The sequence below is a fragment of the Rosa chinensis genome, chromosome 2, assembly GCF_002994745.2.
Source record: "Rosa chinensis cultivar Old Blush chromosome 2, RchiOBHm-V2, whole genome shotgun sequence".
Lineage (NCBI taxonomy): Eukaryota > Viridiplantae > Streptophyta > Magnoliopsida > Rosales > Rosaceae > Rosa > Rosa chinensis.
This window is the reverse complement of record NC_037089.1, coordinates 52,025,586-52,086,533: the sequence shown is the minus strand read 5'-3', so window position 1 is coordinate 52,086,533 and position 60,948 is coordinate 52,025,586. Positions and strand designations below refer to the sequence as shown.

Below are 60,948 nucleotides of genomic sequence, written 5' to 3'. Positions count from 1 at the left end.
CAATTGTATAAACAAATAAAGAATTAAAATAATAAAGTATTATTTACAAAAATAAAATAAAGAATAAATATATACAAGTAAACACAAATAAGGGGGGGGATTAGGATTCTTAAAATTAAAATTAAAATAAATAAAATAAAGAAAATGTAAAAACATATATACAAGGGTGGAACATAAGGAACAAAGATCAAAATCAATTCCATGTAATCAAATTCGATTCAAACCCTATAATTGTTCTTCCAAGTCATGAGAAAGGAGTTGATCATGTGAAACATTCGAAAGCAAACGATTTCCCATATTTTACTTTTCAATGCTAATTAATCTAAGCGAAAGCACCTAGATCAATCCTATCAAACATGCAATCAAGCCCTAGAAAGCTAGTCAATCATGTCATGTTTAATGCATTACACATAGAGAAAGGCTATCAACTCAAGTGTACAACTTAGTATGAATAAGTTCACCTAATTGCAATCCTCTTCAATTGAATTCGATTTTTGTCCAAAACCTTTACTACTTTGATTCAAGTTTACACAAAACGAAAAGTCGATTTCATGTTCTTAAATCTAGCACCAATTACATGCAAATCCTATAAGTGTCGACCCAAATAAGATAAACATATAAAAGTTTTCTATCAAGCAAATTCAATCGAACAATCACACATAAGCAACTATGGAATCACAACATAGAAATCGAAAATCCTTATTCAATCATAAAATTTCAGAATATAAACTTTATTCAAACATAAATGTCAACTAAAAATAATTCTCACGAAACTAAACAAGATTACAAAGAAAGAGGTTGAATTACACCGTGAGATGGAGATGGGGATGAAGGATGAAACGTTATGGATTCTTGAATCTCGAAAGCAAGCTTCAAGGTGGAGGATGGATGATGATGCTCACGGCTCCTTCTTCTTCTTCTTCTCCCTTGCTTGAAACGTTGAATGCACTAGAGAATTGAGAGAAAATGGAAAGGAAATGGAGAGACAAAGAAGATGAGATGGATGAAGGAAGATGTAGGAAATGGTGACTAAGGAAAATGGAGAGGAAATGGTGAGACAAGGAGATGAAATGGATGAAGGAATTGGTGATTGAGAGTGAGAGGAGAAGGTGTTTAAATAGGGAAGAAAAAGAAGAGTGAAATGATGAGATGAAGAAAAATAATGAAAGTGGAGTATGAAAGTGGTTTGTAAAATATGTAAAAGATGAGGTAATGATGAAAGCAAAGCATGAAGGTGAAGAAATGTGGAAGTGATGATGATCTTTTAGGGTAGAAAAATGTATCCAAGGAAAAAGAAATGCTTTCTTCATATGGGTGGGAAACATGAATATGTGGTGTTGAGCTGTTTTCAGGTCAGTTTCTTCCCCTTTATTCCTTCAATTATTTCTCCATCAAAACTTCAGAATGAGCCTTCAACTTCTTCATAAAAAATGTTCCACTATGAGTGTATATCATCCTGACAAATTTTCAGAGCTTTATTCCATGTGGTTGGGCCGGAAATGCTGCTGGACCTCTTATAGGTCCAGTTTTCCGGTTTTGCTTCTGTAGAAAATTGGGCTCATTGTTTGAAGGCCTTCCACTCATATTTTTCTCTGGTACTCTTCATAAGAAATGATCCTTTGGGTGTCTAGAATGGATCTGGAGAGTTTCAGCTCATTTCGAGTTCATTTGGTCAGGTGGCCGCTCCTTCTTCCTTGCTTGGCTCTGATTCTCCTAGCCGGAGTAAGAAAATATTCAAGGTTGACTTTTTAGTGCATTTTCATTCTTCTCCATCATTTCTAGGTAATTATGGACGTAACACTCATTTCTTCTTCATCTACTCCAATGTACCTAAAATTAGAAATTAAGTTAAAAATCGATTCGTTAAGGAATAACTAAGCAAAATGTGAGGAATTAACATTTAAAATATCACATTAAAATGCTCCTATCAGCTAGTCACTTTAGAATTACGTCTGCATCAATGCTATCTATTTTAGCTAGTTTTGAATTTATTTTATTCTTTAAATGAAGATTAAATAGTTTAAATGTATTTATAAATTATATAAAATAACTTAAAATGAATGTTTTAAATTATAGAGAGCCTCATCTTGCTCTCTATATTTAGGAACGAGCCAATGAGGTAGCTAAAAGTTATAATAGAGAGCCACTTAGGAGTCTGGTGCAGTTGCTAAAATAGATAAAAAAAAGGGGAAATTACTGGTTACTCCCTGTACTTTTAGGGTGTCGACAGTTCAGTCCCTACTATACTAATTTCGACAAGTTACTCCTCAGACTTTCAAATCTCACACAATTTGGTCCAAAATGACTATTTTGCCCCTCCCTTCCACTTTTTGTTTTTTATTTTTCTCTCCTCTCCCCTCCTTTCTTCTAAAATTCATAATTAATTCATACGAACTCCGATATTTTCGTTCCATATATGTACGAGATCATATCGATGAGCTCCACAAGTTTTATGAAGAAAGTTTTTCCAAATTTTGTATATATAAAAAGTCAATTTTCACGACCGCTCCAAATAACATTCGTTTCGAAAATCCACTTTCTTCTAAAATTCATAATTAATTCATACAAACTCTGATTTTTGCGTTCCATATATGCACAAGATTGTATCAACGAGCTCTACAACTTTCATGAAGAAATTTATTCCAAATTTTGTATGTATAAAAAGTCATTTTCACTACCACCTCTAAATAACGTTCGTTTCGAAAATCTCCTTTCTTCTAAAATTCATAATTAATTCATACGAACTCCGATATTTGTGTTCCATATATGTACGAGATCGTATCGATGATCTCTACAATTTTTATGAAGAAAGTTTTTCCAAATTTTGTATGTATAAAAAGTCAATTTTCACGACCCCCCTAAATAACGTTCGTTTCGAAAATAAAATCGATACGAAACCGAATTTCTCTTACAACTACTTATGAAATAGTCTCAATATTCATAATTCAAATATTTGATATTTCTTGGGTTGTGTGTGTGTGTTATTTTGTGGTTTGGGGGGGGAGGCCGGGAGGGGAGGGGGTCGTGAAAATTGACTGTTTATACATACAAAATTTGGAAAAACTTCATTCATAAAAGTTGTAGAGCTCATCGATACGATCTCGTACACATATGGAACGCAAAAATCGGAGTTTGTATGAATTAATTATGAATTTTAGAAGAAATGAGGGGAGAGGAGAGAAAACATAAATAAAAAGAGGAAGTCAGGGGCAAAATAGTCATTTTGGACCAAATTGTGTGAGATTTGAAAGTCTGAGGAGTAACTTGTCGAAATTAGGATAGCAGGGACTGAACTGTCGACGCCCTAAAAGTACAGGGAGTGACCAGTAATTTCCCCTAAAAAAAAACTAAACATGCTCTCCAAAATAGCTAGGGAGCCAAAATAGAGAGTCTGCCAAAGATGCTCTAATAAGGGTGAGACATTTTGGCCTACCTATCAAATATCTCATGGAAATGTATTTATTGGCCTTTTGGCTTAGAGTTATCGGCATCCACTTTTCTTGTCTAACAAGGTTTACAGAAGTTTTTGATAAATTACGTTTTTCGATTTATTTTACTCGATCCAAATAAAGTAGAACATAGAAGTTTCCACTACTAACCATGAGTGCATATGAATAGGTGACATTCCTTTGAATTTATTTATTTATTTTTTTGACAAGTGAAACTTTTATTAAATCAAAAATCAGAATAATATATACACCAAATAAGCGAACTAGGCCTACATTGATACACAACGTACTATTTCATAAAAATTAAACGCTCTAGTGCCTATTACAATCAAAAGTGCCTCGTCTTATTCTACTAGTCACCCACGTAAGCCGATCACAAAATTGTGGCACATGAACACCTAGCACTTCATAAGAAACTCATAGAAGTACCACCTGCCAGTATAGGCTAACCAACACGCACATAATCAACAACTGGGATCTGCTGGATTTGTTAATTCACTTGCAACATCGGTGCATAGAAGAATTTTGCACGCATAAAACTGTATCTAGCCATTTTCATTTTCTACATTTAAAAAAAAAAATTGTACTTCCACGTATATTTTATGTTCATTTTCTATTATGTAAAACGAAAAAACTATTTTGCAAAACATTACCAACGGCTAAGTTCTAATTCAACTTAGTTCTATATAAAAAGATGGGAAGTTTTGAGGAGAATCTTCTATTTCGATTCGGTCATAAATGTGCTTTCAGATTGGTGAAACTCTATGGATTGTCGAGCAAATGAGCAGTTTGACAAGTCCAACTAGAAGAGATCATTTTAAGAATTTAAGTTACCCGGCCAAGATGGGATTGTTCCTCCAACATGATTTCATGACTAACCTTAACCATTAGTGGATCGAACCTGTAAGATTATAAATCCAATTACATGGTTCCATGCACTCTCAGATTGCAAATTGCACTCTGCTGGCATTACATCCCCATGGAAGTTCAGAGTGAGAAACAAAATGACATGGTTGCAATAACAACACGGAACATTAAGGATGGATTTTTCTTTTTTTCTTTCACTGTCATCTTGATTTGTTCTACCATAACTTTTACTATACTCAATCAATAAATTTATTCCAAAAAAAAAATTCATCCAAACAACGTCTTCTACACAGCCATCACAGATATAGAACTGGCATATACTACCTGTATATACAAGGATATGTGTATTACATATCTAGTATAAAGATGTACAATTCTCACATCACCTCTCCAAGAATTTGCTTAAAACAGTTTTTCTTAAATGTGAGTCTTCTTCATCATCATCCTCATCATCACCATCATTTTCATCTTTAATATTTGCATTTAAAGCACAACGGATTACTGAATTGACCTGCATTCTTAGTCTGGCATTGTCAACAAATTGATCTGTCAGCATCTTCCTCAGCTCATCATCAGCCATCCTATCACCACCCTTGATGTCTTGAGCATCGTCCACTGCTATAACAGCACTTTCGACATCCTGTGCAAGGAGCTGTGCCTGTTCCAATTTTATGAATCAGTACAAAGGAGATTATGATTTGGATGGACCAATACTGTAAGCAAATTAGATTCTGATAAAGGAGAGAATACAAGTGACCGGTACATATAAATGCCCTTTTCCACAAATCCAAAAGGCCTTCTGGGCATTTGGCAACTATGGGAATGGACATAGAAGGTGAGATTCCCATGGGGAAACCCAGTGTTTCTCGTATCTAATGAACATTAAGGCATTGTAATCTATAATTAGTTAAATCCACTTAAAAACTATACTGCATTTTCAGTCAAAAAGATTTTAATAAGACGTCCTCTTTTTCCAGCAGGCCAGATGTCAGAATGCGGCCTGATGGATTGAATTCCCTCATTGTAAAACTCCAATGGAATGTATATGATATTGAATACTACTTTTTACTGAGATATTTGTGGCTTTTACAGCAACGATACTCAGTACCTTCACTTCTAGAAGTGTACTTTCATGAGCCAGCTTGTGCCCAAATAGCTACAAATTACTGATAGAAGTCATTGCACAAATACAAGACACAGACACCAACTACAGTTGCAAAGCATACCTCTGCAAGAAGAAGACCAATTCGATTGTCAGACGTTGTCAGTAGATCAACAGCATCAGATGGTGATGAAGTATCCAAGATCAGTTTATCTTCCTCTTCAACCAGAAAATTGACACTACATTCTTGAAGCCGACTGCGAAGTATTTCACATTCATGCAGCAGCTTTGCGTTAGTAGTTGCTGCACACTCTATTCTTCGCTTTTCTTTTTGAAGAGTTCTCTGAAATATAAACATGGAACAACATAAGTTGATAGCTTAAAGTTGTATGTTTTTTCTTACAGAAAGGTAGAGAGGAATACATTCTAAATATTCTCATAATAAAACCAGCTGATAAACCCAGAAGCTTAGCTAAATACAGATATTATAAAATGAATCTAAGCAAAGCAAGAACACTGAATATCCACTAAACCTTGAGATATACAGGTTTTCAGTCAATGGACTACAAAAAAAAAAGGTCAAAATGTTGTTTTGTGTTCAACATCTTTATCTCTATTATTGGGAGCCTTGGTTGGATTTTCCATGTACACTCTTACTGACATCATTTTCTCCCCTTTTTGATAACTGCAGTCTTGTTATTTGGAGAAACCCATTAAGTTTCACATCTCCCTGGTCTAAGAAAACAAGGAACTACCCTTTATTATTTATCTGACACACTGAGGAGGACCAAAAAACTGGTTTTATCACACATCTTGAAGCTTTCAGAAATTTAGATCTCAGAAGAAAATGATGACAACACATATATTAGTAACCCATTACTAAACTTAAATGAAACAGAGGACATACCTCTACTTCTAATTTTTCCTTCATCAATCGACTGAGTTCCTGCTTCAGTTCTGATTGTGAATTTCGAAGAGATTTGACCTCTTTAACAAGTAGCTTTACATCTGTCTTTGATTTCACCTCAAACTCTTCATGAAGTTTCTGCAAGTTGTCAAGCTGCCGCCTAGAGACATCCAACTCCTGTATCAATATGTCATTCTCCTGAATGATAGAAATTTTTGTTAACTCCGAATGCTCCCTTGCATCCTGGAATATTGTAGCACACAATCAACAGAAGGCCCTCAATTTGAAATGACCAGGAGAAGTAAAATAAAAGTTATTAGAAAGAACAAAACCTGCTCAGATCTCAATTGTAATTCCAAGTCCAAGCACTTCCTTCGCAGTTCCTCCATATCCCACTGCATTTGGGTAAATCTTTCTTTTTCATTTAAGACAGCCTGCTGAATATTTTCTTTACAATTTTGCTGGGTAGTTTCAAGTTCCACTTCCAGATCTTTAACCTACAAGAGAAAATTCCCATAAGAAAACAAAATGTTTCGAAAAATAAATTCCAGCCAAGTAATGAGGAGTAAAGTAAATCTATGATTTTGAAAGCCTCCATTCTCTCCTGTGTAAATCACTCAGCAGAGTTATAATGTGTAAATTGGATATACATATAACCGTCAAAAGTTCATAGATTTCACCAATATAAGTCAGTACTCAATTTCAAAGATTGAAAAGAATTACTATTTGAGTATACTGCAATCTTTACAGATATCTTGAGGTGAAAACAATTCATCGGCAACTAAACTGCTGGCAGCCAGCATTTAAACTGAATTTTAGCAGTCACGCAATTATGAATACACAGCCAATCAATTGATGAGATAGGGTTTAGTATTTTTAGTGCTTTGAGTTTGATCCAAATTACAGTGTAGCCAACGTTCCTATCAAAATAGCTATCTGCCAGAACCTAAAAGGTAAAATATAAATACAAAATTAGTCTGAACTAACAAACACCATGAATTTTGACTACCAGAATTCAAGTTTCTAAAGAATAGTTGAAGCTTTGGGCAATCCAATCAAACCTATACTGAACTTTGCGATCCATTACGCATCATTACTCAGTTGCTATTATTTATACAAGAATAGTTCTTCTCATCCCATCACTTTTGTGACTACTTAAGTTGCTACTAATAATTAATCTTCAGACAACTCAATCTTTGACTGTAGTATAACTTAGCCTGACTTTGCTCTTACTCACTGAACTTCACTACTATACTTGCGACCATGCAGGACATGATATCCTCTAGAATATTAGTTTAAATCATAGTTCTTACAATATCAATGGGTGGGGAGGCTAATCTAATTCAATTAAAATAAAGGTAAACTGAAATTAATAGAGAACACACCATATGGACAACCAAAGCTGGGAATAGGAGCAGACTTGTTCTAGCTCAGTCAATCAGTAAATGCCAGCAGTAAATACTTGTTAACCGTTATATATCATTACCTTTGTTGTGAGAAATTGTCTCACAGCAACTTCTTGATTCAATCTTGCTATAAGATCCTCGATGTCAATTTTTGCTGTTCCTAATCTCTGTTGCAATGTAATCAGAACTCTGTTTAATTTTTGTCGCTCATCATGTGGAAAAGCAGCTAGTATAGCCCTTGAAAACTTCAAATCTGAGTTGTCATGAGTATCTGCAATTGTAGGAGCTTCAGAACTTTCAGGAAGGTTGAGGGAGCCATCACCACATAAATTGCCCACCCGCAAGGTAGAAGTATCACTTCCAAAACTCACTGTTGATGGTCCTTGAGCATGGCCATCCCTCTTCCTTTCCTCAGGTTCTACAAAGAACTCGGTTCCATCCATGCAAAGAGGTTTAGAACCATAGGTATTTTCACTTGTTTGCTCCTTGTCTATAGTATTCGCATTACTTCTACCAGAAATTTGGCGCCTGGAGCGCCTTTCTAGGCTTTCCCGAACAGATTTCTGGTTAAATAGGCCAACCTTAACAGATGTATCTATTGAATCATCTAAGTCCTGATCAGATGTCGAATGCTCCATGGCAAGATTAGCAAAGCTATCCTCTCCATACCTTGGTGTTCCAAGCTCAGATACCTCGTATGGAGTATCATTACCATTATCTGATGTGACAGATGAGCTACCAGCAACAACGGAGAGATCTGATTGGGTTTGTAACAAAGAAGACGGAGCTGTGCCACTTGTTGAGTTTACATCTGAAATTAGCTGCGGATCATTGAATGCTGAAAGGTATGGCAACCAAAACTAATATAAACAGATGGTATTCAAAAAATTAAATAAATAAATAAAAGAAGAGGAAAACACGTAATAGAATATTAGAATCATCTATAAGATGCATCAAGAATACACCTACAAGACCTCGCAGCAGCTTCCAGCTCTAGAAAGGTTGCAACCAACACACTTCTTGATATATCGATGTCTGATAACAGCTTTTCTATCCAATCCTCCAAAGAACACCTTCGCTGCAGCGAACTAACCAATTTGAGAATAAGAGGATGAACAATATTTGACGCCATAAAACCATTTTTATGCTAAAGCTATTTCATCCTATTTTAACAAACATATAAGCCAAAATTGCAGAATAAAAGCCTATTCGATAGTAAGAGACACCTATAATTTGCAAAGGTACATCTCAGTCAACTTACTTCAGTTTGGCTCAAAAAATTTCTGATTCTTTGCAATTTCCACAATCAAAGAAGTTAAAATAAAACTTGAAGGTGTGTGTGTGTGTGTGTGTGTGTGTGAGAGAGAGAGAGAGAGAGAGAGAGAGAAAGTGATGTAACCCACCTCTTCCAATAGTATCCGACTTTTCATTCTCAGAAACCCCTTTGGAGGAGCTGGAGGAAGATCTTTCAGGGGGAATGCCTTTTTAAGCTACAAAAATCAAATGGGATTGCTCAATAGTCCGAAAAGTAACAGAACAAAGATAAAAATTCAAGCAAACCTAAAATAAACAAAAGAATAAAAGGCAGAAATTAAATTACTCGGTAGCTAATCATCTCAACTCTAAGATCAGATATCCATAGCTAATTCGACCTAGTGTTTTCTTCTCAACGCACTATATCTAATCAACGGGGTTATATGTTACTTTTAAGTTAGCCACTTATTATAGCCGGAGTATCCCCTTGATGTACTATGCAGTCGGGCAAAACACAGATATTTGGAAAAAGGAAATTAAACATCAACATGTAACGACGGATTTGATGGTCATCACCTTTACCTGTACTATTCCTCTGGGATAGGCCACATCAATAATTTTTCAGTTTCTGTTAAACTCAATTCCCCTTAGATATTTCTGTCTTTCTTTCAGTATTAATTATAAGTGCACACCTAGTGATCTATATTGCATATGCCCTTACTATTTAAGCCAGATTAACTGTAATCTCTCTCTCCCTCCCTCTCTCTCTCTGTGCAGGGAACACAAAATAACTAGCATAATGACATACAATCTTTTGATATTCTTTTTATAACAGCAGCTGATATCCACCTTGTTTTAATTACACATACTAAATAATTCTCTATATCAACATCATTCTTATATTGATCCTAAATGTCATCAATTATTAGTTTGAGTAATCCTTTTACCTGAATTGCTTGAAAACTATTATTATTTTCTGTGTTTCTGTTAAATTTGCATGCCCTGTCTTTTCTGCTGATACATAGAAATTGTCACTTACACTGAACTTGCTAAAAAGGATAAATCACTTACTTCAGAAAATAGCTTTAGAAAATCATTAAATCTTCGTAATATCCCTCGAGTGGTTGTGATTCCTTCCGGTGATTGTAGACCAACTTGAACCCTATAAAACTGTTCTCTGTAAATGTTAATAGCGAAACTAACAAAGTTATGGTTGCAAATAAATGAAAAGGCAGCAGGCATGCTCATACAAGAATATAGATAATGTTTAATCCGAAGATGTTTTTCTTCAACACTGCGACATTAAAAGAGGATAAGAAACATAAAGTTTACCACCACAGGATCTGAACCTCTTGGTTTGGGCAGGTAAGTCCAAGAAGGAACTGTGATGCAGTAACTCCATCCTGTACGAGGATTATGTGGCCAAACAGAGTCCCGTCCATCCTTCATTAAACCCCCAAAGGATATTATTAATAAGAAACAAACAGAATAATAGAAACCCAGTTCATTGCGTCTACAAACCCAAATCTGTCTAATTACTAAACTAATTACCTTACATCCTGCTTTTCACTCAGTTATATATTTTACTGTAAATATTTACCTACATATTGAAACATAGTCGTACAAATGGCCAAAAAGTTTAGGGACATATGTCCCTATATTATTGTAATCACCTTTTGATATTACACAACACAGAGACCCAAGTCATTCAACATAATTTGAAATGTCATCAGCAGATGCCAATGTTTGCATTTGTATATCAACAGAGAAAAATTTACCATGTAGACCCATACAAAACACCCTCAAGCCAAATATTACACCATCCTTCTTAGTAATGTCGGGTCGAAGTTACTAGTGTTGAGTTAGTTACCTAGTGTTACACCATCATTTCTAGTGAAGTTATCAGCTATGTTAGAAGGTGGGCCTTCAGAATCTAAGCATATAACAGTAAATATTATTAAGTGCTTTTTCACTGAAAGAGAAAAGAATCTAAAGTCAAATGCACCAAAATGCCTACAATTCATAGTAAATAAATGAATGACATGTATCACCTCTTTAAACTTATTCCTACTATGTCTCATCTCGAATAATTTAGGTCATAGAACTCGGCATCAGTGAATTACCAAAATGCAACATAATGACTCAGCATCATTTCCAATAGATCTCCGTAATTTTCAATTTAAGATGCAGCCCAAATTTCATAAGACCCTTTTTCCAGGTGCACTAATGTGTATATTATAATGCAACATCACAACATATGACTTTCCTTAAACTAAATTTTTCAAGATTTCCAGGGCATTTCATACTTCTTCTATCCCTCCCTCTCCTATTTTCCAGCCATAATCAACAAATAGTGGCGATCCACTGCCCCTTTCTTTCTGTTGTGCACACACTACAGACACCAACTATCATTTACGTTCCAAGCTCTGTCTTTCCTTCCAATCAAATCTCTACAGATCTCTAGCTTCTATATTCAACTGGAAAGCACTTCACAGTCCCACCACCTCCCTCCCAAAGATTCCGTATATGATTCATAAATCCCTTATTCTTTCTCTCTCTTCCTAGATAGTAAATCGGCTACTTACTCCGATTACGGTATAAATTTCTTACTTCCTCCGCAAATGCTTGCGGGGATTACACAAGCCCACCCTCACCTTTGCGACCATCACTAGTACGCATCAAAATTTTACTCTCTCCCTACTATATCATATTTCCTATAAACAGATTATCCAATACCGTCACTCTTCACATGTAATCTTTATAACTTGATAGCTGAAGCAAAATCAGACAACCTGATCGGCAATTCTAAGTTCAAAATCAAGTGCTGGAAATCAATTCAAAAGATTTCTACATCAAATTCATAAAACCCTAGCCACGCTCAAATCCACACGAAACAAAAAAACAGAGAGATTAGAGAAGAATACCCATTTGCGAGGCGGAGGGCTCCAATCCATTCCGAGAGGGAGAGGCGAGGTGCCGTCGTGGCGGAACTTGGGAGGGCTGGGACTGCGCTCCACGCGCTTACCGTTGGTTCTGTTCCTGCCTCTGCCATCAGAGGCGTCGCCGCCGCCGCCCTCGTCGTCGTCGTCGTCAGTAGGGGCAGTTTCGGAAAAGAAAGAAGTGGTGCGGTGGGAGAAGGGATCGGAAATGGGATCGGACAAGTTGAAGTTGAAGTCGAGGAGAGAGAGGTCGTGAGCGTAGAGATTCATTTTGGGAGTGATTAGTTCAAACTAGCCTCGATGGTTGGTTGTTGATGATTGTAATTTCTGATTTGATCTTTCAAGTGATTGTCATCGCCGGTTTGGCCCTTGAAACTAAATGGAAAGAATTGGCCGAAAAAGGAAAATAACAAAATAATTTATTTTTTTTTTTTGAGAAACAAAATAACATACGTTTAAAAAGTTTTAAATGAATAGAGAGACACTTGGCTCCTTGCTGAGAGGGCAGCACATGGTGAAGGAATTTGGTTACGGAAAGAAGGCAGGCCTCCTCGGCTCCATGGTAGTATTGCATGATTTGTCTAGTTGCTATTAGGTAATTAGGGCCGTGGTATTTTTTTTTTCTTTTTTACTTGTTTAGATCACCCAACGTAATAAGGCCACTTTAATCCTTTGATGTATTGTGCACAAGTTATTAAAGAAATTCATTCTTCCAATTAAAAAAAGGTTAATTACATGTAAGTGCATCTTTAAATGTTTTTTTAGCCATAGGGCCACCAACTAGTTTTTTCCCTCATAAGGCCACTAGATTAAAAAGGTTGTTATATTTTGGATATTAAAAACCAACATATTTACATAAATGTCACTGGAGGACAAAGTCAACAATCATTCTCTCTCCTCTCCGGCAAGGTCTCCGGTCAACTCCGGCCAACTTCCGGTGGGTCTCCGGCCAACTTCCGACAGACCTCCGGCGAACTCCAGCAACCACAAAAGCTACTGTCACTAACACTTAAAGCTACTGTGTCTAGCAACAAAAGCTACTCTGATGAAATTCCCGACAACCTCCGGCGAGGTTACAAAAGATACTATCACTAGCAACAAAAGCTACTGTCACTAGCAACAAAAGCTACTTTGGTGAGATTTCCGGCAACCTCCGGCGAGATAACAAAAACTACTATCACCAACAACAAAAGCTACTCCTTACCCAAAAACCTATGCTCCCCAAAACGAAAAGCTACTATCCCCAACAACAAAAGATACTGTCACAAATACCAAAAGTTACTCTCATCAACAACAAATACTACTTTCATTAGCAATAGAAAACTACTCTCACCAACAGCAAAAGCTACTTTCACCAACACCAAAATCTACTTTCGCCAACATCAACGAGAGTACTCACTAACATTAGAGAGCTATTAACATAGGTACAGAAAGTTACGATCACTATGATAGCAAACCACTATAATAGTTACAGAGAGCTACTGATTTGAAAAAAAAAAAGCTGCCAACTTGAAATGCCACATGAACAATTACACATAAAACTACTAACATAGACACATAAAGCTACTATCACTATATTGAAATGCCACTAGAACAATTACATGGAGCTGCTAACTTGAAATAATGAAAATGAAAATAGAAGCTATTGACATAAGCATACTGACATAAACATAGCTATCAAAGTTACTCCCAACATCTGAGAAAGCTATTACTAACTGATACAAAAGCCACTCTAAAACATCAAAACAAGTATACATTTACAATGTCAAATGTTTGAATCAAAACATTCTGATTTCAACCAAATACAATTGCAATTAGGCACAAATTCAGCCAAATCATCCAAAACCAAGAACAACCAGTCTATTAGGGAAAAGAAAATCTTCGCAACCAAAACAAATCAAATCAAAGACCTGTTAGTCCCAATTATTCCCAAAAAAAAAAATTTGAGCTTGTTGCTCGCCGGAGAAGAGCAAGGAGGCTCGGGTCCGCCATAACCTCAAGAAACTGTTCGTGTTGTCGTCGCCACCACTGGAGGATTCTGGATTTTAGCCGGATCTGCGAAGCAGTTAAAGAAGAAAAGCTCTGGCTCCGGCATAGAAAATCGAAGCATCATATAATCACATACCAGTTTTCCATTCGAAGAGAGCCGAATCAAATGCACCTAGTCAATTCCAATTCCATCATATCCAGATCCAAATTAGAATCTCTAAATTCAGTTAAAACCCTAGCCTACGCAAGAAGCCAAGAAGACAAACCTCATTTTCTTCTCTAAGACTGAGAGTGCCGGCGAAGGTGAGCGATTGTTATGGTGGTCTCCTCGCCGGAGGCATAATAGATAGGTAATTTCGAATTATGACCTGCAGTGGTGATTTTGGCCGGCGACATATATTGATCGAATGACGAGGTCCCATCAGATCTAGTTTGGATCGGCGTCGAGATCAGAGAAAAAGCGGGAGAAAGAGGAGGAGGTGGTGAAACGATGCCGTCTCGTTTCACTCCGATCAGCAACAAGGCTTCTCTCCGTCGAGATCGTCCGGCAAGCGCTGAGCTTCGCTGCGCAATGGTCCGTTGCCGCTGAGGGAGAGCTTCTGATGTCAGAGATGTTCTTCGTCGGCGACGCCATCGATGACAACCATGGCGAGAAGCGAACGAGCTCATCGGAGAGACTGAGAGAGAGAACGTTGAATCGCCGGCAAGAGAGAGAAGAGAGAATGAAGGATTTTTTTTTGTTTTTGTTTTTGTTTAAAGAGAATGGATCTGATATGTTGGTTTTGACGTTTTGTTAAGTGGAAGGGTAAAATTGTCATAGATAAAATCATTTGAAGGTGAAAGTGGCCTTATGAAGACAAAAAGAGTTGGGTGGCCTTATAACTAATTAAAGTTTTAAAATGACACTTGTGTGTAATTTTCTATTAAAAAAATCTCACAAACTAGATGTTGTAAGATAAGTTGATGCAATTAGAAAAAAGAACTCTTAAGGAATTGAGCTAAAAAAAAAAAAAAGGCTGGCTAAGAGTGAAAAATGTTCATTTGGTTTTGAGTTTTTGATTAGTTAGAGTATCTCCAATACTTTGATATAAGAGTATTTCCAACCGTTTCTCTATAAAATCTCAATTATATGTATTTAAAAATTAAAATATTTATAGTTTTTGCTTTCACAATTCCAGTAAGTTCTCAACATTTTTTTTTATAAATTTTATAGGAAAGTTGCTTACGCATGTATCAATTAGCCTCTTTTTTTAATTGTTTGTTCTATTATTGTGCGTGGAACTGATTTTGTTGAGTTTCTTTCTTTGTTAATTGTTTTAATTCTTATCTTTTGATACCTCAAATTTTGATTCCAAAAAGAGGAGAAGAAAATAAAAACAGTCAAGAGTGTTTCATGCAGTTTTTTTCTCCCACATACAAAGAAAAATTGCTCCCATAATCTATTTACAATTTTTCCCTTTATATATAAAGTTACTTACAGTTAAAGTCTTAATAAAGGGCAACCAATAATCAATAAGATAAATCAAACAACTAGTACTTCATCCCCGTAGCTCTCACCAAGCGGTCACTGCTCACTAAGTTAACATCACATATAGCACTCACTAGGCGATCACAAGATCAACTACTAAATTAACATCACCCATAGCACTTGTCAATGGCCTTGAGACGTACCATAGCACTTGTCGGCGGCCATACTAGCCAATATCAACTCAATCCACATTCAAACAAACATGGACATAAGTCATAGGCCAAATTTATCCATCAGAAGGATGGTCCTAGGTGTTGCCCCTATGCTACATGCCACCTTCTCTGACTTCAAAGTAGGAGGGAGGTTCATTATCTAAACTCATATCTTAATGGTATTAAGTTCTATTAGAACTTGGTAAGTGTAACGTCCCGAACCCGAATTCACCGGTTTACTAGTCATTTGGACGGTAAACAACTTTTACTGTCGTTTCAATGCTTTTAGGGGGCCCTAAAAGTTGACTTTTTGTTTGGGTCAAAATTTGAGAAAATTTCCTTCATGAAAGTTGTAGAGGACGTTAAACCGAGCGCGTGCATATGTGGTACGTAAAAATCGGAGTAGTAACGAAGAAGTTATAAGGGTTTTAAGTTAGTGACAGTTTTGTAATTTTGTGGAATTCATGTCTATAAATAGAAATCTGGACTTTCAAGCCCCGAAAATTTTCCCGAAAATTTCCAGTTTTCTTCCTCTCGCCAACGTAACTTTCCAGCGTCGCCGCCGCCTCGTCCGGCCACCTATGGCCATGAAATTGGTGTCCATCTCTTCGTCTTGAAACAAGGTTTCTATCTATATATGCCTTGCACCCTATCATTCACCATAGACGACGAATCGAAGCCAACAAGTTCACTGTAGCAGCTCGGGTTTTCTGGAAAATTTTCCAGATTCCGGCCATCTCCGGCGGCATTTTTGAGCTTGATCGATGCGCCTCGAGATGTGGATGATATTCCTCCAAGCCTTGTTCCATGAATCGAAGGAAAAATCGACGATTCAAAGGTTTGAAATTCTTGACACTGTTCACGTTTCGGGTATAATCTTCACCTTAATTGTTGAGGTAGTTCTAGGCATTTTCTGGCGTTGTTGTAGTTGAAAGAATTAATGTGTGTGTTGAGAAGCCAAATTTTGGTGGCCATTAGAGTTGGTGGCAGCGGCGGCGGTAGCGGCGGCTAGGGTAGCTTTTTAATTTCAATTTCTAGCTAGTTGAATTCTATAATTATCTTAGAGGTTATATATGAAGTTTGGTGAGGATTAGTGGAGTTTTGAATCGGTTATAAATTTCTAAATATTTGGATTTCGATTAATGTTAATCGTGAATCCGGTTGTCGGATTTCCTCCATAATTGTTATATAGTCTGAAATCGATGAGTGGGCAGTGTTGGTGAAGTTTGGTTGGATGTGGTAGAGAATTGGAGAAGTTGATGTTTTGGGTTTTGAGACTTAATTATTGATTATCGTAAAATTATTTTCCGTCCGGTAATTATTTATGTACAAATAATTGTGTACAGGGCGACGTACCGAGGTATTGCTCGACGAAGGAACTCGTATGCATGGTCGCCTAAATAGTACTGTGAGTGGACATTTATTTTAAATTAATTGTGCATGTAGTATATTAGCATTTTCCGATTGAGATTTAATTTACAATTTGAATTATTGAGTTTTATGGTTTTATGAGATTTAGTTTATCGAGATTTATTTATGAATTACGAGATTAGTATTGAAATTCCTTCCCGAGGGCTTTTAGTAGATTTTTGAGATAGTCATTCATGAGTTATTGAGTTGAGGAATGATTTTCGGGAAGTGACTGATTCAGAAAATATTATGAGAATTATGGATTTCGAATATCGGTTTTTATGAGGATTCACGAGTACCAATGTTTCATCGAATATTTGAGCATGATTGATTTATCGAGATTTATTGAGCTTTGAGCTCCGTACTTATCAGCTTTGAAGTTAGATTGAGTTTTCTTTCCATTTATTGATTTACAGAGTATTTGATTTTATGCTTTCGAGGATTTATTGAGATTTTGAAGTTATTTTCAGTTTCTTGAGGAGGCTATTCAGTTTATTAAGGAGGCCAGTTTTGGCGCATGCGTATCTTACCTAGTTGGCAGTCCTTTCTAGGTAATAGTCTGGTTGGCAGTCCCTTCCAGACTACAGCCCGGTTGGCAGTCTCATCCGATGCGTCACCTGGTTGGCAATCCCTTCCAGATGACATGAGGTAGTTAGTCGGCAGTCTCGTCTACTACCTGTGGTTAGTTGGCAGTCCCGTCTACTACTTATGGCTAGTTGGTAGTCCCTTCTATCCACCGCCTCCTATTCTGGTTGGCAGTCCCTTCCGATGCGTCATCTGGGTTGCGGTCCTTCCTAGATGGCATGAGATGACTAGACAACAGTCCTTTCTAGTCATCAAACGAGCCTCATGAAAAGGATGTTTTTATAAGAATTGAGGATGAGATTTTAAGAGGTTTCAAGATGTTCTTGTTACGTGTTTGAGATTTCAGTAAAGAGGATGATTAAGAGTGTTTTCAAGATTGTTACTGCATGCGAGATTTTAGAGAATAACTTGGGAAAGCATTAAGTTTTACTTATACATTTGAAAGTACTTATTTTTTGTCCACTCACTCTAACAGATTTTAAATGTTTTCCCCTGGGCCCTTCGGTTTTAAATGCCCAGTTTGCAGGCCAGTTTAGCTTGAGGTCGAGCATACTTGGGGTTGAGACATAGCTGTCATAGCTTCCGCATTATAAAAGCATCGGTCATTTATCTTGTTTTCTTTTCTCTTGTACGCCTGTACATTAGATTGCTCTGATAACCTATGAGATTAATATTCTTAAATTTAGAATTTTTTATGAAATGAGAGATGTTGTGATATATGGGGCAGGGTGGCTCCAGGAGAATAAGGATGGATGATTTAGAAGTATAGATGTTTTTCTACAGGTTTTGGGTTGTCCATTTTTAGGGGAAGTTCTGTCAAATTTTTTGTAGAATTTCTTCTAAAGTGGGCCCCGCAGGTCCTCTTCGGATTTCAGGGTGAAATCCGGGGCGGGTCCTGTCAGTAAGATAATCTAATGTAGTTCGCCACCAAAAATATAGCATTATCAAAACACCATAGACCACTGTGCAAAACACCATCAGAGTGTCCACAGTCTTAGAACGCACCCTAAACGAACCAAGACAAGCATCTCGAACTTGTACACAACAAGGAGACTCCAAAAACCTTACAGAATTCTTTGAAAAACCTAGTGCCTAGATAGAGAGAGTGTGCTATGATAAAGAAGCAATAATTTCTCACAACCAATGCTAGCTAAAAGCAAGAATTGTAGCCACCCTCTTCAAATTGCGAATCTTCCAAAAACTAAACATTTTCTGAAGTCTATTTATTAAAAAAAAGGGATAATGACCACTTACCCGTAGAATACCAAATACAACCCTATACATTCCACCAACTTATTTTCAACCCCACTTACACAAAAGTTTTCTCTTTTTCTCCCAACTATTCTTTTAACTTAATGTTTATCCCATTAATACCCATCTCTCTTGCTTTTACAATTCTTTTGTTTCCATTTATTTTCTTTTGATGAAACGTGGTGGGTCCATCTTGAATTTATTTGTCTAAATATAGTTGCAGCTAAATTGCATCCTCTATTCGACGGTAAACAAGTTAAACCTTACTATTCATAATTTTGATCGTTGACAGACTTGAATTAATTGCTATTTGTAAAAACACTAGCAAAGAATTGAAGAAAGAAAGAGAAAAATTGAAAAAACTGAAAGACTATAGAGAAAGTTTTAACAGAGAAGCTCCCAACTACTGGGATATTATTTATAGACTCCAAACTAGGATCTATAAAATAGAAGAAGATATTGACACTCTCTTATATATACTTGAAGAGGAACAAAAACCTCTTGACTACCTGAGCATTGGTTAGATCCGCACATCACTGGTATCAGAGCTTGTAAAGAGCTCAAAATGGGAGCCCCCCTATGGGGACAATGTTAGAATTGTTATTAGAGAAATTAAATTCGCTATTAAATTCCTCTGATGAGAAATATCAGAGACTGTTACTGGAATTATCTAGATGTCAAACTCATCTAGAAATGCTACCTACTATAACGAAAATGTTCACCTGGTCAATTGCTGACCAAGAAAATAATGCTCAACCATCCTTGGATGTAAATCCAAGGGCAGAGAGAATTATTATTAAGTTGAGGTGTTTTGTTTTCCACCCTTGGATGTAAATCTAAGGTTTGTTGAGCATAAATTCTTTGGTCAGCAACTAACCAGGTGAACACCACTGCCTACTATAATCCACCAATTGGAAAGATTGGAAAACAAAATGGATTATATCAAGAAACTTCCAAAAACGGAAGAAGAAAAACTAACGAGTGTTAGTAGAAAAATCAATAAACAACAAAAAATGTTGGATTCAATGAAAAATATACTGAAGGACAAGAAAGTGCCTATGTATTCAAACCATTAGAAAAACCAGACACAAATCTTGTTCCAAACATGATTTTTCTGGAGCTCTCTACTAGTCATACTAGTATCCGGTATGATAACCCGGAGAAAAGAGATATCAAGATGTTAAGCATCTTCGGAAAAAAGAAAGGAGTACAACTCCTAAATGCTGAAGAATTCGAATTCAACGAAATTGAACAGGAGGTCAAAAACTCCTCAATTCCAAAATTAGATTTCAGACAAATCTACAAAAGGGTTCGTTTGATCTAATGGATAGAAATTATTTTAAACTACTACAAATAACAACCCCCGCTACAGCAGGAGGAGAGACTGATCTTCTAATGATCACTCATTCAGAAGTGGCCAGAGCCCAAGCAAAAAAAATATCAATTTATGCATATTGGAGCAATCCAAGTAGACATAAATCTGCTTGTGCGAGAAGGCATAGACTGTTCAGTTCTATGTGTCTTACAAGATAATAGACTAACAGATTTCTCAGCTAGTCTGTTGGGAACTCTTGAAGCATCTTTATGTGATCGAACAAGTAGCATATTTCAACTGCTTCCTAAACTTTACCACCAGCTTGAAGGATGCAGTTCACTGTCTACGACTGAGAATCAAGACAGATGGCATATCTATGAAAGAAGATATGTAAGAACTAGCAAAAGTATACAGAACATACTATAAATTGATGAGCACTACAGTAGCCCCCAAGACAAGAATAACAAATATTCCTGGTCTGACTACTGACTTTCTCACCAATCAGAAGAACCATTCACAATAGATTCATAAAGTTACTTGGAATGAAATAACTTTTCCTCTTGAATGAAAATTGTCCGGTCCAAAAAAGCCATCGGAAAGTGCGAAAGCGAGAATTTATGAAAGTAGAAAGACTGGAGAAATCAGTCTCAATTTCGACAATCACAGAAAAAGTGATGTCTGTCCTGAGAACCTCAAGATAAACAGGAATCTTCTCAGAATAAACTATAGCACTAGAAAAGCTAGTGTTAGTGGAACAAAACCCACTATTGAAGAACTAATATCTGAAGAAGAATTAGAAGTTGATCTGAACAGACCAGTCAATATGCTTAGAGCACAAAAGCTCTATGAACTCTATGAAAAAGCAGAATCTTGCGAAAATCCTGAACGATTAGAAAAACTAATCGAAAAAATGAAAGAATTCAAAATCAGAAAGACGAGAAAAGTCTTTCCTTATCATGATGTTGAAATGGAAAAAGGAGATAGCTCCAGAACTTTCATTATCAGAGAAAAAGGAAAAATAAAACTCGCAGTTCAGAAAGCCCCCAAGGGTAAAAAAGAGGAAAGAAATTCCCAAAAATTTGTCCCAGAGGACAATATGCCTAGAGTTCCAATCACGAACTATGGCATCTGGCTAAATCTAGACAAGGCTCTAGACAAAAGAAAAGCCATTTACCAATGGGTAGATAGCCTGATGATGGCCTCTGCACTTACCCTTGGCAAATTTGAAGCACCAGATTTGCAGGTATACTATGAAACTACTCTTACTGGAGTAGCAAAAAAGTATTATCTATCTTTCAAAGAAACTGCCAGAGGAAGAGACTGGCTAGAAGAAATCAAAAATTCAAAGTCTTCGTATGATTTTGCAGTACCCTGTATGATCAGTTCTGTGGAGATCTCTTAAATCTGAGTGAGAAGGCTAAAGAAACGGCCAAATCGAATATCTATGCTCTCAAAATCTGTGACATGAGATATTTTGAAGAATACTTGAATGAATTTCAAGAATATTACTGTACAATTGGTGAACTAGAGAATACTGATCTAGTTAATCTGTTGCACAGAAAACTCCCTGAACCATGGAGAACAGCTGTGAGAGAAAGCATAGCTGAAAAACCAATTGAAAGATTTTCAGTTGGAGGGATTGCCGACAGAATCCGACAATTATTAAAAGAGCAATGCAAAACCAATCTTAGAGCTAAGATGGCCAAGAAACAACTCAAAAGAGTTGAAAATTTCTGTTATGGAATACTGGATATGCCAACCAACCGGGGATGTCATGAATCCAAATTCCATAGTAAGAAAAAAGAAAAATATTACTCTAAAAAATTCAAGAAAAGTAATCAGAAAAAGGATTGGAAATTCAAGAAAAATTCCAATTACAAGAAACAACAAGATGAAAAATCCTAAAAAGAAATTCTTCAAGAAAAATAAGAATATTCATCAGCATAAACAACCAAGCAAGAAAGCTTGCAGATGTTGGTTATGTAAAGCCGAAGGGCACTATGCCAATGAATGCCCAGAAAAGGATAAAAGATCTACTAAAGCTCTCTTTGAAGAATATGAGTAGATAGTAGAAACAGCAAATATGAAAGGCTATGAAATAGCCTATTCTGATGATGAAGATGACGACAGGTCAGTTTACTCTACCTGGTCTGAAGAAGAAGATTTATCTGACTCTGAGTCCGATTATGAAGTAGAGTACTTCGAATTAAGACAGATGAATGTTCTAAGAATCAAAAACTGGGAACAAAGTAAGACATAATCTTCAATGTCTTCTTATCAGGTGAACCCTGGTACATTCGTTTGTGACTACTGCCTATGTCACGAAAAGAATGGTCTCCCTATGTTTTGTGAAGAGTCAAAAAAGACTTATCACAAAGATTGCTTCATAGCTGAAGCAAGAAGGAAAACCAAGAATGGCCTTGTCAGCCAATTGGTAGAACAAGAATATGAAGAATATTTCTCTGAACAAAAAGAGAAAAAGGTAGAAACCTTGTTCCAAGAAATTATGGAACCATCCTCCTCAAAAATAAAGGAAGAAATTGTCGATGAAGAAAAAATCGATAATTTTGAACTGGTTCAATCACCAGAAATTGTTCCAGAAGAATGCAAACCATTCATTCCAAAAGAACAAGCTCAGGAAAATGAGCTCCAGCAATCGAAAGTCGTCTCTACTAGTAGATACAGCAACTACATAGAGATTGGGCTAAAATTCCCTGATCACAAAAAATATCATCTACATGCCTTTGTAGATAATGGATCAGGATTTACTGTTGCAAAGAGATTTGCAATTCCAGAAGAACTCTGGAAAGAAGAAAAGAAAAGAACTGCTACTGGTGTTACATTTGATGGGAGCCATCTCACCATGAATAAGGTAACAAAAAATGTTCATATCACCATTGGTGGAGGAACATTTATCATCCACAATGTTTGGCAATCTGAAGGCCAAGGATCAGATTTCCTGTTGGGAAATGATTTTATTCTCCAACAGAGATTTATTCAGGATGAAGAAGCGATAGGCTTCAGAAAAGGAGAACGAGTGTTCTGGGCAGACCGACTTACATAAGCAAAAAGTGTAGTAGGTCCTGGTTTTACTACTCAGTATCAGAGATCGCAACATAATAGTGGTGATCTTACCCCCTACAAACACAAATTCGAGCCTATACTCCAAATCAAGCAACAAAAAGAATTACTTATTGAAGAATCTTCTGAAGAAGAAGAAGAAGAAGAAGAAGAAACTAGTGAAGATAAAGAAACTAGTTTCATTCAGGAGCATAACCTCAAGCACTTTCAGAATAAGCTTGAGTCTCAGAAAGTTCTCACTCTTGATAAAATCAAGAAACTACTCAAACAGAATATCGATGTAGATTCTCAGAAGTTTTGGGAAAAATACCCAGTGGTCTGTGAATTGAGATTGCATGACATGAATGCTATCTGTCATGTCAAAGCCATTCCTCAGTACAAAGAGGAAGATCATAAAGAATTCAGAAAAGATATTGAAGATCTCCTGAACAAGAGATTAATTCAACCTTCCACTAGCCCTCATCATGCTCCAGCATTGTACGTGAGAAATCATGCAGAAAACCTCAGAGGAAAAGCTAGAATGGTAATTGACTATAGAGATGTCAACAAAAAGACTGTCAAACACGGTTATCAAATTACTCAAGTAAGAGTACTGATCAACCAGCTCAGAAGAGCCAAAGTCTTTTCAAAATTTGATGCAAAATAGGGTTTCTGGCAAGTCAAGATGCATCCTGAGAGTGTGCCTCTCACTGCATTTGGAACACCACAAGGTCATTACGAATGGTTGGTAATGCCTTTTGGTCTAAAGCAAGCTCCCTCAATCTTCCAGAGAAAGATGGATAACATCTTCAAGCATGTTGCAGAGTTTTGCGTCGTCTACATAGATGACATCCTTGTCTTCTCCAAAACCAGAGAAGAACACATGAAACACCTCTACGAGGTTGTAAAGCTGATAGTACAACATGAAATTATCCTAGGAGAAAAGAAAATCTTCTTTATCCTCGATGAAATTGATTTCCTAGGAATAAATATAAAAAATGGAGTGATAAAACTTCAACCTCATATCCTTGAGAAGATCAGGAAATTCCCAGATAGAATTCCTGATGCTAAGAGTCTAGAGAGATTCATTGGTGTCATAAATTATGGGAGAGATTTCATTCCCAAAATCTCAGGGTTAACAGCAATGTTATCTCCTAAGACAAGTTCTAAAAGAAAATGGAATTTCACAGAAGATGATGAAAAAATTGTGAAGCAGATAAAAAATCTCTGCAAAAACCTCCCTCCTCTACAACAACCAGAGGAAAATGATGAAATTATCCTCCAGACAGATGCGAGTGATAACTATTGGTCCGGTGTTGTTCTGGCAAAAACGCATGGAACTAACATTGAAAAGATCTGTAAATTTTGTAGCGGCAAGTTCAGCCTTGCATAACTTAATTATCCCACAGGGGAAAAAGAAATTTTGGCTGTTAAGAAAACAATTTTAAATTCTTCAGCTTTTCTTGGAAAACCCTTTACTGTCCGCACCGATTGTGCTAGAGTCAAGAATTTCAAAAATTTCAAACTTGCTAAAGCTGCTGATAGAGGAAGACTAGCAAATTGGCAATTATTTCTTAACCAATATGATTATGTTGTTGAATTAATTGCAGGAAACAAGAACTATCTTCCAGACGCCTTGACCAGAGAATTGGCAATATTCAGCCGAAAAGATGACGACGAAGGTCGTAATCCCAAAAGCAGAAGAACTAGGAAAGAACATGAACCTGAAGATGATCCCATGGAAACCAAAGAAAAACTCCTCAAAAGGTTTCTGCTAAGTCCTAAAGGACTAGCCACAACTGATCAACCCCAGGGTAAAAGATTGGCTAGCCCGTTTCAAAAGGCAGACAGTAAATGCTCATCAAGATCGTTGAAGGCTGTTGTTTTGCCAAAAAGCAAACCTACTCCAACTGGAGTAATAAATGTTTTTAATTATGAACTTCAAACATTCGATACTCCTGTGTTCAGAACTGGCAGGAGACTAGCCTACCACCAGAAAGCAATTCTGGATAATCTCCTGTTTGCTTTTCAGGAAAGGAGTAGTGGCTTGATGTTTCCAGCATTCTGTGCACTTGCTGAGGAACTCTATGAAAATGGTAGACCACAGTTTGAAGAAATTCATACATAGCAGAGTGTTGTAAGAAAAGAAAAAATTCACTTCCTTGAAAGCCCAGAAAGTGCTAGGGTCTCTATCATGGCACTTAATGAATCAGACTGGCATGAATTTCATAGTCTGATAGGAAGTCATAATTCTGAAGACCGAGTTCCTCCAACTCTCTTTATCATTGCAGGACCATATGTTGGAAGATACTTAGTCAATGTTCAAAGTGAGCATCCTCAAGAACACAAGCTTTGGCTTGTTGAAAATGATTTTGTCCATAATCTGTGGACTAAGACAAATGATGATCTTAAAGGATTGCCTCCTATCATCGTCAACACAGTCAAAAATATTAGAAAAAATGACTGCATGCTTCGTCTAAAGTTCAGATCTACTCTTCCAGAATGGATCCAGAAGGCAAACGGCGAGATTGAGTACATTTCTCCATATCATTATGTGAGGATTATTCAAAGGAAATATCTGCAGCCTGCATGTGTTGGTTACAATGGCCAGCCAAACTCAAGCATCCCATGGATGAAAGCCATGACTCTGGAATATATCAAAAGGATCATCTCTGAAGATATCAACAATACTTTCCTGGCAGCAGGAGAAAAAACTATCATTACTGCTTACTATCATCCTGACGTAGTCAGCAGTGACCTATTCCTATCTCTCACCAAAAAAGAGATAGACTCGACACTGGCATGCTTACAAGATGTATGTTGATACAGATGTCGAAGATAATGCAACAACTGCTTGAATGACCCAGGCAGACAACGACTCGTTTGTCCTCAGTCACAATTTAGAAACAGACGAGAACATGTGAAGCAGTAGGTGTAGAAAGCATTGAAAGTGCTTTTGGACTTTTCCCAAAAGTTGCTTTCGCTTTTCAAAAAGACAGGTGAAAAACATTTCACCTAAGGAATATGCTTTTCCCCCGTCCGACCTCCACCAGCAGGAGCACTCAGGAAAGCAGGAAATCACTGAGTCGTTCTGTACATTTTGTGGTTTTGAATTGTAATTTGAGTTCCGCTCCCTATATAAGGAGCTTTAGCTTCTCTAGAAAGGCATTCGAAAAAACTTCTAGATCAGTTCTAGAAAAGAAAAAAAAAGCCATAGTAGCAGTGTGCTCTTCCTTCCTGTCTAGTGAGAAGTAGTGTGCTTTCATTTCAAGTAAGTACTATAAGCATTCTTATGGATAGCTAAACAGCTTTTTAGCTGTTTACCTGAGAATGAGGCTCTGAATTCTTAGCTTGTAATTATGTTTATATGAATAATTTCAGTGTGTTCACCCACTTCATCAAGTTTTAATTTAGCAAGTTAGTTTCTGTTATCTTAATCATGTTCGGCCAGTATCTTATACTATCTTTAAGTTCAGATTTCCTGGTTGTTAGGAAAAATTGCCTCAGCTTAAGATAGAGATAAGCAGCAGTGATTTCGTCTGTTAAAGTAACCATTAGGCAGGAAGCCGTTAGGTGAAAATTTGGGCATGATGAAGGCTAGTTTTGTTTTTCTCAGAAGTTGAAATAGGGTTTTCTAAGAAAAAGTGAGTTTTGAACCCAAAAGCCAGCATATGATATACTAGGCACTACTTTAGAAATGACTGCCCTTATGAGTCTTTTCTCCTAAAAAGTTGTGTAATTGGGCAAAATACAAGGATGATGGATTGATTGGGCAAAATACCATGAGTTTTTGGGCAAATTGGCACGACCCTAAAAAAAATTGATGTGGCGGATTTTAGTTGACGGCCTTCATGCTTTCCTAGTCCGTCATTTCTTTATCTCCAAGTCAAACCAAAGGCCGATGCTAGCTCCACGTAAGGTGAGAGCCTCAATATCAACGGCCAAGAACGGACGAGGTGTAGGTGGGCTCTCTGTACGACCACAGAGATGGGTTCAATGGTCAATCTCACCCAAATTCATATAAATTGGACACCAAGCCGCAAACCCGACCAGTCCATCAATCACCCAAGTTCGTTTCGTTCTTAGCCTTTGAGGTCCATTAGGGTTTTTCCGCCAAAAGCTCAAAACCTTCGACCCTCAAGCCCATCAACTTCTTCTTCCACCTCGCAATTTTCAAATTTTCCCCTTTTTTTTTCTTCTTCTTTTTCCTCAATTTCGAGAATTAAATAAAATTCGAAATTTCCAGACTTGCAGAGGCCACTTCCTCATCCTCGGGGCTGCGATTCTAGGGTAAGCAGATTTCTTTTTTCCTTTCCCTTTTATTTCGTCTCTGGTTTTCTGTAATTTAGATCTTGGATTTGTTAATTCTTCTGTGTTTCTGCTTTCCCAATTCTGGGAATTTTGTTAGGGTTCTATCTGTGAGTAATTCAGTTTTCTGGGTTTCATTGTTAGAAATTATTAATTAACGAAATTTTGTTGCTTAATGGAACAATTGTGTTTGAGGGTTTAAGAGAGTTTAGTTTAGGTTGCTGTTGAAACCCAATTTTCTTTATTTTGGGTTCTTTGCAGAACCTGAAACAATCGTCGTAGGAATTCAATTTGAAGAATGTTCAAAGTACAATTGGGTTTCAGCCTTTCAGTTTGAGGCGGTTTGTACTTGCATAATGTGCAAGTCACGTGCTTCAGGGACTGGCTATGACAACTGTTGTGTTTTTGAAAAAAGAAAAAAAAAAGAAAAGACGAGTGTTTGTTGTGTACTTGCATGTCAGATTCCATGTTTGCATTCTCCAAGTTTTTTGTTTTTTGTTTTTGTTTTTGTTTTCTTGTTCTTGTTAATGGCACTCGTTTCACTTTAAAATCAAGCATTTCATTTCAAATACTCATAAAAGAGTGTAAATTTGACTTTTTGAGAGTGTTAGTAATATTTCTCTAATGCTGTTTTTTATTTCTAGCCCTGTGTCTTTAGCAGTTATATCCTGTTTCGGTGGAAAAAAATAAATTGTTTTATGCTACAACGTAGCTAAGCGTGGTTCGGTGGAATCTGCAGAATACGCGTACATTGTTGTAGCTCTACTGATTCTTACTATGATGTGGTGCTAAATATTAGGTGATGTAGTCATTGGAAGAGTTTGTTCTTTGTTGTTCCTTATAGTTGGTTTCATAGAAACAAGCCCCTGAAAGGAACTTTGTTTCGATGTGGAAAGATATACAGACGAAACATGTTGTTTGGGGTTTACTTATTGAATTTGGTTTGTTTTACGTTGATGTGCTTTCGTTTTAGCAGAGAGATGGCTGTTCCTTAAACAAAATGGTGGCAGTATAGTTCATCTAGCCAGACTATGTTTAGCTATATGTCAAAATGCAGGACATATTGATGTCTCACAATGAATATGGGTAACATTGTAATCACATGTATAATGTTTAGCATTGTAATCACATGTATAATGTTTGGCACTGTAATACTGGGATTGCAAATGGTTATGTAGTATTTTTCTCTGACTGCTATTGCAGTACAGTATTAACTTGAGAATACCTGTGCATTGTGTAGGTGCTTGGCCCTGATTCCTCTGCCCTTATTGAATTCTTGTTTTCTTGTTTTCTAAATCTTAATTCTGATGCTGAATTTCATCTTGTTTTCTTCAATTGTGAAATATACTTTGTCGTTTATTGATAGATCAAATGGTTGGGATGTTCTCCACTTGCAACTTCTCATTTACTAACTCATTGTTGTCATTCTGTTTCAGGACTGCACTTACTTTCTTGGAGATGGAAACTCCTACTACCCCAACTGATAATAATGGGGTACCTGGTTCAGAAAGCCAGCCGACTAAGCGCAGAAGAAAGAAGTCTATTGTCTGGGAGCACTTCACAATTGAAACTGTTGGGGCTGGATGTACTAGGGCTTGCTGTAACCAGTGCAAAAGATCTTTTGCATATATTACTGGTTCAAGGATGGCAGGCACAAGCCACTTAAAGCGACATATTTCATTGGGAATTTGCCCAGTAAGCCGTCAGAAAAACCAGATGACTCCTTATACACCTGGCTCCAAAACTGATGCTACTGATGTACCAAAACGACGCTACACTAGAGCACATGCAAGCTTCTCTTTTGATCAGGACCGCTGCAGCCATGAGATTGCTAAGATGATAATCATGCACGAGTATCCACTTCACATTGTGGAGCAACAAGGATTTATAAATTTTGTGCGATCTCTTCAACCTCAGTTCAATATGGTAACATTTAACACAATTCAAGATGAATGCGTGGCCATCTACCATAGAGAGAAGCAAAGCCTTTTGAATCTTATCATTGGAAGCCCTGGACGGATTAGTCTTACAGTGGACTTGTGGACTTCAAATCAGAACCTGGGCTATGTTTTCTTAACAGGACATTTTGTTGATAGTGACTGGAATTCATTCAGTCAGATACTCAATGTGGTTATGGTACCATCTCCTGATTCAGGTGACACCTTTAGTCAAGCTATTTTGACTTGCCTGTCCGATTGGCATGTTGAGGGCCGGTTGTTCACCATCACACTTGACCAATCCCTCTCCAATGAAACTATAATTGGAAATCTGAAAGGGCTCCTTTCTGTCAAGAACCCACACATGCTCAACAGTCAATTATTGATAAGAAATTGCTATGCTCGTGTTCTTGGTCGTTTGGCACAAGATATCCTGGGGGCATTGAGTGAAATAATCATGAAAGTTCGCGAAAGCGTTAAGTTTGTGAAGACTTCAGAATCGCATGAAGAAAAATTTGTTCAGCTGAAGCAACAGCTTCAAGTTCCTAGCACAAAAAAGCTTTCAATTGATGATCGTACTAAATGGGACACAACCTACCATATGCTGGTGTCTGCTTGTGAAATGAGGGAAGTATTTGCTTGCTTAGATACTTATGATTCTGATTACAAGATAATTATATCATTGGAAGAATGGAGTCAGGTAGAAACTCTATGTACATATGTGAAGTACTTGTTTGATGCAGCTAACGTTGTGGCTGAGCCAGCATACCCAACTGCAAATGTGTTCTTCCCAATAATATCACAAATTCAAGTTGAACTGATGCAGGCAGCCATGAGTGAGGACTCATTTGTTAGCTCTTTGATCAGACCTCTATATGAAAGGTTTGACAGGTATTGGGAAAACTGCTGCCTTGTTTTAGCAATTGCTGTGATTATGGATCCGAGGTACAAAAAGCAATTTGTAGATTTCACCTTCTCCAAAATTTATGGGGAGAATGCTGAGACTTGGATCAGATTAGTTGATGATGGACTTCATGAACTCTTCCTCGAGTATATGATGCGAATGCTTAGTCTACCGGAAACATTAATGGTGGAAGGGAATGAGGACATCATCAGATCTGACCCACCTGAAGCAGCAGAAGCATCTCATGAAGAAGCCGCAGATGGGCTTTCAGATTTTGATATATATCTCTCTGATATCACAGGTGGTCAGCAAATGAAGTCAGAGTTAGAGCAGTATCTTGAAGAGTCCATTCTGACCCCCCGAGCGCAAGACTTCGATATTCTGGGTTGGTGGAAAGAGAAAACTACAAAGTACCCAACACTATCAAAAATGGCTTCCGATGTTTTGTCTATACCAGTTTCCACAGTTGCCCCCGACTCTGTTTTCAACACTGAATTGAAAAAAATGGACAGTTACCGTACTTCGTTGGGTGCAGCAAATCTCGAGGCTCTCATATGTGCCAAGGATTGGCTACGACATGGACCATTCCCACAACCAGAACCACAGCCACTTGAAGTTTCTAATGATATGGTCAAGATGGAGTTTTTGGCCTAGGTTTTGATCTCTTCTTCTAGGTAGATCATTGATTCAGTTCAATTATGTTTTGTGTTTCCTTCGGTATAGGATGCTGACAGTTCCAAATTTTATGTTACTAGTATAGGAATTGTTTTCATTCTTGGATTAGTAAATCGGTCTATAAGAAATTAATTGGGTTCTCTATTTCTTCTCGTGTTCTTAGAAGGTAACCTTATCTATGAACGAGTAATCGGTTGATTTAGTATTAAGCACATGCATGATCCGTATATAGTTGTATTATTGAATATGATCTGTGGAGACCCAGCAATATGTATAAAAGGAATGTAATTCTTAGTTTCCGATTTTGTAATATGATGACTCTTGAGCAGTCTCTGTTCCCATTTTTGCACCTGCAGTATCGAATGTCATTCTCGCTTGCCTCCGAATGGCTCCCTCTTCTTCAACCTTCATGAAAATGGTCTCTGTGGCAGCTTCGGCTCCAACCCACTTGGTTACACATACCCAGTTTCATTCTTTAGAAAACCCACCAGTTACACTCTTTGAAAATTGCAAATCCATGGACCAACTGAAGCAAATGCATGCTCAAACCATTAAAACAGGTTTCGCATCGGACCCGGCCGCGCTCAACAGGATCATAGTCTTCTGTTGTACCCATGAATTTGGTGACATGAAGTACGCACGCCAGGTGTTTGTTAGAATTCCTGAACCAAGTGTTTTTATTTGCAACGCCATGATCAAAGGCTATAGTAGGACACATTGCTCACATTATGGGATATCTATGTATTCAGCAATGCGGAAGATGGGTGTGAAGCCCGATTGCTATACGTTCCCCTTCTTGTTAAGGGGATTTTCTCGTGAGATTGCGTTGAAATGGGGGAGAGGGTTCCATGCTCATGTGTTGAAGTATGGTTTCGATTCTAATGTTTTTGCTCACAATGCGTTGGTGCATATGTACTCTCTTTGTGGTCAAATTGATATGGCTCGTGGGGTTTTCGATATGGTCAGTGACAAGGATGTTGCTACTTGGAATGCAATGATCTCCGGGTACAATAAGATCAAGAAGTTCAATGAGTCATGGAGGCTTTTCCGTGACATGGAGAAGAAGGGAGTGTTTCCCACTTCTGTTACCCTTGTCTCAGTACTTTCAGCTTGCTCCAAATTGAAGGATTTAGATGCTGGGAAGCAGGTTCACAACTACGTCAAGGAATGTGTGGTCGAACCTAATCTAGTTTTGGAGAATGCTTTGATTGACATGTATGCTGCTTGCGGGAAGATGGATGTTGCAATTGAGATTTTTGAGAATATGAAAAGGAGGGATGTAATTTCTTGGACTACCATTGTTAAGGGGTTTTGCAATTCAGGACAAGTTGATTTAGCTCGAGATTACTTTGATCAGATGCCAGACAGAGACTATATTTCATGGACTGCAATAATTGATGGGTACGTAAGGGTGAACCGGTTCAAAGAGGTTTTGGAGCTCTTCCGTGAGATGCAGAGTTCAAATATAAAACCAGATGAGTATACCATGGTAAGCATTCTAACAGCTTGTGCACATCTTGGAGCACTAGAACTCGGAGAATGGATAAGAACTTACATTGACAAAAACAAGATCAAGAATGACACATTTATGCGAAATGCTTTAATAGACATGTATTTCAAGTGTGGAAATGTTGAAAAAGCTGTGAGGGTATTCAATGAAATGCTTCAAAGGGACAAATTTACCTGGACAGCTATGATTGTTGGCCTTGCTATTAACGGACACGGTAAGGAATCTCTTGACATGTTCAGTCAAATGCTGAAATCTACAGTATCTCCGGACAAGATAACATACCTGGGTGTTCTTTGTGCGTGTACTCACTCTGGCATGGTCGAAGAAGGTAGAATGTTTTTCTCTAGTATGATCACCCTACATGGGATTGAGCCTACTGTTGAGCATTACGGGTGCATGGTGGATCTTCTTGGTCGAGCAGGGCGTCTTAAAGAAGCTTATGAGGTTATACAGAACATGCCAATAGAACCAAACTCAGTTGTTTGGGGAACTCTTCTCGGTGCTTGTAGAATGCATAAAGATGCAGAACTGGCTGAAGTGGTGGCAAAACAGATACTAGATTTGGATCCCGAAAACAGCGCTGTTTATGTTCTCTTATGCAATATATATGCAGCTTGCAACAAATGGGAAAGATTCCGCGAGGTAAGGCAAACGATTATGGATAGGGGGATCAAGAAGACTCCTGGTTGTAGTTTGATAGAGGTGAATGGTGATGTTCATGAGTTTGTAGCCGGGGATGTCTCACATCCTCAATCCGAAAAGATATATTCCAAGTTGGATGAGATGATTAAAGACTTGAAATCTGCAGGGTATTCACCTGATACGTCCGAGGTTTTTCTTGATGTAGGGGAAGAGAATAAGGAGAGTGCAGTTTATAAGCACAGTGAGAAGTTAGCAATTGCGTTTGGATTGATTAGTTTAGGACCTGGGGTGACTATTAGAGTCATGAAGAACCTCAGAATCTGCGTGGATTGTCACAGCATGGCAAAGCTGGTTTCCAAGGTGTATGATAGAGAAGTGATTGTTAGGGATGGAACTCGGTTCCACCATTTCAGACATGGCTCATGTTCATGTAAAGATTATTGGTAACATTGTAATAAAGAATTGAACGTAAATTGGTGATTGTTAATCTCTTTAACCACTGAGCATTTCTTGTTAGAATTATTGCCACACACACACTGAGATGTGATAATTTCTATAGCATCTGCCATGCTAGAGTTTACTCTACATCATACAACAAGAAGTAATTTGAAGAAAATGTCCATTCACGGCTAGAAAATTTTAGCTGCTCCTGCTTATAAGCTTTAGTTTTATCTCATTTGAGCATATATTTGTTATCTTAAAACTTAAAAGGAGATATTCCAATTCTGACTTTAAATGTGAGGCAAAGTTATGCTCGGAAATCACATATTCAAACTCGCACTTCTAATTTGAGGTAAATGTCATTAAATAAATTGATTATGCATATTATAGACTATGATTAAGGTGAATGAATTTGCATGTTATCTTTAAAACGGCACGTCGTATTAAAACTCCAAACGGCGTGTAGTGTTATGAAGAAGGCCCTCTGTATAAATAAGCAAAGCATTGGCGCCAGTGGAGGCGAGTCTCGGAGTCCAACGGCAGAGGTGGTTTCTCAGATTCAAATCTCGACGGAGCACAACTCATCAAAGGTTAGATTCAGAAACCCTAACTCGCCCCCCTTTTTTACTTTCCTCCAAATTCTGAAGCTATGGATTTCCCCAGTTTAGAAATCGTAGAAAGTAGAAAGTAGAAAGGAAATGAAAAACTGCTCTAATTTCTCACAACCCAAACCGACGGTAAAGAAAGTGAAACTACGTAACTGTAGTACCCTGTTAAGTATACTTAGGGGGAATTGTTCGATTCAAGTGATTAGACCTTTAAATTTTCATGGTCATGGGTTTGAGAGCATATGGTATATTGTTGATAGATTATTCATTAAATTACAAACAGTAATTGATACAATGCATCATCAGATTTATGGATTTGGTTTACGTATGGTTTTAGCCTATGAAATTTGGTTTCGGTTAGCATCAAATATCAATACACTGATTTTTTTTTTTTTTATAGAAGAAAATCCTTGTACATTATATAAATGGTTGGATACAGAAAACCTAAAAACCAGAAAAACAACATAGAAGGAGAAAATTTTGTGCTCGGACATAATGATAGGAATAATACAGGACACACGGATTGATTGAAATATGAGAGGACTATGCTTAATGGAATCTGTAGCAATGTTTATAATACTGAAATTGGTTGGAAGAAAAATGGGTCATTGTGTTGGGACATTTGATGCAGACATCCTATTATTGTAGTCATACTGATTACTGAGGAAAATAGTGGCATTGAAAGTGAATAGTTCTCGTATTCAAAGATTCCCGACTAAGTTGAAAAAGTTCGTCATCTTTGAGGATAATTCAACATATAATGATTTCTGTAATCAATAAGACTTGTTAGCACTATCTCCCAACATGATACTTTAAGGGACCATTTTTAAGATTGCAAAACGGTCTCATTTCAATGCAAATACATACACTAATCCCTCCTTGTTTTGCCTCCAATTATTTTGCCAACAAGTGAGACTGAAACACACAGATAGAGATATGAAGTTCAAGGCATTTCTTACAGAGAACGGTGTGAGTCTTTTAGAAAAGAGGTTCTTACCAGCACTAGACAAGATGGGAAAGATATGCCATCTCTTCCTCAACAGGGACCGTGTTTTCTTCCTCCACAACCTTCTCAATGGCGATGGAGTTCAATCCATTGCTCAGTTTAGCAAAGAAGCTCTTTTTGATGACTATCGCATCTCTAGCCAGTATGATGACTGCATTGCCTTTACAGTAGACATTTCTCTTCTGCAGCGTGCTCTTCGTAGCAGTGTCAGCATATGTACTGAGTTTGGAAATGGGCCAACAGCTAATCGCCTGCAGATTAAATTAGCAAAAAAGCTTACTAAAAATTCTACTCAAAGATTGCCTTTCCTTACCTTTGAGACCAAGGGTTATAAATCTGCAGTAATCCAGGATGTACCAATCTCATCACCTTTGTCTAGGAATCAGGTTCTTGAACTTCAAACTGCTCTTGATATGGCTCAAGATTTGCCCCAGACTCTGGTTCAGGTTCCAGATTTGAATCAGTTGCAAAATTTTGTGGATCGGATGAGGCATGTTGGTGATCTTCTTAATATTTCCATAAGCAAGTATGGGGATTTACACATTCAGATTTCAACTACACTGATCACACTTGGTGCTGAGTTTCAGAAGCTTTTGGTCATAGGGGAGCAAGCTGATGCCCCGTCTGAAGACCGAAACTTGAGTGCTCAGACTCGGGCAGCAAGGGCGGTTCTAAGGGGAGATGCTCAATCAGTGCAAGTGAGTGTGAAGCATTTTGGTAAGAGCCTTCAGTGCCATTTGGCGAAGCCAGACTGCGCTTTCTATGGGATTGCTCTACAAGGTGCTTGCTTGACACTGGTTTTTCAATTTTTCATTCCTGGTACCCATCGACTTGATAAGTCAATCAGTATGCATTGCAGACTTCCTGTACTTGACCAAGGGTCCAGCTAAAGGACTTTGGCGGGTTTACCCATATGTGCTCAAGTTTTAGAACTTTGGAAGTAGTCAGTATGATATATGTCTAGACAAATTACTTGTGATTTTGGAAGAGTTGTATTTTACCAATCATGTTGTAGACCATGTTTAATGTTCATGCCTTACATGCTCTTTTAAGATGGTACACTGTGATTCATAATAGTGGAGTTGCCTCTCTCATTGTTCGCTCATCTTTCCGCTTATAACTTGCCTACCGGGTACCACTAGCAACAAGAAAGTGACTAGTTTTTAACATGAATACATGAAGAGTGGATGTATGTTTTCTTAACCTTGTGTTCAAACTGAAGTTGGAGACGGTATATCTCTTAGAGAGCTATATGCAATACTATTTTGATTATAATATGGTGTTTTACCCTGCTTGAAGTTTCTTTCACAATTTACACCCATGAGAACTGTGGGAGCAAAAGGATCCTAACTATTTAGTCGAATCTTTTCTGGGAGGGGGATCAATTGCGATGTTATGTCTGTTTTTGTATTGCTTACAAAGTTCAAAGCCTTTATCTACCAAAAACCAATACAAAAACAATTGACAGTGGAGAAAAGAGCTTTGTATTGCACACATTTTCAGCTACACAGAGTAGACATGGTTTTATATGATACACCATACATTCTCTAATTAATTTTATAACTACAAGGCACAATCTTCTAATTAATTTTATAACTACAAGGCACAATCTTCTGTAATACAAAGCTTGTTCAATATCCCATCCAATTCCTGCAATGCAATCTTGTAACGGTCTTGTGATTTCCTCCCTTCCTCCACAACCTGCACGATGCATTTATACAGATGATCGTACCTGTGAACTGGGTTATTAATATCAATGCCACTGCAGCTGTGATCATAAACATAACTGCGCTTAACATCTTTTCTCCATCGTGAAAGAATGTATTGAGTTGGAATCTCCTGCATGCCATTTTGGTTTAGGATGGAGAGCGCATGCCTGCATAAATATCCTTTCAAGTTGAACATACCACAGACGCAAAGGACCTCCATCTCAGATGGATTATACAAAACCTCATAATCTCTCATCTCTCTGCTATTTCCATCAACTTCAGTTTGTTCCTTCACTGTATATGTAATGACTGGCCCATCGACATTTAATTGTCTTGTGCTAAAACAAGAGTACATCCCCTCTACCTCCTTTCCAAACTTCCTTAAGATGTCATTAGTGTACAGTTCCGAGAGTTGCAACTCAAAATGACTTCCCGATTTGAACATATAACTTGAGTTTCTTGAATCCAAATCTGCCAAGGCTTCCAGCTGATGATGAGTCTGCAGAGCTTGATCATACTTATCTAGAAATTCCTTCAGAGGAGTACTTTTAACCAGAAATTCTTCAGAAAATGAAGAGACAACCTCATTTGGTTGCATAGGAAACATTCCTGCCAAAAATATATCCTTCAAATATACTGGAACCCACCGCTTTCGATCATCATATAATGCTTGAAGCCATTTATGATCTCTAATTCCATGACGCTGGACCATATCCTCCCAGGCTGCTTCAAATTCCTCCACCCTCAAAGAGTAGTAAACTGCTCTAATAAAAGCTGCTTTAATTACCTCATACTCAAATGAACCTCCCAAATTTTCTGGAATCTTGTGCATTATTTGAGACAAGCAAAGACAATGAGAAGCTCTAGGGAAAACATCAGCAATAGCAGTTTGTAATGTTCTGCATTGGTCAGTTATGATGGCTTGTGGAGGACGTCCCAATATGCATGTAAGCCAAGCTCTAAACAACCATGTATAGGATTCAATAGTCCCACTTGCAATTAAACCAAAACCCAGCAGCACGGATTGTCCATGGTGATTGACTCCACTGAATGAGACCAATGGGACTTCAAATTTGTTTTCCAAGCATGTAGTGTCAATGGCAACTACGTCACTGAAATAAGTGTAAGCAACCCTACTCCTCGCATCAGCCCAAAACAAATTTCTCAAGCATCCTTTCTCATTTAGATCCACTACATAAAAGAAGTCTGGATCCATCAATTGCAAGCGAGAAAAGAAATTCTGAACAGCTTTGGCATCTCCTTCTTTAAGCTTCAATTGATTGGAGTAGTCAACTTTATTACCAGATTCTCCTTCGTCAACATCTATGCTTCTGTTACCCTCAGAATCAATAATCACCGTTCGGAATAGCCTTATCTTTTGTACTTCTTCAGCACTATCCAACTGCAATGATCTTTTGGTTCCACCACCTATGCTCTTGTGTGATTTATAAAATTTGCCACTTGCTGGACTGATCAAATGGTTGTGCTCGAGCTCAACTTCAATAATTCTCCACCTGTTGGATTCCATTAACCTGAACTTCACCATTGCTGGACAACCGGTTCTAGTCTCCGGCCTTGGGCGATTAGCTTCACTCTTCTTTTTGAAACCTGCACTACTGCAGCTAAGCTTTCCTCTGTACCTTTCCTTGCTCTTTCTATACCATGTATTACTCACTCTAACCCCAAACCCCTGTTGCTTAGCATAGCAATTGTAGAAGTAATATACATCCTCATAAGAATCAAACTCCATTCCAGCCGAAGGAGGGAGAGGATTCTCTCCTTGCATAATGCCAGTTTGACTTACAAACTCTGTCATTGCACAGTCTCCTTCAATCTCATACCCATCAGCATCATCCTCGCCCGCTGGCTCCGTGTTGAGAGAAACTTCATCCATCTAAAAGTAGATTCAAAAAACAAAACACCACTTAACAAGAAAGATAAAAACAGTAAAATCCAATTAAAGCCAAGTACATATTCCTACAAAATCAGCCCACAATATTTATGCTCCTTCACTTTCAGATGTCCTAATAGAATCAGCTACCTCGATTAACATACCAAGCTAGTGATCCAATCACTATCTAGAAGAGTTAAAAACAGCAACTATAGGGTTGTTCCCTAAAACTGGAGAAACCCAATCACTAGTTTTGAATTCTGAAACTTTGCCTATCATAAAACAAACAAAGCAGTTTCCAACTGCTCCACCATTTTCTCAGCAACCAACCCATAATAGTGAAACTGAATGCCAGTCTACCAAATTTGAGAATGGAATGGGTATAGGGATTAATCATAAAAGATATGACAAAATTCAATGGAGAGCAAACGAGAAATGACAAATTTGTTTGGTTTGGAAGTGGGTGGGTGTACCTGATGAGAGATCTCGGGGGAGCAACAAGAGTGAAGAGTGGGCGCTGGTCTGACCAAAAGCTCAAGCGTAAATGGGGTTTCCGTTTTTGTGCTCCGTATGGTCATGCACTCGTACCATTGCCGTCCCTGCGGCTTTGGCATGTTTTTAACAAACAATTTCTATCATGTGCTTGGCACATGTTTTTCTTTTTCATAATTTGGTCAAAAGTCTTTGTTGTCTTTTTTTTTTTCACTAATTATTATTATTTTTTTAATTAAACCCAAATCAGGTGTCAATATATTTTATTACAAGCCATAATATTCCGTTACATACTGTTTCACTGCCATTTAAGGACATAGACAGATAAGAAGATAGTGGTAGTATCCAGAGTGGTACAAAGAAATAGACTTACTCATTATACAAATAAATACGTGGAAGCATTGGTACTACTAGGGGTCGTCCGGCCCTGCCCAAAATTAATGGGCTCGGGCAGGGCCGGGTAGGGCCAAAACATATATATATTTTTTATTTTTCGGGCCGGGCAGGGCCGAGCTTCTCTTAAAAATCAAGGCCCAGGGCCTTACTGGCTTTTCAGGGCCCGGCCGGGCAGGGCTTTTTTCGGTGGGCAGGGCCGAGCCCATTATATTTATATGTCATATTATTTTGTTTAAAAAATACAAAAAGCTATGAAAAAATGATGATATGTTAATGATTGAACAAAATAAAATACAAAATTACAAAAACACATATGACCTATTGCAATAATTAGTTCAATATAACTACATAAAAATATATTAATACAAAAATTGAATGGGCTTTCGGGCGGGCTTTAATGGGCATATAACGGGCCGGGTCTGGGCTTTGAACCCTCCGCCCTAGCATTGCCTCGTGCCCAATGGGCAGGGCCGAGATGAGCTTTGCTGCTGGCCGGGCCGGGCCGGGCTTTTGCCCATTGGGTCGAGCGGGCGCCCATGGGCTTTTAGTCCCGCGGGCCAAATGATGACCCCTAGGTACTACACCGGAGGCGCTAGAAATCTAGTTTCTTAATACAAGGAAATTTATTGTAATTAGACAAAAACTAAAAACATAGGGTTGGGCCAAAAGGCAAAACCTAAGCCCAAATTAACAATGGACTAGGGCAGCACCCCAGCCCAAACTTTAGGCCCAATAGGGTCACCAAGGAGATTCACCCAGGCCCATCATCTTGGTTTGGACCAGTCCATCGGCTCCTCCTAGTCCCGTCGTACACCACAGTTTGGCCACATTTCGGCCAAACCACGTCGCCTCGTCGCCTCGTCGCCACGATTTGCACCGCTACACCATCCCCGTGATTCAAACCACTGAGCCACGCCGCCACTGCAGCCTGCATCACCACGGAAACCATCCCCGATCCAGGCTTCGCAATCCCCACCACCATCGATCAAGACCTATGGCGTTGTCGATCGAAGAAGCCATCAGCTGGGATCGAAAACTGACCTGTACCGCACAACCACCGCCTTCACCGCCATCCCAGCCAAACCATTTAACAAACTCGAGAGAATCCCTTAGACGAAGCCCCATGGGCGGTAGATCTCCCGTTTGGCAGCAAACCCCAAGACGGCGGATAGGCCGGAGGCTAGTCCGAATGTCCGGGCGTTGCCGGACGAGAACAATTCTTAACACAAGAGATTTGAACAATTTGAACTAGAGCTGGTCATGGGTTAGGCTCAACATGTTTTTCATTAAACCTGAGATTGGATCGGAACAATTTGAACAATTTTTGGCTCAAACTCAAGCTGTTTTCCACTTTCAAAATTCCTCACTAGGTCTAATTTCAATGCAAGATTATAGAGTTGTCAATATCTATCAAATTAAGCTTTCTTAGAGTAAGTTTACCCTTTGAGTCACTAGGTCTCTGGGTCGGAACACTATTCACTTCTTTTTTATGTTTGTTACTTTGTTTCCACCCGTTGAGTGAGATCGTTTGAAAATTATTTTACAATTTTGGTAATTATTAAGGTACTCAAGAATATTTTCTTGAATTCTTCTTCTAGTGAAATCTTCAACTTAAGCTTCTGTTAATAGAGTACATGACGTGGCGAGAGGTAGAGATTTTTTTGGGAATTTTTGGATACCCGAGCTATTTATTATGGTTTTCCGAATTTTCAAGATTATAGAAATTATCTAATGGAAGGGAACTAGAAGCGATGCAGTCTGTACCGTCCAAATTACTCACCGCCTAATCTGGGCCATTGATTAATCCTTAATTTTGGACTATAAATAGCCTTGGACTCATCAGACGATCCAAATTGTCCTAGACACATCAAACTCAAGACTCGATTCCTCGACTTGGCGACTCGGTTGTATCCCCTCCATTACGCCACCTTCGGCCAGCGCACTGATGTCATTTGGTTTGTATTGGCATTACCTACGTTCCACTGGCCATAATCTATTCGTTCATCGAGCATGGAGAGAGAATCGAAGTCCGAAAGTTTCGGTAGATTCGGCGGTTTCTCTGCAATTTCCAATGGCTCCGGCGACGGTTTGACTTGCATGAGGTATGAAAGTTGATCTCCAGTCTGTGTTCTATATGTTAGTATACATGATTTTTGAATTCAATTACATTTTGGAAGAATTGGTTTCTGGGTGTTTCAGCCATCGTTGAAATTACCGTTCATGGTGGTGCTTCGAGTCTTCTTGTTGACGTCATGATTCTTTTGTCTTGGTGGCCACGCTATAGGAGGGAAAATAGGTTGAAGCTAAAAGCCCAACCCACTCCCACTACCCCCATCCATGTACCTGGATCAGCATGAACCGAGCCTCTAGCGACACCACTGGAGTCGTTGCAACCACCGACTCAGTCTGGTGGCTGATAAGAGCACAAAGTGTGACATTTTAATTATGTATTTTCCCTCATTTTGCTTAGTTATTCTCTTAAAATTAATAATTATAACATAGTTTATGTTTTTAGGTACTTCAAGGACTGAAATGGAGAAAACAAGCGAAAAAGAGCAGAAATGAGAGTAAATGAAGGATGAGTTATTTTAGAAACTTTCCTCTTTCATTTTAGGAAATATTTCCTATTTTGTTTTAGGAAACTTTCTTCTTTTAAACTTTCTAATTTCTGATTTTAAAAAGAGTCCATCCCATTAAGAACTCTTGAGTGATGTATTCAAGGAAAACTTAAAGGAAAAATCAGGAAGAATTCAAGGAGATAAAAGGGAGTGTTTATAATAAATATTTATTCTGGATTATCTTATTTTCTATTGATTATAAACTCTAATTAAATTCTGATTTTTCTTGATTGTACTCTGATTTTTCTTGATTGTAGGAGTTTATTGTGTGCACAATTTGAAGAAGAAATTAGTGCAATTTAAAGGAGAGGAATAAGGGATGTATCTGGTCACTATTCAAGGAATATACAATGAGTCATTAAGTGGAAAAGAGATCAGAAAAATCAAGACTTTGTCATGAGAAAATCAAGCAAATTTGGAGGAGAAATCACCTCAAGATGATTGGTCATGATTGCATCACAAGAGATGAGAATTCCACTATAAATAGCAGCCATTCTCTACTCCAAAATCATCACTTCTTCATACAAAATTCAGTTCATTAGCTTAGCTCTCTTCTCTCCAAAACCCTCTCCAAATATTTCAAAAAAATCCTCTCGTCATGAAGAGCTTTAGGACTTCTCCAAGGTTGTTCGTGTTCTTGAAGGCCAAGCCTTGTGTTCTCTTGACGTTCTCCAAGCTTCCTTGAAGATCAAAAAGTGTAATTCATGGACCTTATTTCTGTTTTCGTACTCTTTAGTATTGAATTTCAGATTTCGTTTATGAGCTTTATTATTGGAATTGGATTTTTGTTGAGAATGAGTTTATGTTAGTAATTTTCAGATTTGTTTCTTTATGTTCTTGAGTTGTTTATGATATCTTTATAATCTGATTTTGTGTCATCCTTTATATCTTTAAGCATATGATTTTGGTTGAATAACTATGTTAATCTGCAGGTTAATAAAGCCAAATTTGTGTTCTGATTCACCTAATAGTTTTGGGGCATAAATTGAAGTGGTAAAGGCTATGTACAATGGTCGAAATTATATGCTACATGTTTGTGCGTTTGTAACTTCTTATGGATGCATACATGTTTGGATTCAGAATTCTAATTGCACTTAATGATTCATATTTAATGTTGACGGATGCTCTTCAGTATTAACGTGATGTTTTATATGAAATATTTTAAGTTATGGACTTTTCCTAACTTAGGAGATTAAAGAAGAATTAAAGTGGTACTCGATCTCTTCAGACTTGTACTTCGAATTCATTTATGATATTTAGTGTTGGCACGATTTTAGGTTGTTTAGATTGAAATAATTCATTGCATGTTGATATGGTTTGGAAATTCTGGTTTGAGTGTGAAGAAGTCGATCACATGTATATATTTTTATCTTTTTGTTTTATTTCGTAGGAACTTAGAAACCAAAAGTTGAATCCCCCCTTTTTATGATTGTAAATTTGTAGATAAATACTTGTTAATACTTGTTTTATTAATTACTAATTTAAATTGACCTTTTTGTTTAGGTGTACCCTACAATCCCCGGACTGAACGATCCCTGCTTATCCTATACTAACAACTACATTTTGCAGGGTTAAATTGTGAGGCTATTTTAGCCGCATCAGTGGCCTCCCCAGCTGAGAACCGATGGCAGCCAAACACTCGCTTGCAACACTCAAACCCCCACTTAGAGCGAAGACTCTACCTCCCGCCTTCACTATCGAGCCAAAACTGATCAAAGTAGCCTCCCACCAAGCTTGTGCTACTACAGCCGTTGCAATAGGCCGGTCCGATCATAGATCCCCTCCGCCGAGGCTTTCGCCACCTCCAAAAACCATGCCACTTCACACAACATCGATTACGATCCGGAGCCTATAGAAAATATCTAAACCTGGTAAGGAATTGAGCTTTAATCTAGCCAAAACACCACTGCTATGCACCAAAGAGAGGAACCGTTCCTCTTGCTGTTGCCGCCTGAGAGAAACTGACTCCAGAGCGTCCTACCAGTAGTTTGAGAAGCAGCCGCCACGACTATACTAAACCTAGGGTTTCGGTATGAGGCTTCGCAAAAAGTGAAAGTAATAATTCCAATTTAAGAGCACGTTTACTTACTTGGAATGAAATTGTAAATGAAAGGAATGATTAAGGGATAAAAATATTCATGCGTTTACCAACATAAAGGAATTAGAATGATTTTGGGTAAAAGTATTCATGCTTTTACTAACACATGAAGGAATCAGAATGGGTGTAGGTCACACCTCCTTGTTATGAATCGATTCCTGAATACTCAGGAATTTGATTACGAAAGGGGAAGATGAGTTTAGGGATCAAAACCTTCGAAATCAAGACCGATTTAGTTCTTCTCCTATTCCAGTTGTCTCCGATTCATGATTATTTTCCATTCCAAGTAAGTAAATGTGTCATAATTGTTCTTGGGCGACTTCTTCTTCGATATATTCTCCTCTTTCGGGTTTTCACCTAATGAAAAATTGGTAGCTTCGCAAGTTGCTTAATCCTAAAACCAATGTATCCTCTAAGGAAAAACAACCATCATCACATTTTTCATCTAAGCACCACACGTAATATTACATTTTATACAAATTCACCATTCTAGCTAATAGCTTCCAAACCTTAACCTTACAAGTCAACCAGGCATCCATCTAAAATCAGGCACATAACTAGAGGGGGGCTTAGTTGAGCTGCAGGCCACCTTATTTTTGTGAACAACGTATTTTAAGTACAGGTTTCATATAGGGTTTAGCTTCTGTAAAGTTAAAAAAAAAAAAAAAAACTCTAACCAACTGCATCATCTTATTTTAGCATCTGCCCCCATTTTTCAGTTCTATTTTTTGTCCAACTTAGTCTTCTTTTTTTTGAATAAAAAACGAACTTATATTAGAACAAGACTGATAGGAGCATTTTAATGTGATATTTTAATAGTTAATTCCTCACATTTTGCTTAGTTAATTCCTTAACGAATCGATTTTTAACTCAATTTCTATTTTCTTAGGTACATTGGAGTAAATGATAGTGAAATGAGCATTATGTCCACACTTACCTACTAATGGTGGAGAAAAATGGAAATGTACTAAAATGTCAATTTTACACATTTTCCTACTCCGGCTAGGAGAAGCCAAGCAAGGAAGAAGGAGCGGCCGCCTGACCAAATGAACTTCAAATGAGCTGAAACTTTCCAGATCCATTCTAGACACCCAAAGGAACATTTCATATGAAGAGTGTAAGATCCAGATAGAAGTGGAAGGCCTTCAAAAGATCGGTCCAAAGTTCTAACTAAAAGACGAAAACTGAAAGTCGGACCTGAACGTATTCTGGAAGCATTTCCGGCCAAAATACCTTTCTAAAAGATCTGAAATTTTACCAGGGTAATCTAAATTCATGGGGGAATATTTGTTATGAAGAAGTCTTGGGCAGAATCTGATAGCAGCATTTTAATGTGATATTTTAATAGTTAATTCCTCACATTTTGCCTAGTTAATTCCTTAACGAATCGATTTTTAACTCAATTTCTATTTTCTTAGGTACATTGGAGTAAATGATGGTGAAATGAGCATTATGTCCACACTTACCTACAAATGGTGGAGATAAAATTGAAGTAAATGAGTAGGAAATCCATCATCATCATCACCCAAAAATATTCCATGTTTTAGGGTGTAATCATCATGTTTTCTCCATCATTTCTCACACTAATCCACCATCATCATCACCCAAAAACATTCCATGTTTTAGGGTGTAATCATCATGTTTTCTCCATCATTTCTCACACTAATTCACCATCATCATCACCCAAAAACATTCCATGTTTTAGGGTTTAATCATCATGTTTTCTCCATCATTACTCACACTAATTTACTCCATCTTTTCCAATTTCAGTCTTCTTTCTCTTCCCTATATAAACACCTTCTCCTCTCACTCTAAAACACATTCCTTCATCCATTCCATCTCCTTGTCTCTCCATTTCCTCTCCATATTTCTTTTCCATTCTCTAGTTTTCTTGTTCTTCATTTTCAAGCCAAGAGAAAGAGAAGCCATGCAATACATCAATTTCCCAACCGCCATCCACCCTTGTGTCGTCCCTAGAAGATTGCTTGCTTTCAAGGATCTTCAAGTTCTTCGTCTCAAGGCTTTATCATTCATCTTTCAAGGTGTATTATATCCTTTCTCTTGTTTTCTTTGTTTGATTTTGTAAAACTATGAATTCTAGTTAACAAATAATGTTAAGGGCAAAGTTTAAAGCCCGTTTATATGTTTTGAGATAAAGTTGTGATTTCTATATGTTGATTTTTATGTTGCTTATGTGGGTTTGTTTAATTAAATTTGCATGATAGAAAACTTTTGTATTTTAATCTTATGTGGTTGCAAACACTTAGGGTTTTGATATAATTGGTGCTAGGTTTAAGAACATGAAATCGACTTTTCGTTTTGTGTAAACTTGAATCAAAGTAGTAAAGGTTTTGTGCAAAGACCGAATTTAATTAAAGAGGATTGCAATTAGGTGGACTTTTCCATACTAAGTTGTACACTTGAGTTGATAGCCTTTCTCTATGTCTAATGCGTTGAACATGTCATGATTGACTAGCTTTCTAGGGCTTGATTGCATGTTTGATAGGATTAATCTAGGTGCTTTCGCTTAGGTTAATTAGCATTGAAAAGTAAAATATGGGAAATCATTTGCTTTCGAATGTTTCACATGATCAACTCCTCTCTCATGACATTTAAAATCAACTATAGGAATTGTAATTGGATTTCTTACATATGGATGTGGTTTTGATCTTTGTTCCTTGCGATCCACCCTTGTATATATGTTTTTACATTTTCTTTATTTTATTTATCTTAATTTTCAATTCTATAATTCTTAAACCCCCCTCCCTTTTTATTTTGTTACTTGTATATATTTCTATTCTTTATTTTATTTTTGTAAATAATACTTTATTATTTTAATTCTTTATTTGTTTATACAATTGTATATATTTATATTCTTTATTTTATTTTTGTAAATAATACTTTTCTTTATTTGTTTCACAATTACAAGTGTACCCTCAATCCCCGGATAGAACGATCCCTATTTGCTTATACTACTAACGATATTTCAGGGTTAAATTATGCGCTTCCCAAAAGCGCATCAATTTTTGGCGCCGTTGCCGGGGAAAGTGTGAAGACAAAAATTAAGATAAATCTTCACACTGATGATGATAGGTACCGTCTATCAAACCCAAATCTGATTTGCATGGGTTGCCTCCCAAGTAGCGCTTGTATTTTACGTCTTGCAGCCAGACGGTACCTACATTAAATAAAGTTAGTAACTATAATTAACAAAGAAATACAAAATAAAAACAAGTATAACTATTAATTACAAACTACAAGTATAATTAACAAGTATATTGTACATAAGACACAAGTTAAGTACACAAGTGAGTATAAAACGTGAAAAGTATTTTTACAAGTATTAAAGTGTGAAACAACAAAATAATTTACACGTATAGAGTATTCACAAGTATTTCTTTTATTATAAACATTATTGATATCGAATCAAATTCCAAGCGGTAAATCAAGTGGACGTGCGGCCCAAGTATAGTCGCCTAGACACAAACTCCCTTTCAAATCGTTTGGGCAACCTTACTGAAATGGCCAGGTGGGGGAGGGCGAACATGAGAGGAAAAATCCATTTTGGCATGAGCTACTCCCACATTGTGGTTTATGCCCATTTGCAAGCACTTCTGGATTCAAAAACCCGTCATGAACGTTGTCCCCTTCCTAGACACCATTCCACATAGGCTATACTTACTAAGATGAAAAAGTTCATAAGTGTGAAGACAGTTCAACAAGTGTTAATAAAGGCCGCCCTCAACCTTAAGGGACCTGAGCTAGGTACCAATAAGGGGTTTAGGCCAATATTAATAAAAGAGACTTCACCTATTCCTCTCAATTTACAACCTACAATTAAAATTCGTGTTCAATAATATAAATAAAATTTAGACTAAGTTTTAAACAATTTATATACAACAAATATATACAATAAATGACACAATTTAGCAAGTGATTTTTCAATCCCCGGCAACGGCGCCAAAAATTGATGCGCCTTTGGCAAGCGCGCAATTTAACCCTGAAATATCGTTAGTAGTATAAGCAAATAGGGATCGTTCTATCCGGGGATTGAGGGTACACTTGGAATTGTGAAACAAATAAAGAAAAGTATTATTTACAAAAATAAAATAAAGAATATAAATATATACAATTGTATAAACAAATAAAGAATTAAAATAATAAAGTATTATTTACAAAAATAAAATAAAGAATAGAAATATATACAAGTAACAAAATAAAAAGGGAGGGGGGGTTTAAGAATTATAGAATTGAAAATTAAGATAAATAAAATAAAGAAAATGTAAAAACATATATACAAGGGTGGAACAAAACCACATCCATATGCAAGAAATCCAATTACAATTCATATAGTTGATTTTAAATGTCATGAGAGAGGAGTTGATCATGTGAAACATTCGAAAGCAAATGATTTCCCATATTTTACTTTTCAATGCTAATTAATCTAAGCGAAAGCACCTAGATTAATCCTATCAAACATGCAATCAAGCCCTAGAAAGTTCATAAGTGTGAAGACAGTTCAACAAGTGTTAATAAAGGCCGCCCTCAACCTTAAGGGACCTGAGCTAGGTACCAATAAGGGGTTTAGGCCAATATTAATAAAAGAGACTTCACCTATTCCTCTCAATTTACAACCTACAATTAAAATTCATGTTCAATAATATAAATAACATCCTAGTTAATTTAAACTAAGTTTCAAACAATTTATATACAACAAATATATACAATAAATGATACAATTTAGCAAGTGATTTTTCAATCCCCGGCAACGGCGCCAAAAATTGATGCGCTTTTGGGAAGCGCATAATTTAACCCTGAAATATCGTTAGTAGTATAAGCAAATAGGGATCGTTCTATCCGGGGATTGAGGGTACACTTGTAATTGTGAAACAAATAAAGAAAAGTATTATTTACAAAAATAAAATAAAGAATATAAATATATACAATTGTATAAACAAATAAAGAATTAAAATAATAAAGTATTATTTACAAAAATAAAATAAAGAATAGAAATATATACAAGTAACAAAATAAAAAGGGAGGGGGGTTTAAGAATTATAGAATTGAAAATTAAGATAAATAAAATAAAGAAAATGTAAAAACATATATACAAGGGTGGATCGCAAGGAACAAAGATCAAAACCACATCCATATGTAAGAAATCCAATTACAATTCCTATAGTTGATTTTAAATGTCATGAGAGAGGAGTTGATCATGTGAAACATTCGAAAGCAAATGATTTCCCATATTTTACTTTTCAATGCTAATTAACCTAAGCGAAAGCACCTAGATTAATCCTATCAAACATGCAATCAAGCCCTAGAAAGCTAGTCAATCATGACATGTTCAACGCATTAGACATAGAGAAAGGCTATCAACTCAAGTGTACAACTTAGTATGGAAAAGTCCACCTAATTGCAATCCTCTTTAATTAAATTCGGTCTTTGCACAAAACCTTTACTACTTTGATTCAAGTTTACACAAAACGAAAAGTCGATTTCATGTTCTTAAACCTAGCACCAATTATATCAAAACCCTAAGTGTTTGCAACCACATAAGATTAAAATACAAAAGTTTTCTATCATGCAAATTTAATTAAACAAACCCACATAAGCAACATAAAAATCAACATATAGAAATCACAACTTTATCTCAAAACATATAAACGGGCTTTAAACTTTGCCCTTAACATTATTTGTTAACTAAAATTCAAGTTCATATGAATTCAAACAAGGAAAACAAAAGATCATTACAAAGAAAAAGAATGAATTACACCGTGAGGGGAGATGGAGATGGAGAGCTTGAACGTTGGAATCTTGAATCTTGGAAGCAAGTCTTCAAGGTGGACGATGGAGGCTATGTCCTCACGGCTTCTTCTTCTTCTCTTTACTTGAAAATGCAAAACTAAGAACTAGAGAATGGAAAAGGAAAATGGAAAGGAAATGGAGAGACAAAGAAGATGAGATGGATGAAGGAAGATAAAACTTATCATCATCACCCAAAAACATTCCATGTTTTAGGGTGTAATCATCATGTTTTCTCCATCATTACTCACACTAATTTACTCCATCTTTTCCAATTTCACTCTTCTTTTTCTTCCCTATATAAACACATTCTCCTCTCATTCTAAAACATATTCCTTCATCCATTTCATCTCCTTGTCTCACCATTTCCTCTCCATTTTCCTTAGTTTTCATTTTCCGACAAATTCCTTCATCCATTCCATCTCCTTGTCTCTCCATTTCCTCTCCATATTTCTTTTCCATTCTCTAGTTCTTAGTTTTGCATTTTTAAGCAAAGAGAAGAAGAGAAGAAGAAGCCATGAAGCCTCCTAGCCGTCATCATCCACCTTGTGCCGTGATAGTGAAGTCTTGCTTTAAAGATTCAAGATCAACGTCTCAAGCTCTCATCATCCACTCCCTTCATGGTGTAATTCTATCTTTTTCCTTGTAATTTCTTTTGGTTTTGTTTGTTTAGATTTGTAGAACTATGAATTCTAGTTAACAAATAATGTTAAGGGCAAAGTTTAAAGCCCATTTATATGTTTTGAGATAAAGTTGTGATTTCTATATGTTGATTTTTATGTTGCTTATGTGGGTTTGTTTAATTAAATTTGCATGATAGAAAACTTTTGTATTTTAATCTTATGTGGTTGCAAACACTTAGGGTTTTGATATAATTGGGGCTAGGTTTAAGAACATGAAATCGACTTTTCGTTTTGTGTAAACTTGAATCAAAGTAGTAAAGGTTTTGTGCAAAGACCGAATTTAATTAAAAAGGATTGCAATTAGGTGGACTTTTCCATACTAAGTTGTACACTTGAGTTGATAGCCTTTCTCTATGTCTAATGCGTTGAACATGTCATGATTGACTAGCTTTCTAGGGCTTGATTGCATGTTTGATAGGATTAATCTAGGTGCTTTCGCTTAGGTTAATTAGCATTGAAAAGTAAAATATGGGAAATCATTTGCTTTCGAATGTTTCACATGATCAACTCCTCTCTCATGACATTTAAAATCAACTATATGAATTGTAATTGGATTTCTTGCATATGGATGTGGTTTTGATCCACCCTTGTATATATGTTTTTACATTTTCTTTATTTTATTTATCTTAATTTTCAATTCTATAATTCTTAAACCCCCCTCCCTTTTTATTTTGTTACTTGTATATATTTCTATTCTTTATTTTATTTTTGTAAATAATACTTTTCTTTATTTGTTTCACAATTAGAAGTGTACCCTCAATCCCCGGATAGAACGATCCCTACTTGCTTATATTACTAACGACATTTTCAGGGTTAAATTGTGCGCTTGCTTTGAGCGCGTCAATTTTTGGCGCCGTTGCCGGGGATTGAAAAATCACTTGCTAAATTGTATCATTTATTGTATATATTTGTTGTATATAAATTGTTTGAAACTTAGTTTAAATTAAGTAGGATATTATTTATATTATTGAACACGAATTTTAATTGTAGGTTGTAAATTGAGAGGAATAGGTGAAGTCTCTTTTGTTAATATTGGCCTAAACCCCTTATTGGTACCTAGCTCAGGTCCCTTAAGGTTGAGGGCGGCCTTTATTAACACTTGTTGAACTGTCTTCACACTTATGAACTTTTTCATCTTAGTAAGTATAGCCTATGTGGAATGGTGTCTAGGAATGGGACAACGTTCATGACGGGTTTTTGAATCCAGAAGTGCTTGCAAATGGGCATAAACCACTATGTGGGAGTAGCTCATGCCAAAATGGATTTTTCCTCTCGTGTTCGCCCTCCCCCACCTGGCCATTTCAGTAAGGTTGCCCAAACGATTTGAAAGGGAGTTTGTGTCTAGGCGACTATACTTGGGCCGCACGTCCACTTGATTTACCGCTTGGAATTTGATTCGATATCAATAATGTTTATAATAAAAGAAATACTTGTGAATACTCTATACGTGTAAATTATTTTGTTGTTTCACACTTTAAACTTGTAAAAATACTTTTCACGTTTTATACTCACTTGTGTACTTAACTTGTGTCTTATGTACAATATACTTGTTAATTATACTTGTAGTTTGTAATTAATAGTTATACTTGTTTTTATTTTGTATTTCTTTGTTAATTATAGTTACTAACTTTATTTAATGTAGGTACCGTCTGGCTGCAAGACGTAAAATACAAGCGCTACTTGGGAGGCAACCCAATTCAGAATATATTCAGATTTGCTTTCTCTTTCCCTATTTCTTTTTATTTTTCAATTTTTCTCTTTAGTTTTTATTTTAGGATTTGTTTTCGTAAATGTCTTCTATCTATGCTTACTTATTTCATTGCATGCTTTTAATTGATTACATTGAAGATAATGCAATATTTAAGTGTGGGGGAAGGGATTTATATATTTGTCTTTTATTTTTGAGTCCTATAAATAAATAAATAAAAATTAAAAAAATAAAATAAAATAAAAACTGCTTTTATTCAGTCTTTTTAAATTCAGCTATTTACAAAAAAAATTAAAAAAATTAAAAAAAAATATATATATAAAATTTTTTAAAAAAAAAAATTTATACACTATACTAAGCCATGTCTGCATTTCCGTAGGACTTTGCTTCAAGGACAACAGAACCATGCCAAGGACATTGCAGAGCTCAAGAAGCAAATGGGACAAGTGGTGGACTTCATGACCAAGTTTCATGAGAGTGGTAAGTTTCCAAGCAATACAATTCCAAACCCAAAGGGAGGCTTTGAAGGTTCCACCAACTGAGGACAAGAGGAAACCACGTCTAGGCTGACAAGACGTAAAATACAAGCGCTGCATGGGAGGCAACCCATTTCAACTGTAGCTGTGGAGGAGCCATCAAACGCAGATTTGCTTTCTTGAACTCTTCCTTCTATTTTATTTTCTTAAATTTTAAGTTGTTTTAGGTTTCGTTGTGTTCATTTTCTCTTCTATGCTTGATTTATGCTTTGCATGATTTATATTTGTTTATACATTGAGGACAATGCATGAATTAAGTATGGGGGAAGGGTTATTGCTTTATTGTGTTTTTAGTAGTTAGTATAAAAAAAAAAAAATGAAAAATAGTTGATGTTGGATTGTGTTTTTTTGTGTTTTTAATTGATGTTGTGATACACTAAGGTATATTGGATTAAACATAGTCTTGAAAAAGGGTAGCTGTTTCAGTCCCATTGCACATCGAGACTCCCTGTTCCCGTACCTAAGTGTTGAAATTAAATTAAATTGTAAAGAAAAAAAAATGTTGGTTTTAGAGTGTTTGAGTCTTAGGATGCTCCTAACGTCTAGGATGAACATGTCTCCGAGTTCATGGCTGAAGGTTTTCACAATCAAAATAGGACTTAATTGAATTCTGTGGTTAATCGACATTGTGATGCTTGTATGAAGATTTGAGATAGGATTGTAACTTGGTTCATTAAGCATGCTAGGATTAAGTCTGATTCATTTGACCCAAGTGAGCTGTTGAGCTAAAATACTTTTTTTTTTTTTTTTTTGAGTGCTTACTGATAATTTCAGAATTTCATGGCTGTATTTGCAAAACCTCATCATTCTTTGGAAATCCAATGATCATGTGCCATAGATTTTAATGGACTAGAGAGTACTAGAACTCGGCTGTTGTGACTGTCAAAACTTGTATGCCATAATATGCACTGATCCTGGATAGGATAGAAGGCATTAGGATAACCACCATAGCCAAACAAGCATGTGTCCCCAATTGTGCCCGTCGTGGGACTCCTTAGAATGAACCCCTTTGAGCCTACGTTGAAAACCTTTGTTTCATCACCCTCACTACCCTACCATGAGCTTAGTACAGGATATCTCTACCCTTGTCTTAAGGACTTAGTAGAGCATGACATAGTATGTAGGGGTGACGATGAAAGACAGGTGTGGGGTGGGGAAAATTCAAGAAAAAAAAAAGAAGAGAAAAAAAAGAAATTTGCCTTGAAAAAAAAAGAAAGAAAGAAAGAAAAGCGGCAAAAGAGAAGAAAAATTGAAAAGAAAACTCTTGGGAAAATGTTGAAGTGTGGTTTTGGACTTGCAAATTTGTAGAAGGCTCAAAATTGAAAATTATGCCTTTGTCCATTCCCATGTTGGTTAGAGTGAAGGTTTGGCCCAAAACAATGATATTTGGTCTACAAAAATGATGACATAAGGTGGTCCTTATATGCTCTGCTAGGTCCTTAGGATTTTTTTTTGTATCCTTAATCTTCATTTCAAAAACCCTAGCTTAGCCCCATTACAACCTGTTTTAAGTGCTGACTTGATCCTTGAGATGGGCAGTCTTTGGTTAGTGGAGTCAGTTACGCAGTCGAGCTTATGGTTTAGGTCCATTTGTGCACTTAGTCATTTCATGAGGTCTTTAAAAATTCTTCACAAAATGTGTTTATTGATGAAATATGCAAGCTGTTTGTTGCCTTACAATTTGTTCTCTTGCATATACTTGAGTGTGAAGCTTTTAAGCATAGCCATTTCTGAGTGAAAAATCGAGAGTATGCCCTGTGAGTTTGGATTGGACTTGTTCGAAACATGCTATCATTCACTGTATAACTTAAGTTCTCCATATCTTGCTTAGTCATATGAATGTCACAGGTTTATTAACCATGGAATTATCTTTGTGATTTTGATTAAGTGTTTAACGTGAAAGCCATGAGTTTGGAGTCTCTGAGACAACAGTTAGGAGCAATAGAGTCATTTACTTGCTTTTTGTCAAGTCTTTGTTCTGTTTTAGATTTTTTTTGTTTTGTTTTGCTATGGGACTAGCAAAAGCTAAGTGTGGGGGAATTTGATAGCAGCATTTTAATGTGATATTTTAATAGTTAATTCCTCACATTTTGCCTAGTTAATTCCTTAACGAATCGATTTTTAACTCAATTTCTATTTTCTTAGGTACATTGGAGTAAATGATGGTGAAATGAGCATTATGTCCACACTTACCTACAAATGGTGGAGATAAAATTGAAGTAAATGAGTAGGAAATCCATCATCATCATCACCCAAAAATATTCCATGTTTTAGGGTGTAATCATCATGTTTTCTCCATCATTTCTCACACTAATCCACCATCATCATCACCCAAAAACATTCCATGTTTTAGGGTGTAATCATCATGTTTTCTCCATCATTTCTCACACTAATTCACCATCATCATCACCCAAAAACATTCCATGTTTTAGGGTTTAATCATCATGTTTTCTCCATCATTACTCACACTAATTTACTCCATCTTTTCCAATTTCACTCTTCTTTCTCTTCCCTATATAAACACCTTCTCCTCTCACTCTAAAACACATTCCTTCATCCATTCCATCTCCTTGTCTCTCCATTTCCTCTCCATATTTCTTTTCCATTCTCTAGTTTTCTTGTTCTTCATTTTCAAGCCAAGAGAAAGAGAAGCCATGCAATACATCAATTTCCCAACCGCCATCCACCCTTGTGTCGTCCCTAGAAGATTGCTTGCTTTCAAGGATCTTCAAGTTCTTCGTCTCAAGGCTTTATCATTCATCTTTCAAGGTGTATTATATCCTTTCTCTTGTTTTCTTTGTTTGATTTTGTAAAACTATGAATTCTAGTTAACAAATAATGTTAAGGGCAAAGTTTAAAGCCCGTTTATATGTTTTGAGATAAAGTTGTGATTTCTATATGTTGATTTTTATGTTGCTTATGTGGGTTTGTTTAATTAAATTTGCATGATAGAAAACTTTTGTATTTTAATCTTATGTGGTTGCAAACACTTAGGGTTTTGATATAATTGGTGCTAGGTTTAAGAACATGAAATCGACTTTTCGTTTTGTGTAAACTTGAATCAAAGTAGTAAAGGTTTTGTGCAAAGACCGAATTTAATTAAAGAGGATTGCAATTAGGTGGACTTTTCCATACTAAGTTGTACACTTGAGTTGATAGCCTTTCTCTATGTCTAATGCGTTGAACATGTCATGATTGACTAGCTTTCTAGGGCTTGATTGCATGTTTGATAGGATTAATCTAGGTGCTTTCGCTTAGGTTAATTAGCATTGAAAAGTAAAATATGGGAAATCATTTGCTTTCGAATGTTTCACATGATCAACTCCTCTCTCATGACATTTAAAATCAACTATAGGAATTGTAATTGGATTTCTTACATATGGATGTGGTTTTGATCTTTGTTCCTTGCGATCCACCCTTGTATATATGTTTTTACATTTTCTTTATTTTATTTATCTTAATTTTCAATTCTATAATTCTTAAACCCCCTCCCTTTTTATTTTGTTACTTGTATATATTTCTATTCTTTATTTTATTTTTGTAAATAATACTTTATTATTTTAATTCTTTATTTGTTTATACAATTGTATATATTTATATTCTTTATTTTATTTTTGTAAATAATACTTTTCTTTATTTGTTTCACAATTACAAGTGTACCCTCAATCCCCGGATAGAACGATCCCTATTTGCTTATACTACTAACGATATTTCAGGGTTAAATTATGCGCTTCCCAAAAGCGCATCAGAATCTAAACTTTCGGTGGAGATAAAATTGAAGTAAATGAGTAGGAAATCCATCATCATCATCACCCAAAAACATTCCATGTTTTAGGGTGTAATCATCATGTTTTCTCCATCATTTCTCACACTAATCCACCATCATCATCACCCAAAAATATTCCATGTTTTAGGGTGTAATCATCATGTTTTCTCCATCATTACTCACACTAATCCGCCATCATCATCACCCAAAAACATTCCATGTTTTAGGGTGTAATCATCATGTTTTCTCCATCATTACTCACACTAATTTACTCCATCTTTTCCAATTTCACTCTTCTTTTTCTTCCCTATATAAACACCTTCTCCTCTCATTCTAAAACAAATTCCTTCATCCATCTCATCTTCTTTGTCTCTCCATTTCCTTTCCATTTTTCTCTCCATCCTCTAGTGCATTCAACGTTTCAAGCAAGGGAGAAGAAGAAGAAGAAGGAGCCGTGAGCATCATCATCCATCCTCCACCTTGAAGCTTGCTTTCGAGATTCAAGAATCCATAACGTTTCATCCTTCATCCCCATCTCCATCTCACGGTGTAATTCAACCTCTTTCTTTGTAATCTTGCTTAGTTTCGTGAGAATTGTTTTTAGTTAACATTTATGTTTGAACAAGGTTTATATTCTGAAATTTTATGATTGAATAAAGAATTTCGATTGTTATGTTGTGATTCCAAAGTTGCTTATGTGTGATTGTTCGATTGAATTTGCTTGATAGAAAACTTTTATATGTTTATCTTATTTGGGTCGACACTTATAGGATTTGCATGTAATTGGTGCTAGGTTTAAGAACATGAAATCGACTTTTCGTTTTGTGTAAACTTGAATCAAAGTAGTAAAGGTTTTGGACAAAAATCGAATTCAATTGAAGAGGATTGCAATTAGGTGAACTTATTCATACTAAGTTGTACACTTGAGTTGATAGCCTTTCTCTATGTGTAATGCATTAAACATGACATGATTGACTAGCTTTCTAGGGTTTGATTGCATGTTTAATAGGATTAATCTAGGTGCTTTCGCTTAGATTAATTAGCATTGAAAAGTAAAATATGGGAAATCGTTTGCTTTCGAATGTTTCACATAATCAACTCCTTTCACATGACTTGGAAGAACAATGTAGGGTTAATTCGAATTCAATGATAAACTTGGGTTTAATCTTTGTTTCTTATGTTTCATTCTTGTACATGTGTTTTTATATTTTCTTTATCTTAATTTTCAATTCTATAATTCTTAAACCCCCCTTCCTTTTTATTTTGTTACTTGTATATATTTCTATTCTTTACTTTATTTTTGTAAATAATACTTTATTATTTTAATTCTTTATTTGTTTATTCAATTGTATATATTTATTCTTTATTTTATTTTTGTAAATAATACTTTTCTTTATTTGTTACACAATTACAGGTGTACCCTCAATCCCCGGAATAGAACGATCCCTATTTGCTTATACTACTAACGATATTTCAGGGTTAAATTATGCGCTTCCCAAGAGCACATCAAAGACCTCAATGGAGGTACTGAGAATCGTGATGGAGAACATCACGAATACAAGTAGGTGCTAGACCTATCCAGATACAACTATTAATTGCTTCAAAGCCTATACTAGCATGCCTATGTGCTACCATATTGCTGGAGCGTGGTTGATGTCGTATTTGAACGTTTGGAATTGTCTGCATGGCACTCTGTATGTCATCAATTAAGCTCCCATTTGCCAAGAGAGTGTGGTATGTGCACAGAGCCTCAGCGATGGCCATGGTACTATCACTTTCTACAACCACATGCTGTATATGAAGAGAAACAAGGAAATCAAGTCCTGCTCTAATTGCCATAAGCTTACATTGTTTCAGAGACGCTGCATATGTCACTGGACTAGCAAATGCTGCTACAAATCTTCCTGATGCATCCCGTAAAATTCCTCCAATGCCTCCCTTAGTTGTTGATGATAAGAAAGCTGCATCAACATTCAATTTAAATGCTCTATTCTTAGCAGGTTTCCATCGAGGCCACGGATGCGCTTTCGGTTGTTTGGCTCCACCTCAAGCTTTCTGAAACTCTTCGAGCCATGAGAAGCTGCTCAGTAATACATCTTGAGCAGTTTGCTGTGTGCCTGACATAGCATGTTATTCCTGTTTTTCCATATAGCCTAGATTATCATTATTAGACGTGCCAAGTTTTCAGCACTCAATGTTAAGGCTCTTTCTAACATCTATTCTCTGAAGTTGAGTGATGGTAAAATAGTGCCCTGCAGATTAAAAAGAGCTGCTGAGAGTATAGTTGTTGCTATGGGACATTTGCAGAAAAGGTGGACCACATCTTCCACTCGATGATTGCAGAGGAAACAGTTGGTGGCACCCTCATACCCCTTAGTAAGCAGCCTCTCTCTTGTGGGGAGCAAATTATGACAAGATCTCCAAACACAAATGCTTACCTTACTAGGGACTTTAGCCTTCCATATATTCTTCCAGAGGTCTTTGTATGGATCCCCACTGGATGTAGAAGTGAGAGTATTTTGCATAACATCTACTCGTGCGATCCTGTATGCAGACTTAACAGAGTAATATCCCCTCCTTTCCGGATGACAAACTAACCGGTCTGGGCAAGGAGTACGACTTAGAGGAATACAAAGAATCCTTGAGGCAATGTCATTGGGGAAGATACTATGGACTAACTTAGCCTTCCACTGTCGAGATGTGCCATCAATGAGGTCTGCCACCTTGTGTAAAGAGGTGTGTTGAGGTCTAACAGGTTGATACGAGGGTTGTACATGGATCCACCGATCAGTCCAAATATTAACTTGCTCCCCATCTCCAATTTTCCATTGTATGCTAGCTTGAAGTACAGCTCTTCCTTGTAAGATACTCCGCCAAGAGAAAGAAGGAGAATCACCTACTGTAGCCTCCCAGAAAGAGCAGTGTGGGAAATATAGAGCCTTATATAACCTAGCAACCAAAGATTGCGGATTGGAGATAATTCTCCATCCTTGTTTAGCAAGCATGGCTATATTGTAAGCATAAATGTTTTTGAAACCCATACCTCCCTCTTGTTTGGTTAAGCAAAGCCTTTCCCAACTTTTGCAATGAATTTTCCTCTTCTCATTAGCGTCCCCCCAAAAGAATGAAGCACATAGTTGGTGGATTTCATCACAGAGGCTTTTTGGTAGTAGATAACAATTCATGGCGTAGAGAGGCATTGTTTGAGCTACGGCCTTGATGAGGATTTCCTTACCAGCACAACTCAGGATTTTAGACTTCCAGCTGATTAACTTCTTTGACAATCATTCTTTGATGTAAGCAAATTTTGCTGTCTTGGACTTTCCTACTCTCAATGGTAAGCCAAGGTATTTATCATGATTATCTTTTCTTTCTACCTCAAGGATAGATGCCAGACTATTCTGGAGAGCAATATCAACATTCTTGCTGAAGACCATACTGCTCTTTTGGAAATTTACTTTTTGGCCCGAAGCGTGCTCATAAACTTTGAGGATGCGTTTAATTGCATGACATTCCCCGTTAGTGCTTGTTCCAAATAACAAGGAATCATCTGCAAAGAATAGATTATGAAGAGTGGGAGCTTGTGGACACATCTTCATTCCCTGAATCAAATTATGTTGCTTAGCATTGGTGATGAGGGCCGACAGACCTTCTGCACAGAGAATAAATAAGTAAGGTGATAGTGGATCACCTTGTCGGATCCCTCTGGTAGGTAATATATGTGGAGTTGGCTCTCCTTGTACCAATAAAGAATAGCTGACTGAAGTGACATTGTTCATGACCATGGTTATCCAATTTGGATGGAACCCTAGTTTGGTCAGGATAGCTTACAGGTACGGCCATTCTAGTCGGTCATAGGCTTTATTGATGTCTAATTTCAAGGAAAAGAAACCAGTTAATTGCTGACGAAGCTTATGCATGAAGTGCGCTGCTTCATTAGCAATTAGTGTGTTATCAGAGATTATTCTCCCTGGTACATATGCACTTTGCAGAGGAGAGAT

At 36.9% G+C, this 60,948-nt stretch overlaps 5 protein-coding genes across 8 annotated transcripts; 3 read left to right on the top strand and 2 right to left on the bottom strand.

The window, feature by feature from the left end:
• Positions 1 to 4,564: 4,564 nt before the first annotated feature.
• On the bottom strand, positions 4,565 to 12,317 carry LOC112186941 (PX domain-containing protein EREX). Of its 3 annotated transcripts, none has more exons than XM_040514682.1 (10): positions 11,910 to 12,317; positions 10,318 to 10,428; positions 10,057 to 10,155; positions 9,135 to 9,221; positions 8,701 to 8,809; positions 7,812 to 8,569; positions 6,658 to 6,822; positions 6,326 to 6,523; positions 5,543 to 5,761; positions 4,565 to 4,974 (listed from the first exon to the last, which is right to left on the bottom strand). In XM_040514682.1, exons 1-10 carry the CDS (start codon positions 12,192 to 12,194, stop codon positions 4,699 to 4,701), a joined length of 2,307 nt encoding a protein of 768 aa, XP_040370616.1. In that variant the 5' UTR covers positions 12,195 to 12,317; the 3' UTR covers positions 4,565 to 4,698. The 3 variants fall into 3 exon arrangements, with proteins under 3 accessions (XP_040370616.1, XP_024181284.1, XP_024181285.1); XM_024325516.2 differs by having other exon boundaries at positions 6,326 to 6,568; positions 11,910 to 12,316; XM_024325517.2 differs by lacking the exon at positions 10,318 to 10,428 and having other exon boundaries at positions 6,326 to 6,568; positions 11,910 to 12,316.
• A 14,942-nt stretch (positions 12,318 to 27,259) lies between these two features.
• Positions 27,260 to 31,182, top strand: LOC112185806 (zinc finger BED domain-containing protein DAYSLEEPER). Its single transcript, XM_024324116.2, has 2 exons — positions 27,260 to 27,504; positions 28,959 to 31,182. The coding sequence occupies exon 2, from the start codon at positions 28,981 to 28,983 to the stop codon at positions 31,015 to 31,017; it is 2,037 nt and encodes a 678-aa protein (XP_024179884.1). The 5' UTR covers positions 27,260 to 27,504; positions 28,959 to 28,980; the 3' UTR covers positions 31,018 to 31,182.
• Positions 31,183 to 31,334: 152 nt separating this feature from the next.
• Positions 31,335 to 33,786, top strand: LOC112185805 (putative pentatricopeptide repeat-containing protein At3g15930). Its single transcript, XM_024324115.2, has one exon. It carries the CDS (start codon positions 31,424 to 31,426, stop codon positions 33,635 to 33,637), a length of 2,214 nt encoding a protein of 737 aa, XP_024179883.1. The 5' UTR covers positions 31,335 to 31,423; the 3' UTR covers positions 33,638 to 33,786.
• A 290-nt stretch (positions 33,787 to 34,076) lies between these two features.
• On the top strand, positions 34,077 to 36,321 carry LOC112185807. The gene is made up of 2 exons (XM_024324117.2): positions 34,077 to 34,221; positions 35,150 to 36,321. The coding sequence occupies exon 2, from the start codon at positions 35,176 to 35,178 to the stop codon at positions 36,133 to 36,135; it is 960 nt and encodes a 319-aa protein (XP_024179885.1). The 5' UTR covers positions 34,077 to 34,221; positions 35,150 to 35,175; the 3' UTR covers positions 36,136 to 36,321.
• A 385-nt stretch (positions 36,322 to 36,706) lies between these two features.
• LOC112190313 (protein FAR1-RELATED SEQUENCE 6) lies at positions 36,707 to 39,451 on the bottom strand. Of its 2 annotated transcripts, none has more exons than XM_024329747.2 (2): positions 39,319 to 39,451; positions 36,707 to 38,848 (listed from the first exon to the last, which is right to left on the bottom strand). In XM_024329747.2, the coding sequence occupies exons 1-2, from the start codon at positions 39,421 to 39,423 to the stop codon at positions 36,842 to 36,844; spliced, it is 2,112 nt and encodes a 703-aa protein (XP_024185515.2). In that variant the 5' UTR covers positions 39,424 to 39,451; the 3' UTR covers positions 36,707 to 36,841. The 2 variants fall into 2 exon arrangements, with proteins under 2 accessions (XP_024185515.2, XP_040371586.1); XM_040515652.1 differs by lacking the exon at positions 39,319 to 39,451 and adding an exon at positions 38,996 to 39,232.
• Positions 39,452 to 60,948: the final 21,497 nt, after the last annotated feature.

Bases quoted from the DNA above. Each gene is read 5' to 3' on its own strand.
- LOC112186941 (XM_024325516.2), bottom strand. From the start codon at position 12,194: ATGAATCTCTACGCTCACGACCTCTCTCTCCTCGACTTCAACTTCAAC. The intron at 10,156-10,317 runs GTAAACTTTATG...TACAGAGAACAG, and splicing joins GAGGTTCAGATCCTGTGGTG to TTTTATAGGGTTCAAGTTGG. The intron at 4,975-5,542 runs GTATGCTTTGCA...AAATTGGAACAG, and splicing joins TTGGTCTTCTTCTTGCAGAG to GCACAGCTCCTTGCACAGGA.
- LOC112185805 (XM_024324115.2), top strand. From the start codon at position 31,424: ATGGCTCCCTCTTCTTCAACCTTCATGAAAATGGTCTCTGTGGCAGCT.
- LOC112185807 (XM_024324117.2), top strand. From the start codon at position 35,176: ATGAAGTTCAAGGCATTTCTTACAGAGAACGGTGTGAGTCTTTTAGAA.
- LOC112190313 (XM_024329747.2), bottom strand. From the start codon at position 39,423: ATGACCATACGGAGCACAAAAACGGAAACCCCATTTACGCTTGAGCTT. The intron at 38,849-39,318 runs GTACACCCACCC...ATCTACTTTTAG, and splicing joins CCCCCGAGATCTCTCATCAG to ATGGATGAAGTTTCTCTCAA.
- LOC112185806 (XM_024324116.2), top strand. From the start codon at position 28,981: ATGGAAACTCCTACTACCCCAACTGATAATAATGGGGTACCTGGTTCA.